The sequence below is a fragment of the Nematolebias whitei genome, chromosome 11 (assembly GCF_014905685.2).
Source record: "Nematolebias whitei isolate Nwh7 chromosome 11, NemWhi1, whole genome shotgun sequence".
NCBI lineage: Eukaryota > Metazoa > Chordata > Actinopteri > Cyprinodontiformes > Rivulidae > Nematolebias > Nematolebias whitei.
Window position 1 is genome coordinate 22,968,623 of NC_056508.1, and position 70,787 is coordinate 23,039,409.

Sequence of the window (70,787 nt, forward strand, 5' to 3'; positions counted from 1 at the left end):
GAGCACCATCGAATGGAGCGGGCTCTCCTGGGGTCTACACCCGGGAGTCTGGGATCTTGTCTTACTATGAGGTCAGAAAACTTAAACGAAAACCATGTAATTGCTAATGCTACCAAGACAAACAAACAAAACAAAAAATCTGTGAGACAAACGCAAGTAAAAATAGTAAACATTTACAATGATCTCTCGTAAATTCAGGTCTGCACGTTCCTCAACGGAGCCACTACACACTGGGTTGATGAACAAAAGGTGCCGTATGCAGTCAAAGGCAACGAGTGGGTGGGCTTCGACAACAAGCAGAGCTATGAAATCAAGGTGATACATATCATTTTATTATTTACTATAGTACAAATAAGAAAACGTTACAAATCATTATCATTGGTTGCCAGTTTCCTCTAAATGTTGTGGGGGTTTTTTTGAAAGAGAATGAAGCTGATGGTGATGAAGCTTCTTGAACAAATGCTGTTTTTTTATTTTTTTAAACTGAGCAGAAGATGGCACTCTTGTTACAAAGTTTGTTTTTTATATTGTCTCAGACTTGGTGACTTTGAGATTTGGTGTTTGAAATCTTGACATACACAGAAATCCAAGACTTTTTCCCTTTTCATCATTTTAATTATTGTAGCAAAAATCTGATATCAAAAGCAAAAATATTTCCCAGTCTGGCCTTGGAACATAAAAAGTGTGTCTAAAGAAAAAAAAGGTTATTTTTTTTTCCTTTTCAAATTTTATCCTGTCATTTTGAACAACACTACTAACCCATAGTTTAACATTCAGTCTTATAAAAAGACTAAAACTAAAAGCTGTGCTTTTTTAAAGCAGTCTGTTTCCACTTTGACTCATGAAGACAAGTGTTGGTATTTTGTTTGTTAGCACTCTGACCTCTCAGCACGAAGGTCCTGGGCTTGAATCGCAGTTATGCAGCTTTTGTGCATAGAAATTCAAAGTTTTGTGTCCATGTGCTGTTTCTCCTGATACTTTGGTTCCTCCAACAATTAAAAAGGCACTTGAAGTTAATTGGTGATTCCTATAGGACCGTGTGAGTGAACAGTTAGCCTTTGTGTGACTGACTGACTGTCCAGGTTAGAACTGTTTTAAACTGATAACATTTTAGATCTTACAACACCAAAGCAAGCTTATAAAATAAATAGAAAAAAAAATAAGGATACTGAAAAAAACAACTTTTAAAATTCCACCAGCTCAGAAAATGTCACTAATAATAGGAAAAATGTCCTTGCATTTGGAAAAAAATGTTACAAAACAACAAACAGCTGCTTCTAAAGTTTTGACTGCATTCCAGAATAATAAAATCAGCATTTTAAAATGTAATGTTAATGTTTTATAGGCACAGTATGTGAAAGCTAATCATTTTGGAGGAGCATTTGTCTGGTCTCTGGATCTGGATGATTTTGGGGGACACTTCTGTGGTCAAGGAAAATATCCCCTCATCAGTTCTCTGCGCGCGCTTCTTAATTCAGGTAAATTAATTCAGCAATGTCATCATCTCGAATTCTGCAAAAATCTTGATATAACTTTATTAATTTCATTGTTCTGGATGTATTTGTTAGATTTTCCAACACCTCCGCCAGTCAACACCACAAGCCACCCCGACCCAGCTACCACCACCACAAAGGTTTCTTCTGGAAGTGGTTTCTGTGCTGGAAAGGTTAATGGTCTCTACCCAAACCCCACTGATAGAAACAGCTTCTATCAGTGTGTTGACGGGTTTACATATTTGCAGAGATGTCAGCCTAATCTTGTTTACAATGAACATTGCCAGTGCTGCAACTGGTCCTAAATAAATGTCTTTTTTTGGGGGGGGTCAAACAGGAATGTGCTGGGTTGTTATTTATTTGGACCATGGAGGTCACAGAATACTGAATGTAATGCATGGAGTCGTCTAAGTTCTGTAGAACTCAACAAATGTTTAATATTCATCTAATATTAATTTTAATTTATACTCTAATATATTAGACTGACAACTCTCTCACACATCTGGTGTGACAGTCTCATTTTAAATTCTCTGCCCAAACAAATGCTTCACCAAATAAAAGATAAGACTGCAGTCAACGCACCCATCTGTCTGTCCTTTTTCTATACCTGCTCTTTCCTGTTCATGGTTAGATGCAGTTGGTAGAGCTGTTGCCTCTCAGCGAGAAGGTGTTGGTTCAAGTCCCGGCAGGGGGCCTTTCTGGGTGGAGTTTGCATGTTCTCTCCGAGCATTTGTGAGTTTTCTCCACGTACTCCGGTTTTCTCCCACAGACCAAAAACAAGCATGTTAGACTAACTGTTAACTAAATTGCGCCTAGGTGTGAGTGAGAGAGTGAATACCATACCAGCTTTATTTATAGAGCACTTTAAACACCCACGGAACCAAAGTGCGGTATACATAATAAAATAATCAGACAATAAAAAAATTATTAAAATGATTAAAAGTCAACATTACACATGGTGTCAAAGACCAGGGAGAAGAGATGGGTTTTAAGAAGGGATTTTAAAACAGACTGGGAAGAGGCCTGTCTGATGTTCAAGGGAAGGTCGTTCCACAGTTTAGGAGCTGCCACAGCAAAAGCACGGTCTCCTCTGAGCTTACGCTTTGTCTTTGGCACACTCAGGAGCAGCTGATCACATGACCTGAGGGATCGAGAGGGTGACTCAGACAGATAAGGCAGGGCAAGTCCATTAAGAGCTTTAAAAACAAATGAAATCATTTAAAAATGAATCCTAGAATGTACGGGCAGCCAGTGTAGAGAGGCTAAAACAGGGGAAATGTGGTTAAACCGTGCCGTGCAGCAGCATTCTGTACCCTTTGAAGCTGAGCAATACATGAATCACTGATTCCTTTTATAAAGTGTGTTACAGTAGTCCAGCCGAGTGGTCACAAAGGTGTAAACTACCGATTCAAAATGCTGCTGAGAAAGAATCAGCTTCACTTGAGCCAGCTGACTCATGTGGAAAAAAATAGATTTAACAACTGCTCCAACGTGATTTTTTTTATCTTTAATCCAGCATCATTTTTGATCCCCATGTTAGTGATAGTTGGCCTGATGTATTGGGCCAAGGAACCAACATCTACATTGGGAGTCTCAGTAGAGTTTCCATAGACCATCACCTCAGTTTTTTCCTCATTAAACTTTAAGAAGTTCACAGCCATCCAGGCATTTATGTCCTCCAGACATGACAACAAAGGGCCCAGAGTGATGGAATCCTTTTTATTTAGTGGGACATATCTGTGTATCATCCATATAACAATTAAAGGAGATCCCATATTTTCTAAAAATAGAGTCAAGAGGGAGCAGGTTACAGCATGAAGAGGAGGTGACCTAAAACTGAGCCCTGCGGAACCCCATACAAAAGAAGTGCAGAGAAGGACACGTGGTCACCAACGCAGACACAGAAAGTACGCTCGGCTAAGTAGGACCTAAACCAGTCCAGTGCCGCACCACTGACACCTCCCCCCTCCCCCAACAATTGCTTCATACAACAAAGTAAGATGTTATGATCCACTGTGGCAAAAGCAGCTATAAATCTAAAAGCAGGAGGACAACACAGTCATCAGAGTCTGTTGCTAAAAATATGATGAAAACTTTTAAAAAGGCAGATAAAGCAGTAAAACCTCTTTTAAGACTGAAATAAAGCAAAAGTGGAATCATGCACCTTATTAAGTTATATGCTACATCTAAAACAATTAGTTTGTTGCCTCCATCGCTTCCATTTGCTTGTTTGTGGTTGGGATGTACAAACACATGACCCCGGCCGGCAAAAACAAATGGCAGTGGTGTGAATGCTGGGGTCATCCAAGTTTTTGCCTTATCAAAATTAATGCTGTGCCTCATTAAAATGTGTGACTGTCTGACACCTAAAAAATATTTCATACATAGTCTGGTAACGGTTGTGACTTGTGAGCGTCACTGCACGATTTTTTCTGAGACAAAAATAAATAAATGAATTAATAAATCTTACCAGGACAGCGAGACCGAAAGCTCGATCCGTACACTGCGCTGGTTAACAGCACTGGAGGGGTGCACCCAAATTCTTCCCATCTCTTGTCATGAATCAGAATAACTGTGCATGTGCCATTTTTAACGAGAGTCTATGAACTAGATTCCTGCGCCCCCAGGGGCCAGAACTACGTCACCAATCAGATAACGTTTTTGAAAGAAACTACTTATCTCATCATTAACTATAAAATATTTATCTTACACAACTAAAAATATATATTTTATTTGATTATTTCATTTTTATTTAACTTTTTTAAGTCTTCAATGTAAAATGGTGAGTGGTTCCAGTGGGTGGGCGGCGCCCGAACGCCCCCTACAGACGAGCTGTCACTGTGCACAACATACAATATATGCCTGTAAAAATAATCTCACACTACTAAGGCAGTATCTAAGCAGTTCCACGAACAAGGTGTCCTTTTCTCACTTGAGCACCTGCCCTCAAAATGTCTGTGCATACCACTGACAATAAGAACTTAAGGTTGTGCAAGATCTAGGGTTTAAATTTGTCATGGCTGGTAAAGACAACCCTACCTGACAGTTAGCCAAATATCTCATGAACCATCAGACAAATTTTAATGAAACTCTCAGGAAGTATTCATCAGCAACAACACTATTTTTAAGATTCGACATGAAACTCTAAACATTACACATTTTTAAGATAGTATTATCATAATTTATTTCTGCATGGACATCAACTGATGATATGAATTGCTTCAGAATGTTGAAGGTCAAAATTCTATGTTCCGCCGTATAGAACAAGATTTGGGCAGAAATGGGGTCAGACGTGAGTTTAAACGAAAGCGGACTGTGCTGTTTTACAATCACTGACTGGAAATGATTACATGTACTTAAAAGTAGGGCAGGTGAATCACCACTGTATCTGTTTAATAAATGTATCACCTGGTCAAGTTACCCAAAAATATAATCAGACAAATTAATATTTAGAAAAAAATGATTGCTGCTACTTTATATTTGAACCTATAGCCCATAACACATAGTGTAAACTAAAACTCACTTAAAAATAGGTTGTATGTTGTGCACAGTGACATCACCATAGAAACACACTTCATCCTTTTTGTTTTATCAACTCTTATCATTAGAAGCAGGTTAGTGTTTCCTGATCCCAATATAAGAACAAAAGCAAGGTAAACACTCTTATCAATTATAATCAGATTAATAAAAACATAAACGGTGAGCAAACATCACCTCATCACAGGGTGGTGTGACAGTGCCTCAATTGTTCTTCCCAGAAGTTTCCATTAAAGTTCACTAAAGGAAAGCCTTTGTACCCGTCTTCTGTCCCTATAAAAGAGTTCTCGTTGGAGCAGCCAAACATACAGCAGATCACTCAAGAAAAGGTACCATAGTCATTAGGAGTTTAAAGTAGACTTTATTTTTCAGATTGCTTTGAGAAAAGGTTTACTTTAGGACAACATGGCTCGGCTGATGATCTTGGCTGGTAGGTTCATTGATCTAGATGCTGATTAGATCACCAGCTTGTCAAAACCTATTACTGGTTATTAATCAAATTGTTTTGGATTTTTTTTTTCCTTCAGGATTGACTCTTCTGATGTGTCTTCAAACTGGTACGATTAATTATTTTTATGTTCATTGTGTTTGCATTTGAATCACAGAGTATAGAAATATTTCTAACACTTTCACTCTTTTCTCAAAGTTTCTTCAATCAAACTGGTGTGCTACTTTACCAACTGGTCCCAATATAGACCAGGTGATGGTAAATACCTCCCTGACAAAGTGGAAGCGCTCCTCTGCACACACCTGATTTATGCCTACTCAGAAATTAGCCCGTCTAATGAGCTGAAAACATATGAGTGGAATGATGAGGTTCTCTATAAAGTCTTCAATGGAATGAAGGACAGGTGAGCTGTTTCTGCTTCAACATCACCTGGAAATTACAAATCAAAGGAACAACGTAGATATGGTTCTGTGATATATTTTTGTTAAGTTGTTGTTCTAATTAATCTACATTTCACTTATAGAAAAAAAAAACAGTTAAAACTTGATATCACTACAAATACAATTAATTGTTTGAAAGTAGTGGTGTGACAAAAACTACAGTATGTCTATCCAAATGACATTCATAACTTCTACATATCCATCACAGAAACCCTAAGCTGAAGACTCTGTTGTCGGTTGGTGGGTTTAACGCTGGAACATCACGGTGAGTCTACGATACAAAACTACTACAACATGTTTGTTGCACCACATCATTGCATTGTAACTAAGAAACATCCAGAAATATTTTCTGCAGTCACTGTTTTTTTTTTATGTCCACAGATTTCACAGCATGGCTTCAACTCCTGCCAACCGTCAGGTGTTCATCCAGTCTGCCATCAGGTTTTTGAGACAGCATGGCTTTGATGGGCTGGACCTGGACTGGGAGTACCCAGGACACTATGGAAACAAAGAGGACAAGCAAAAATTCACGTTGCTCTGCCAGGTCTGTCTACAAACATCCATCCCCCGTTAACATGCACCTGCAAGACGCGTTTTATCTTCAAGTAGTTCAGAATTTTTCCTGTGCATTTTAATTAGAAGTGTGATTAAGTTCATGTTTGAGCTTACCGATTCTTTTTTAATTAAACAACAAATAATGTGACTTTTTCTGTTTCACATTTAGGAATTGCATGCAGCTTTTGAGAAGGAGGCGGTTCAGACCAACAGGTCACGGCTGCTGCTGTCAGCCGCAGTGGCAGCTGGACAGGAAATCATTGACAACTCTTATGAGGTTGCTGATGTGGCTCGGTAAGTTCATGTTAAATAATGTTGTTGGAATATTTACATATTTTTTTGTTTTCATATGAAAAAACACAACTTTTCAACCCCTGACTAAAATAGGTAAGGGCCCTGACAGAGTGGAGAAAGATTCAGTGAAGCTGCATGTGCTAAACGGACACGTGACTTTATTACAATGATTCAAAATACAAATCAGAATAAATAGATAACAGTTAGTGTCGGACCTATCAAACTCTGTCAAATGTTAGTTAATGTTGTCTAATACAAGGCAACCTTTGTGTTTGCTGACCTTCACTCACTGTTTTGACTGACTGCCAGATGCTCTGGCAACTACCTGATAACACTATTGCTGATGCATTCTGGCACTTGTCCTCAGTGTGCTAGCTCCTCATAAATCATAATCACTTGTCTGCAAATTACGTCCAAATCGGACAACTCCTTCTGGGTGCTAAACATTTTTGGAGTGAAACTCATAAATACAACAAATTCAGAACAAAATAAACAGAAAAAGCTCAAACAACAAGTCTATTGAGATGGTCAGTAAATGACATTTTTTTCTACAGCTGTAAGCAGATAGGCAGCAATTGTTTGGTTATTGGGATGACGGATAGACACAACAAAGATGGAAGTTAGAATCTTGTCTACAATACATTTTAGTCCAGTTAACAGCTTCACAAAACATGTAGGCACTATATATAATGAGAAAAGTATGAATAACTTTACAACAACTCATGAACATTACTAGAGGATAGTGTGTGTACAATGCTTCACGTGACAATGTATCAAAGGCTTTTTGAATTCAGAGGGAATGGCCAGAAATGACGATTTTAACTTGCAAGACGTACATTACATTATGTATATTATTTTGCTGTTTGGGTTTTTGTATCATCTAACAGGGTTCTAGATTTTATAAATGTCATGACCTACCGCTTACATGGACCTTCGAATTCAATCCTTGGCCACAACAGCCCTCTGTACACCAGTTCTGCTCTTCCGGACCGATTTGTCAACTACAATGTTGTGAGTTAAATCATTGGCAAATCCATAGATTTAGATAATACCACGTACTAGTTTTGCTAGTTTTGTTTTTAACATTTAATATTTCTGTGGTCCAGGACTTTGGCATGAGATATTGGAGAGATAATGGAGCTCCTGCTGAAAAACTCTTGGTTGGTTTCCCTGCATTTGCACGCACATACACCATGGCATCAACAGATCATAGAATTGGAGCGCCATCGAGGGGACCGGGCTCTCCTGGTGGCTACACCAAGGAGGCTGGGATCTTGTCTTACTATGAGGTCAGAAAACCCAAACAAAACCATGTCATTTCTAATGCTACCAAGACAAATCTGTAAGGCAAACTAAAATAAATCTGTAAGGCAAACTAAAATAAATATGTAAAGCAAACACAAGTAAAAAATTTAAACAATGAGAATGATCTCTCGTAAATTCAGGTCTGCACGTTCCTCGATGGAGCCACTACATACTGGAATGATGAACAACAGGTGCCGTATGCAGTCAAAGGCAATGAGTGGGTGGGCTTCGACAATAAGCAGAGCTATGAAATCAAGGTGATACATAACATATTATTGTTTATATCAATGTTTAAAGCTATATTATAAATAAGAAATATTTACAAATCATGGTTTTTAGTTGCCAGTTTCCTCGGAATGTCCTTTGAAAGAGAACAGACCCTGGATGAAGCTGATGGTGATGAAGCTTCTTGAACAAATGCAGTTTTACAATATTATAAACATGACAAATGATAAAGATTACACTTTTGTTACAAAATTTGTTTTTCTGAAATTTAGCTATTGTCTCAAACTTGGTGACTGTTTAATTTAGTATTTGGAATCTTGACATCCAAAACAATGATGAACAAACAGACTATTCAGGAAAATTCAACCGGAAAAGCAAAGCCAGGGCACCTGGAGCCAGGCCTGGGTGGGGAGTTGGCCAGCGAGGACCTGTTGTTTGGTCTTTGGCTCCTGGGGCTTGGCCGGGCCAAGCCCAAAGGGAACACTTGACTCCACATTCATGTAGACCCATCACCTGTGGGGAAGACCATCAAGGTCATTTCCTGTGGATGCTGGGAAGCAGGCAATGGAGGGTCCCAGGCCATGTGGATTCCTGGCAGTTTAGACAAGCTCTAGGTTTGTAGAATGTCACCTCACTAGCGGGTAAAGAGCCAAAGCTTGTGTTTGGAGTTGAACAGTACCAGCTATATATATTGTAGTTGGGCTTACAACAAAGTCCATGCTCAATAATCCAGGTATACAATCCAACATTTTTCAGTCAGGTCATCTGGACAGTTTCTTTTTTTTTGTGCTGAAACGTTTCACCTTCGATCCGGAAGGCTTCATCAGTCAAGGAAACACACAACACAGTTGTTCTAATTGGGCTTACATTTTTACACAGTTGACTGTAGGACTGTGTGAGTGAAGGGTTGTTGGTTCTGTTGTCCCTTGGACTGACAGGCAGGATAACTGTCATCACTAAACACTAAACTGATAAGGCCCTGCAACATTTTATATGATCAAGCAAGGTCATGGAATATATGTAAAATGCAAAAAGTGCCATGATAATAAAAAGAGAAAACAACTTTTAAAACAACTCTGAGAATTGTATTCGTAGTGGAAAAAATGTCATTTCATTTATCAAAGACCTTTCAAAGCATCAGAACAGTGACTCAATTTCGTTTTTCATGTTTTATAGGCAAATTATGTGAGAAATAACTATTTTGGAGGCGCATTTGTCTGGTCTCTGGATCTGGATGACTTTAGTAGACAATTCTGTGGTCAAGGAAACTATCCCCTCATTAGACATCTGCGTTATGTGTTAAATTCAGGTAAGCAATATTAAACAATGTCATTATTTCCATATGTGTAAAAATATTTATATAATCTTATTACTTTAATTGTTCTGAATATATTTGCTAGGTTATCCAACACGTCCACCAGTCATCACCACAAGCCGCCCCAGCCCAGATACCACCACAACAGTTTCTTCTGGAAGTGATTTTTGTGCTGGAAAGATTGATGGCCTCTACCCAAACCCCAGTGATAGAAACACCTACTATCGGTGTGTCGCTGGGCTTACATATGTGATGAGATGTCAGCCTAATCTTGTTTATGATAAGCAGTGCCAGTGCTGCAACTGGCCATAAATAAATGTCTTTTTTTGTCAAACAGGAATGTGTTGTGCTCTTATTTATCCATGGTGTCAGGATCTGTGTCTTGTGTGTTATTTAGCATTTCTGTGATCTTGTTATTTTGTGTTCAGCTTCACCAGTGTTTTCCCCCTCATGTAGTTCAGCTCCTGCCCCTCCTTCTCTCACCTGATCCTCGTCATCTTCCCCTAGGTATTGGTAATTGTCTTTCATTAGAGATTCTTTATATTCTGTCGTTTTGTTGTTTCCCTGTCAGTGCTTTGCATCTCCCATGACCATCCATGTTTGCTCCCTCATGCACTCCAGAGAAAAGTTATCTGTAAGTAGGCCAAAAATGCAGACGAAGTGTTTAAATTCTGTATAAATCAACACATAATTTCCCACACCCTGCTTTAAACTGGTGTGTTTCGTCTAATAGTTTGAGCTATAAGGAATATTTAAATGATGGGCTGAACAGATGATCTTTTACTTTGATTTAAAATTACAAAATGTCCTTGTTTTACAAGCCTGCTAACATAATGTCCTCAGTGAGGATTAGATTTTTCAAAATGACACAATCAAGCTATTTTTTAAAAGCAAATACCTTTCAGTAAATGCTGGCTGGGTCTAAGTTTTTGATATTGAAAGCAAAATGGTTTAAAATACTTATACCTAATTATGAGATTGGGACCAAGTAAAAATGTTAAGCCCAACCTCCTGTTTAGTTATTTAGTATAAGACAACACAATACAATGTCTTGATCAGTCCAGACTGTACCACATCTCACCAGTTATAGATATTGTCAGAGAATTTTTGGTCAAAGGTTATGGATGTTTTAATGCACCACTTCCCCAAGACCCTAATCAGGATCAGACGGCATAGAAAATGGATGATAGTTCAATATTTGTCTTCATATTAAACAACCAGAATGTAGTGACCTACAGTTATCTAAGATAGTCCAAATGAGTTGAACAAGAATTGTAAGGACCATGCTTTTGACCTGTTTTAATATCAGCCAATCATAATGATTTAAAAATACAAAGACGAAGATCCCACATCAGAGGGAGCATCTGTGAACTCCGACATGCTTCATTCATGCATCCACCATGACTGGAGGAATCCAGTCATCTAAACAAGCACTGCCATCCTCTAAGCTGAAACACTAACCACAGAACATTCGGTTACGTCATCGGGCTTAAATAACAGGACATTCTTCACAGGAAAATATGAAGACGATCTGAGTCAAAATATAAAAAACTCATTCACAAATGATCATGTACAGATTTGACCAAATTTAATAATACAAAGCTTTGTGGAGAACCAGTCAGAATACAGAAAGCAAAGCATTAAGTGCAGAAACTCCTAATGCTCGATCTTCTTCGGTTACCATCTGCTTCTGATCGGCTAAAGCCAGGCAGGAAGCTGCTGGAGGTAAATATTTCTCAAGGACTCTTACAGGGAATAGATCACTGTCTACCATAACATTCAAAAGTTTAGAACATAATGAGAGGACCCTCTCTGCTGTCTCCTTAAAGTCACAACAAAAGTGATAATAATATAGAGAAATGCTCATGAATACATGCAAATATCATTCATAGTAACAGTAAAGGAACAGGGAAAGTGTTGGAGAAAAATATTCTCTCTTAAATAACGTACTCAAAAAGAACCACGATTGATGGCAGGAGGAGACTTTTAACCAGCATTTTACTTGCAAGGACTCATTCAGTGCAGATTACATACATAGATACATAATGCGTGGATCATGACACAGAATGAGCATCGAAAAGAGTTTGCTGCACTTTCATGAAGCAGCAGAGTCCAGCGGGCGTTCCCTCATAGCAGCTGCAGTTAGATGCACAGACATGATCCATGGCCGTCGGTGAGTTGGTCTCTGGATGGAAATAAGAGAATGTTTGGGCATGTTCTCATGGCAACATCATTGAGGCACTGCCAGTCGGCGAGCTGGCCTTCAGGTGAAACAAAGATACTGTTTTGGGCACGTATTACAGAAGCAGGAGGGAAAGATGTTCTCAGCCATCTCAGTAATCCATCCATCCATCCATTTTCTTTACCCGCTTCTTCCATTTCGGGTCACGGGGGTCGCCGGTGCCCATGTCCAGCAATCACTGTGCGAGGGGCGGGGTACACCCTGGACGGGTCGCAAGTCCATCACAGGGCCACACAGAGACAAACGAGACAAACAACCATTCACTCTCTCACTCACACCTAGGGACAATTTAGAGTTACCAATCAGCCTAACATGCATGTTTTTGGACTGTGGGAGGAAACCGGAGTACCCGGAGAAAACCCACGCATGCACGGAGAGAACATGCAAACTCCACCCAGAAAGGCCCCTGGACTGGGGTTTGAACCAGGGACCTGCTCGCTGAGAGGCAGCAGCTCTACCAGTTGCGCCACCGTGCTGCCCATCTCAGTAATAATATAATAAAAATATTCATACCAAAAATTATCTGACAGAAAGGTTATAAAGACCTTTAATACAGTATAGTGTATATATATAGTATAGTACAGTTAGTGTGTGGTGCATGCATATATATATATATATATATACACACTCTGGACACTGAGTATTTAAAATCAACTGTTGCGATGTAGACAGGACTGAAAATTTTCTTTTCTTTTTTACTTTCTCTTTTTTTTCCCTTTTGTTAAAAGAGAAAATCAAAATCTTGTAAAATAAATAAAATAAATAAATAAAACATCAGTGGTACACCGTATAGGTCCAGCAGTTTTTAACCATGATAAGCATTTCATGATCCTTCCTCTTGGTCCTCTGCATATACAATAAACTGTGTTTTCAGCTTTTGGACCAAACAGCTTTTGCCTGTCAGTGTCAGCATATGGGTGGACCCATGCACGAGAAGCTTACAGCAAAAATAAAACATCCATCCATTACCTTTACTTGCTTCCCATCACTGTGCGAGAGGCAGAGGACACCCCTGGACAGTTTGCAACTCAAAGAATAAACTCAAAAAATTGAAAAAATGTTTTTTTGTTATCTTCATAAGCTGCTACAATCTAACCTGTTTACACACAGGTGTCTGAATGTCAACAAGATATTTAAGGATAACACTGGTTCAATACCATTTCAATAAATGTCTTAATCTAAAGGTCAAATTGTGTTGGAAATAAAACAAAATCAAATAAAATGCTTACAGGTTATTGTGGAGGATTAGTTAAGAACTGGCTATTTGAATATTTATTCTTTAATTTGCACAACTTAAATTTGAGAAGCTTTAATTACTGTATATAACAATAAAATAAACTTTGTTGTCATTCAAAACTGTGCAGTGCGCCATGTCAAATTTAACAAAATGTCCTTTCATTTCTCCACAGCAGTGTAGGAGTACATCATTTACATACTTTTATAGACTTTGGTGTTCAGGAATGTCCGTGTGTGTGTTTGCTGGTCACCTCATTAGTGACCTGAGTTCTGCAGTCTAACAGCTCGTGGGATGAAACTGTTGCAGAACCTGCTGGTTCTGGTCCTCAGGCTGCGGTACCTCCTGCCAGAGGTCAACAGAGTAAACAGTCCATGTTGTGGGTGGGAGTTGTGTTTTTTAACTATTTTAAATTGTTAATGGCGTATTTCCTTTGTCAGTGTCACTAAACTGAACAAAAGTGTTTTGGGGGCCTGAAAATGAGTCATATACTCATGATAGAATATGTCAAACCTCGTGCATCAAAACTGCAGCCTAACCATACAAATCTTTAAATAATCATTTAAACCTCAACTTTAATTAATTCTTAATCTTCATTAGATAAATCTTAATCTTCCCTCTGTTGTTTCTTCCAAAACACAAACAAACGTATCAAGTTTTAACTAATGGATCTTTACATCTGCAAACTTTAATTTTTTTGTTTTCTGATTAACTCGATTTACTATGGTGCATATCGTTAAACACTGCAGCTCTCATGAATACAAACAGAATATCAGCACGATGAAAGTAAGTTATTTAATTTGGGGACGTTTTCCAAGGTTTCAAGTTGACCAAGTCCAGTCTGAATTGTTCCTGTCAGGTCAGTGTGTCAAAGGCCTGTTTTTATCACCTCTGTCAGACAAATGACCTCGGTGCTGCATCACTTCTTTCTCCTCCATTGCCCTTGGACCAGAAGTTCAGTTCTGATCACGTCACCTTGAAGAAACTGGACCGACTTTAGCCACGCCACCTTGAGAGGTCAGACAGTCCTCACCAAGTGTTCTCTCTGCATGCAGGCAAACGTCACCTCACAGACTCAAATTTCTCTTTTTTTCCTCTCTCAGCTTCAGCTCTGCTGCTCAAATGCCACGCTCACGTCGACTGACCACTGTCCAACCTGGAATGAACAGAGCGTTGGTATCAGACATGTCTAAGTCTCTCAAAGCGTGTCAGTATTATGGTGGCCTCTGCTGAGAAGTGTGGGTCACCGTCAGCAGTGAGTGACAATGTTCTGAGGTTGCTGTTTGGATCTTCTGAGCCAGACTTTCCTCAACCTGAAGCTCTGAGTCACAGGCTTTCCTCAGATTCTCTCAAAAAGTACAAAACAGAAAAGAAGCAGCTTCAAATAAGGGTTTCTCTGAAGTGCAGAAAATCCAAATCCCCGTGTCAGCGAGCGTTTTTTGTCTGCCAGCTTCAAAGCTGAGTTAAACAAAATGAAGAAAAAATTTAATGTTATGCAGTAACACTAATGGATCACTTTAGTAATTGAGGTCTGCGGGAGATCTCTTCATCACCATTTCAACTGTGTCAGGATCACTCATTTACTTTTTTAACCAGATTTTCAAGGCCCTTTTACTTTGTAGATCAAAGTCTCATTTGCAGAAGGGACCTGGGCTAAACACTTTTTGCATCACAAGAGTGTGGGATAAACAAAACAACTGGCTTAAGCATAATGCTTGAAACAACAGTAAAAAAAAATAATTAAAAAAGCAAATACATAAACAAGCCTTTAATATGTTCAATAAGGAAACAACAATAAAAAAACCTACACATTATACAACTACATGGGGGTGCTTATTTACACCAAAAAAAAAAAGCTAAATAAAAGGGGTGGTGTGACTGAATAAGTCTTTGACTGGTTTCAGTGGAAGACTGGGACGTTGTCCTGGGAGAGGTTCTGATTTAATATGGCAATTGCTCATCAAGCTCCAATTCTCCCACTTACAGGCTGCTGAGAGTACGACAGTAAGAATGTAGTGGCAACAGTTCAAAAGGGCATATCAAACATCGTGCACTGCTGACTCAGCAAGCTAACAGTAATGTGGTGCTGTGTTACATGTTGAAGAACGGAGACGCTCACTGTTGCTCTCATGTCTGTTTGTTAACAGGTAAATGTGCACAAGTGTCTATATTATTATATTATGTCTATATTCTGATTTACCTCATTTTGTATTTTGCTTTGTGTGTTGCCTGCTTTTCTGTCTGTACAGCGCTTTGGTTGGCCTTGTTGCTGTTTTAAGTGCTCTATAAATAAAATGGTATGGTATGGTCAATGGTAAGTGACACAAATATAGCAATGCATGAGATCGCTGAGAAGTCCATGAGAATGTGGTGAAAGTTGGCTGTTTATCCTCATTCATGTTGTTAAATGTTAGGGGAGTGGTGGCGCAGAGGCAAGAGAAGATGGGCCTGTGATCGGAAGGTCACTGGCTCAACTTCCCCGACTGACAACATCAAAATGTGAGTGGGAAAGATGAAACACCCACACCTGCCTCCACCCTCATTTGCCCCACTCTAGGCCCTTGAGCAATGAATAAGATAGCATCTACGCTAATTTTACTGACCTGTGGTGTTGGGACTTGCAGGATAATGCTGCCATAACTGTTTGTGTGTTAGTAGAGTTAAGCTGTAACTGAATAATTTGCTATTAGAGCCAAGTTAGGAGTGTTTATTGTATGTGCAGACAGTTAGCAGAAATTAATTGCTGTGTTGGCTGTTCAAGAATGAAGCTCATTGTTGCTCTCATGTCTGTTAAGTCATCAACAATAAAGAAAAACCTGCAACGAACATACTGATTCATTATTCAAGTGTGCAACAATGGTAATTTTACTGGACAAAGTTAAACAAACACAAATTAATTTTAAAAATCAAGTTCTGCCCAGGCAGCACGGTGGCACAACTGGTAGAGCTGCTGCCTCTCAGCGAGCAGGTCCTTGGTTCAAACCCCGATCCAGGGGCCTTTCTGGGTGGAGTTTGCATGTTCTCTCTGTGCATGTGTGGGTTTTCGCCGGGTACTCCGGTTTCCTCCCACAGACCAAAAACATGCATGTTAGACTGATTGGTAACTCTCATTTGCCTCTTGGTGTGAGTGAGAGAGTGAATGGTTGTTGTCCCTGTGATGGACTGGAGACCTGTCCAGGGTGTACCCCGCCCCTCGCACAGTGATTGCTGGACATGGGCACCGGCGACCCACCGTGGCCCAAAAATGTCCAACTGGGAGGAAACCCCAGGGAAGACCCAGGACACGCTGGAGAGACTATGTTTCTCGTTTGACCTGGGAAAGCCTTGAGGTCCTCCCAGAAGAGCTGGAAGAGGTGGTTGTGGAACAAGATGTTTGGGCCTCCCTGGTCAAGCTGCTGCCCCCGCGACCCAACTTCGGAACAAGCGGAAGGATGGATGGATGGATGGATGGATGGATGGATGGATAAACTTTGTGGGAAAAGGAGAAAAAAAATATTTTGCTGGCTGTTCATAAAAACTGTGTAGATCTCTTCGTGTGTGTTTCATTTTACAAATACAAATTTTGACTGGATATTTCTTCCTCTCAGCTGATTGGTCAATGTCACGTCAATCACAAATTTAACAATCCAATCAGAGAACAGACGTGTTGGGCTGTCCAAGGGGGGGGGGGGGGGGGCACTGAACCATAATTCCTGGAAAGCATTACTATATGGTTTAGTGGAACAAAACCAAAATCTTTGTCCAGATACATATTTCTGAAAATCATGTTCAGCTACTATGGATAGTTTTAGGCTACAAAGGCCTCCATGTTCAACTGTCCCACTTTTCCAATGCTGTTATTGTGAATATCACAGCCCTCTGTGAATAGTAAGTGGCCATCAGGGCACTAACGATCAATTGGCAGGCTCCTCCTTTTGCATGTGAACAGCTAGTTTTGACTGTCAGCAGCAAACCGGTTGATCCAATATGAGAAGGCGCTGTTTATAAGACTGAGTTTGTTGCAGCTCCTCAGAGAGAAGAAGTCTTTTGGATAAAAGATGCAACGTTTCAATAAAAAGAATCCATCCAGAGGACCTGACTCAATCTTGTTAAATGCATCTACCTGAATTATTGAGCATGTATCTGGACAAAAAAATGTGTTGTTGTTTTTTGTTTGTTTTTCAATGGTCAAAGGTCTCCTGCTGTTTGTTTTTAATGATGTAACAGAGGCAAATCCCAGATGTTAAGACGAACGTTTTGTGAAGGTTAATGATTACTAATATCTTTTTTACAAACAGAAAACTCTGAACTCCAGTTTAGACTTTAAAAAGTGTTCAAGAAAGAAATCAGTCATGAACAAGCTCATTGTAACAGCAGGTAAGAAATTACTTTTGTGTTTTTTCGTTGTTTTTTTTAACTGAAACTAACATTTTCTGGTTAAACATCTGTTGTTACAGGCCTCTGTCTGCTTCTGAGCAGTTGGGGTGAGTACATTAGCCTCCGTGACAGTAGTGCATTTGGCACAAAGTCAAATCATAACTAAGTTTTCTTACATGTTCAGTGTCTTCCTATAGACTTGTGTGTTATTTCACCAACTGGTCCCAGTATAGATCGGGTCATGGGAGGTTTATTCCTTCAAACATCGACCCAGACCTCTGTACCCACCTGAACTATGCCTTTGCTGTTGTTAATGAGGCAAATGAGCTGGTCACTTTCGAACATAATGATGAAGAGCTTTATAAATCCTTCAACGGACTCAAAACCAGGTCAGTCTTTCTGACAATAACAAACAAAACAAAAAAAATGACAAAATATTTAATCCTTGGTGTTGATAGAGCCTTCGTATATTCCCACAGAAATCCCAATCTTAAAACACTGCTGGCAGTCGGAGGCTGGACCTTTGGAACAGAGAAGTGTGACGTTTTAACATGACGCAATCAAAAAGGCTTGTTATGTACGTGTCACATTTCTGTCTAATAACTGCTTCTTTCTTTTTCTTCTTTCAAACTTCTCAGATTTACAACCATGGTATCAACAAAAGCCAACAGAAGTAAATTTATTCAGTCGTCTCTAAAGTTCTTAAGACAACATGGCTTTGATGGACTGGACTTAGACTGGGAGTTTCCTGCAGCAAGAGGAAGCCCTCAGGAGGACAAGCAGAGATTCACAACGTTCTGCAAGGTCACATGGAAATAAGCAGAAATTGCCTTTTTGTATGAAAATGTAGTATGGACACAGTGCTGAATGACTTGGCTGAAATTTGCTGAAGAAGCTGAAAATGAGTTGCTAAAGCTAATAGAAGCAAAATGCCATAAAAAGTGAAATGTAACAAAATGCTAGCAAACAGATTAATGTGGTTAAAGCTAGCTCAAAAAGCAAAACAATAGCTAGAATCTAAAAGTAGCATAAGGCTTGTGTTTATATTTATTATTACTTTTATTTAACCAGGCAAATCCTAATGAGATCATAGATATTTTTGGCCTAAAGGCAGCCTAAACATGTTTTTTGGACTGTGAGGAACCTGATGTACCTGAAGAACGCCCATGTAAACCTGAGGAAAACATATAAACTCCACACAGAAAGACCCCAAGTCCAAACCGGGGTTGAACCCAGGATCTTCTTGCATCAACGGTGCTAAACGCTAATCGATTAGGCTGCCCTAAAAGTAGCAAACGCCAAAAAAATGTTGAAATTAGGAGAATGGTGGCAAAAAAGTCAAGAGCAAGTATGCTGAATCAGAATTCAAGAATCCTGTTTTGAAAGAATCAGAGATGCTAATGTATTTTTTACTGGGGAAAATTATGTTTTAAATATTTTGATAATTATAGCTTTCAAAAATCAAAACTCACAGCTCTAATCTTCTGAATGAGTCAGCATTCACTGAGTTATTGGTCGATGCTCAGCTGATCTTTACCACGATCCATGAAATGACTCTCTTGACTGTGTGGGTTACAGGAGCTCTTTGAGGCCTTTGAAGCTGAAGTAAGATCACCTGGACAGCCCAGGTTAATGATCACTGCTGCAGTCTCCGCTGGGAAAGAAACCATTGACGCTGGATATGAAATTGCAGAGATTTCAAAGTACGCTAGTAATTTATTCTTCATGTTCATCATCATTCTGTGTTTATTTAGGTGAATTTGAGCTGATATTTACACCCCTTAAGGTATCTGGATTTTATTAATGTGATGACGTATGACTTCCACGGCTCCTGGGAGAGTTCCACAGGACATAACAGCCCTTTGTACAAATGGATCAATGATAGAGAGGCCAGTGCTTACTCTAATACTGTGAGTTGATTGGAATTCCATTTTGCTGAATGCAAATTTCTTTTCTCTTAACATTTGAAATGTTTTATATGTCCAATTTAAGTGCAGCCAATTTCCATGTGCTTTATCAATTAAGGCATTAAAACGCAGTTTGTTTGTTTGTTTTTCTATTTGGGCTAAAGTGAAAAAATAGCAGCGGGGCCAAGACCAAGGCATATGTTTGCCTCAAACAAACTCCAATCTAAAAAAAAAAAAAAATTGTAGTTCATGTGACCACTATCTTACAAATCTTTGTATAATCACCAGTTTTGTATTACAAGAGTCCCTCGCTACTTTGTGGTTCGACTTTCACCGACTTGTTCTTTCATGACACAATTGACTGATTGATGGATGAGCCACACGATCGGCATGGATTGTTTATTTAAAATAATATATTTTAAATGATTTAGCACCTGCTGCACCTGCGTGCAGTGCACAGCTGCAGGGAAAAGCTCCCTCCTGCATTTCTGCTCCGTGCTGCAGCAGATTTGTGAAGGGTTAACACTTTACCGTCCAGCTGCACTGATCGACTTTTGTCTTCTAACTTAAAATTCAAGTACCGTAGTCCCTCGCTACTTCCCGGTTCATTTATCACGGACTCGCTTTGTCATGGTTTTTCAAAATAAGATTGGACATGACATACAATTGGCTGATTGATGGATGAGCCGCACGTTTGGCATGGAATTTTTATTTTAAATAAATTATCATAACACCTGCTGCACCTTTGTGCAGCCCATATTGCAGGACAAACTTCCTGCTGCAGCTGATCAGCTGTTCTCATGCAGAGCTGAGAAGTGGGCGTGGCCAAGAGCACTTGCAGGTGGCAAAGAGCAGAGGAGGCAGGGAGCTGAAATCATGACATTCTGTGTGCCCTTTTAAAGTTTAGAAACATTGTTTAGAATATGGCAAGAGTGTGGGAAGGGTTTATATATATATATATATATATATATATATATATATATATATATATATATATATATATATATATATATATATACACACACTACAATAAACTACTACTTACTACTTGTACTACTATTCTTACTTCACGGTTTTTCACTTATCGCAGGGCTTCAGAGTACGGATTTCCTAACATTGTCTAATTCTTTGTTTTTACATTTCAGGATTTTGCTATGAGGTACTGGAGAGACAATGGAACACCAGTTGAAAAGCTAAATTTGGGCCTGGCAACATATGGACGAACGTTTAAGCTCTCCTCTCAGTTTAGTGGTGTTGGTGCAGCAGCCAGTGGCTCTGCTCCTGGAGGTACTTTCACACAGGAGGCCGGGTTCTTGTCCTATTATGAGGTGAATGGCCAATCTTGGAATTGTTAAACAGCAATTTTATAATGTGAATGCTGTCTTAGCTGCGTATTATTGTTTAGCTGTTTTTGTCCCTGTATGCTTTTTGTAATTTTAATCCTTCTGCAAAAATTGTGTTATTTTAGCCATTTAGGAGCCAGGTGATGTGACTTTTAATCATTTTTCTACTGAAAATATTTAACTTTATTTACAAAAACAAAATTGCATTGAAATTGATCAATTCTTGGTCCTATTCTTCAGATAGTCTTTTGTTTCTTTTTGCTAGCCTTTCTCCATGATCTTTAAGATAGCATTTTGCTTCTTTTACCTTTTTAAGTAGTGTTCTTAGGTTTTAGCTTGTTCTGCTTCTGTTAACTTTAACAGTTTTAGCTTCCTCAGCAAAGACATTGAACACTCAGAAAATGCATTTTATCAAGTGCCATTTATATTTTTTAGCTAACATTTTTACATTTGTTACTGGCATTTTACTCATTTTGAATATAGCTTTTGCTGCTTTAGCTAGTGTTTTGCTACATTTAAGTAGCCCTTTTGGCTTTTAACTAGCATTTGGCTTCTTTTAGCTAGTGTTCTGCTTTTTCTGCTTTAACTCTACCAATGTTGCTTCTTTTAGCATTTTTCAATCAGTGTTAACATTGCATGTTGCAATAAATAAATAAATAAATAAATTTGCTGGTTGAATTTGAGAATCTTATGACCACAAGATAACAAAAACAAAGTTAAATATTATACAATTAAGTGATTCTCACAATATTTTACTGAAACAGATCAAATGTAAGATGTCATGTTTGTTTGTTTTTCTCAGATTTGCACTTTTCTTCGAGAGGCCACGGTCCAGCTGATTGAGGATCAGAAGGTGCCATATGCCACAAAGCAAAATGAGTGGGTTGGATATGACAACAAAGAAAGTTTTACTACCAAGGTCGTCATGTCTTTCTTCAACATGTGCTTTTCATCAGTCGTTTTACATAAAGGTATACAGCAAATGTTGATGAAGGGGTTTTATCGTTCTTCATTCAGGTCAGGTACATAAAAGAGAACCGATTTGGAGGAGCTTTTGTCTGGACCCTGGATCTTGATGACTTTAGTGGACAGTTCTGTGGAGATGGGAACTACACCCTCATCAGGCACCTTCGCTCCCTTCTGGTTTCAGGTTAGTTAGCATTCATACAATCTACAATATGTTTGGTCAAGATAAATCCACTTTTACCCTTAGCAAGTTAAATTAATCTAATAAATACTTCTCCAGATTGTTCTCATCTCCCTACAACTCCAACCAATCAAAACCAAGTGACACTATCTCCAGCTGATGGACAGCCCACCAAACCTCCTCCCAGACCAATGCCCACGGCTTCATCCAAAACCCCTGAAAGTTTTTGTGCAACAAAGAAAGATGGGCTTCATCCTAAACCTGATAATCCGGGTTCTTTCTACAACTGCGCTAATGGCATCACTTGGGTCCTAAACTGCCCAGATGGTTTATTGTTTCGAGACAGCTGCAAGTGCTGCGACTGGCCTTTATAACTTTTGTCATTGTCCACCGAAGAAGAGTGGCTTTACCTGTGTTACTATGCTCGTGTTTTTATCTGTACTGTTAGCAAAATATTTCCTGAACCAGTGAACGTCAATGCAACCATTAGAAACTAACCATTGGATGTGCATCTGCAACTGATTTAACTTTTGGAATCAACTCCATTATCAGTTCAGTTCAGTATGTTTATACAGCACCAAACCACAACAGAAGTCATCTCGGGGAACACTCGTATATAAAAATAACAATTGAACACTTTTTATCTGAGGAGCAGTCTGCTTTGGATTTAACTCCATGACAGAACCCTCATGACAGAAACAGCTAAGCAACTTCAGCAAACACAAAGCTATGACTCAGCCACTTGTACAAATCACTGAGCTAAAATTTGACGTGGTAGTGGCTGGGAGTGATCCCAAACTCTTCCTCTGAGCTCTGACTGATTGCATAAGAAATGTTTTTACAACGTTTCCATTAACGACCAGTCAACCCTGCCCGGTTTTAGCAAAACTGCTCATACACCAATTTTTTTCAATCCGATTCAAAAAGGCACCACAGTTAATCTAGCAACACAAAAATGGCTTTAAAACAGACAATTGTATTATTATTATTATTATTATTATTATTATTAAGCCTTTATTTTACCAGGAAGAAACCCATTGAGATCATCAGTCTCTTTTACAATGATGTCCTGGGAATTTTACTGATATTAAGCTAAAAGTTTGATGTGATAGTAGCTGAGCATCCCTAACAAAGTACTACACATTGTGCAGTTGTTTTTGCTTCAAACTCTAACATTAACTGTTGCCATCAGTCCTGTCTGTTAGGTTCACGAGTGGCTTGACAAATTTTAACCATCCTCTCAGAAAGTAATCATTGTAGGTACATCTACAACAGATTAACTTTTTAGTCCCCGTCATTAAAAATGACCACTACAGTTCATCATTCCTAACTCAAAAAAGGCTATATCTCACTTTGACAGAAACTGAGCACACATTTGATGTGGTAGTAGCTGGATATCAACATACTTGAAGCACCTAAAATTCTCTCACAGTATCACAAGATTAAAAGTTTTAATCCAAAAATATCAGAACTCGGTTCTTTCTAATCAAATGAGTTCAGTTTCAGATTTCATTTTTACCAAATCTCTGATCTGAATCTAACATCCAAATATTTTAAGGTGGTTTTCCTTCATTTCTTGATTATGCTTCTACACAATAATAAAAAAGTGACCTGTAAACTTTTTCACTTGTGTTGCTCACCTCTGAGCAATAGTCCATTAAAAATTAAACTATTGTATCTGGTTAGAAAATGCTGTATCCGCTTGTTTTCTGGTCACAATTGGTCAGAAATAACACCTGATCTCTTTATTTATGCAATTAGCCAAACAAAAACACTTTTTTTTAAAGAAGGCATTGTATTAGGTAAAAGCTTTTACATTAGCTGAAAACATGTTTATTAATTTTCTGTAGGCCTGAAAATTATTAACAAAAAAATTTACTATACAACTTGTTTTTCTGCATGTTCTTTATTGGTCCAATATTGTTTTCACAAGAGTTTTAAGCTCAAAAACATGATTTCCTATTATTTAAAATATCATGTTTAGCAGCATTTGAATGTGTTATCACAGAAAAGTTTTTTTTTTTTTTTTTGAATGAACATTTCTGAAGCGACTGTCACTGAAGCAGGACTTGACATTTCTTTATCGTGGCAGGAGGGTCACTCTCCAATTGAAAGGTTTGATTCCCATCCCCTGCTGCATGCCAAAGTGTCCTTGAGCAGGATGCTGTACTCGTTCCTGCCCTAATGCTATGACTTTTAAATCAGTTCAAGAAAATCCTAAATTATTGTAAAGAGTGGACAGTCAAAGATAAGGTTTTCCAGACATTTTTCCATTAACACACAACATATGTGAATTTAGTGCAAAAATACTGTAATATACAATATACTGGATAAGGATGCAGTTTGTTTTTAGTGGGGTGTCATGGAGTCAGCAGTCAACAGGTGAGAGTTGGGATACACCTGAACAGGTCACCAGTGCATCGTCAATTACTCCAACATGAATGTTTTTAAATTGTGGGAGGAAACCGGAGTACAGCAGTCCCTCGCTACTTCGCGGTTCAACTTTTGCAGACTCGCTCTTTCAGTTTTTCAAAGTAAGATTATACACAAGAAAAAAGATAGTACACGACACAAGATTGTCAACTTTAATATTACTTATGTGATTGGGACAGTACAGGATAAAGTAAAACGTTAACAGGGAAAAGAAAAAACTTTGGACAGGTGCTGCCATTTTGTAGTTTTCTCTCAATAAGCCTAGACTGTATAGCCACTCAAAAGGACTACATTACCCAGAAGCCTACAGTACTTCCAGCCATGGAGAAATGGAGGGAAAGTTTTGATTTGATCTAAAAAAAAAAAAAAAGTCTGGTCCTTATTCATAGTGACTTCAGTGCCCAGTAGATGCAGAGAGCCGCACGGAACCGACCGGGAACTGGACCTCCAGACTCATCGGTCAATCTAAGTGTCGCCCACCAGCCCACAAGTGGGGAGCGCTGCCCGGAGGTCCGGCGTCCTCTCCGGAGCCCACCGTGACTTCCCCCATCCAGATTTGGACTCAGTCGGGACCACCATCTGGTCCTGTGCTGGCCCGAAGGTCCGGCTCCCTCCAAAAGCGCTTTGGTGCTCAAGGGCTGCAGAGAGCCGACCAGAACCGGACCAAGACCAGCAGGGTAGGTCCAGCTGGGTACGACTGCCAAACTGGAACCAAGCTGGACTGGAACCGAGCCGTTGTGTTCTGCATAGCTGGTGAGTAAAAGTTTCCCTGTGATAAACGAGGGACTACTGTACCAAGAGAAAACCCACACACGCAGGAGAACATGCTAACTCTGCACAGGTGAGTCGAACTTCGGAGCTGCTTTGTTCAGCAAGAGGGCTAACCAAAATATCACTAACACATATAGAAATCAATGTAAACAAAAAAAAAGCATCCTCACATTCTCAAAAACTACTGTACCAGTGTATAGCACCACACCAAATCTTTTATTTAAAGCTCTTGGCATGGCTGATTCAACATTCTTTTATAGCGTCAGAGTTCCTCTGTGATGATCAAACTGCATCACTTGTCTCGAGCGAAGGCTCTGCCAAACGATACTGTTTAGATTTGAAGTGCGACTTCATTTATTTTGCTTTAAGAATCGTAAATGCAACTAATTCAAGTTAACTCTGCTGTAGTGAAGCAGCATCAGGCTACAGTAAACACAGAGCGTTTAACAAAACCGCTGCTTCCTTAGAGTTCATGCACAGAGCTGTGCGGCTCAGGGAGCTTCTGAATGTCACAGTTCTGCATCAGATTAAAAAAATACACAACAGTCTCCTCATAGTTCTTTTTGGAAATTCTTTCGTTTATGCCATGGAACCTAAAAAAAAAAAAAAAAAAAGAAAAAACTTTTGTTTGTGATGTTCAGTAATACTTTTTCTTTAATTGATTTACCCTAGTCTTTCTTGCTAAATAAAAACTATGAGTTACTAAAGGTGAAATACGAGTTGTATACTGTCTGTAAAATTATCCCAACTGGATTGGATAAATTAGAACTTTAAAACTTGAAAGAACAAGAACGAAAATCTTTGACCTAATCACATGACTGACTGAAACAAGGTCTCTCTTGTTCAAACAGCTGCCTCTTGAGTAAAGGTCAGTTTGTACAGCTACAAGAGGGTTATCTTTATGACGACAGAAGGTTTTGTAGAAAGTATCTTACCTCCGAACATCATCTGGTTTAAACCAGACAGGAGCAAAGCGATAAATATCATTGGTCAGGTCTTTAAAGTGCCGACTGTCTGTGTTCCCGATACAGATACCTGCACGGGTAAAGATTATGTCAGATCTCTTTAGCAAATAGTTCCAAACAATTTGACCTGGATAATCCAGATGTTTACTATTAAAAATATGAGGCTTCTACCTGGAGCAACTGTAACTGATGGAAACATGTCCAACACTGTTTTCTTAATGATCTGAAAGCCAAAAGACTTCTCATCAGAAGAGCTGACAGGCAGAGGATCGAATCCATCAATGAGCTCCATCTTCACCCGTGGGTCCCCCACAGTTTCCCGGATAAGTTCTAGGACCTGGATGAGACCACACAAATCCCATTTAACTCAGTCGTGTTTATAGTTTTTTCTAAAACGAACGAACAAACAAAAAAAATCTCTGATGCTACCTCTTGTAATGATTGTGCCGAGTGGATTCGTAGATTGACATAAGCTTCAGCTAGCGCCGGAATGATGTTCACCTGAAAAATAACAGTCTTAATATAAAATAAACATCTGTACCTGAAATATCTGCTGTTTTAGATATATATTTTTTTTTTTTTTACCTTAACTCCTGCATTAAACATGGTTACTGCCGTGGTTGTTCTAACAAAAGCGTTAGTGTCTGGTTTTCTTTCAAGTAATCTGCAGTAAAACAGAAAATACACCAACTGCTTCATTTCAGAGCCAAAACAAGACGATGATAAAAATGTTGATTCAAACGTACAGCATGATTACCTGCCTAAGACTGGGGAGAACAGCCATAAGTTTGAGAAAACAAACTTCAATGGGAACTTAAACTGGGTTGAAAAACATAAGCAACTGTATGAGAACATGGCGAGATAAAGAAAGCATAACGTTTTCACGAGCTTGAATCTTACCTTATGAGCTAAATGTTCAAAGGTTTCCCGTTCTGGCCCATAACCAAATAACCTTGGCATGGGGTTCTCCTCAAGCCTGTGGATATAGTGTGAATGAGTCTTTTTGTAAACGTGTGCCAGCACTTTAATAATGTCACAAAATAGCAGGAAGGAGCCTTAAATAATCAAAGTAAAGATTGGGACGGTAAAAGTGCAGAAGATGAAGAATTGCACCTTTTTACTGCCGAAGCCAAAATCCCAATGCTCGACTCTCTGGGAGGAATGGAGGAGTGACCAGGAGCCAAAGACACGCTGAGCTTCACATTGGCTGAGCCCTTCTCACTGAGCCCAATTCTGAAAAACATTTACACTCAAAATACAGAAATTCAATAATCATGTACAGTATTTTTCGGACTATAAGGCGTACTTAAAATCCTTTAATTTTCTCAAAAATCGACAGTGAGCCTTATAATCCGGTGCACCGTATGCATCAATTCTGGTTGTGCTTACTGACCTCGAACCAATTTTATGTGGTTATTGTGGATGAGTTGAATGAAGTTTGACTTATCCGTTTGGTTTCGCTTAATGCACCTTATAATCTGGTGCGCTTTGTAGTCCGAAAAATACGATATATACGTTTTTCTTTGTAGAAACAGCACTGAAGCATTGATGCATACTTATGTGCTTTATAAAAAATATATACATTTATATCCTGTATCTCGTTGCAAAGCTCTGAAATAACATGTGCAAACAATACATGAAAATGTGCGACCCAATAAGGGGTGATTCAGTTTTCAACATTTTCACAAACTGTATGCTGGGGGGAGGGAGTCGATGTTTGGTGTACGCTTTTCAAAAAGAGAAATGTTGATGGGTTTTGCCCCTCTCTGTCTCAAAGCGCTCAGAGATCCCCGCTGCACTCAGACACTCAAAACAAACCATGCATGCGCACAGCAGACACTGATCCTGCTGCTGCTGACATAACTCCCCGGGACTTTTGTATCTAAAATCTAACTTTGTATTAAAAGTGAATGTGTTGTGAGCATCGTCATCATGGTACAGACATGTACAACTTGTGCGTGTGACCAACCTCCTGATTCTCTCTCTCTCTCGTCACAGGAGCATGCAGCCTGTGTCTCTGTAAGACTCGTCTTTTTCTGCTTTACTTCTTATATTTAAACAATATTAACACTAAAAGATGAATATTTGTAGGTCCCAGACTGAAGCAAAGATGTGCGTCTCTGTTTAACTTTATCTTATTTTCCCACAAAGTTCTCATTGAGTCAGTTTCAGCTGTTTATAGTTAAATGATAATATTAAATCGGTGCATCTGTATCAGTGCGTTTAAACAATTTAGAGACGTGTACAAATGTGGAAAAACAGTAATTGTACCTTAGTACTAGCATCCTATAGCTACTGAGTGAAATGCAAAGGATGCTGGGTAGCCTTGCAGGAATTATGTGTGCAATGTTATGAATGTTTACAATGTTTAGGAGTGTGGAAATGGGTTGTTCTTGTTAATGTCCTGTTCAGATTTGCTTTGGCATTTATGTTCAAGTCTCTGTTACTGGCTGTAAACTGACACCATGAGTCAAAAGTTGTTCCCAGTATGTATATGCCTTTTATAAAGCCTTTCCTGTTGCTGGGCGAAAGTGTGCATCAACAATAACATCACACAAAATTAACTCTGTTGTGATTTTACTGCTAGCGCTTGAGGGTTGCCACTAGAGCCTGACCGATATATCAGTAGGGCCAATATTTTAGGCTGATATAGGCGTTTTGGTGTCCCATTGTGCACCAATATAAACACTTATAATTTTCCACCCCTAAAATACTGGGGAGCAGCTGTAATTTACAATGTATCCAGCAGAGTGCGCATAAAGACTACTTGCAAGTCATGGCCTTAAGTTTCACTTTTGACGTTCAGCACAGATGAAGCAGGGAGCAATACTGTGTGCATATTTTGCTGAACAGAGCATGGTCATTTTATTTTACCTGATCTGTAAAATCAAATAAAAAACAACAATAAATGTTCTTGAATCCTCCGACCCACTTGTCATTAACTACTTAACTTCCGCTCTTTGTTTCTGTCTTCCTCCAATTAACTTGGTAGTTGGGGAGTAACAGAAACAGGTGTGGTGTTACCATGGTGACCATACTAAGCCATTGGCAGCAGCTTTAACATTTAATTTAGGTTTTCTTTACACTTCGTATATATTTTATACCACAAAATGTAGACATACTTTCCTAGTTAAGATCATTTTAAAAAAATTATGTTGAAATTTTGGGCAGCAGCTGCAAAGGCGCCTTTCAGAATTTGTGCAAAAATCTTCCAGTTTTAAATAATGCTGTCAGGCTCAGATAGTGTTCACGTATTTACAGCACAAAGGATGCAAACTAAGTATATTTGGTTAAAAAAAATATTAGAGTACAAGTGTTTCTCACATAGCAGCAGGTCCTTCAAGACCATTAATGATCCCATCGAGTATGCCCGTGCCTTCATCCAGGACAAACGACAGCTTCACACCACGTTGCTTCAGCAAGCGCACAATGTTCATCGCCCCGTTGAAGCCCCTGGCCTTTAAAAGAAATATCAAAGAGCTCAGACAAACAAAGCTGAAGGTCTTCAATCGCTAAGTAAACAACATGAGTTTTATGTATGTTAAAAATACTTCTTCATCATGACCCAAACCAATGTAAAATGCCCTGCGTGGAGTGTAGCCTTTCAGCAGCAAGTACTCCAGGGCTTGAAGTATGGCCTAGGAGGAAAAAACAGTTTATTTAGACACACAAAAATAACTGTTCAGTAATACACTAACATTACAAGTTCTCCTACCATTACACTGTACTTATCATCTATGGTTCCTCTACCATAAATGAAGCCATCTATCTCTTTGGCAGAAAAAGGGGGGGCCTCCCAGCCATCTGACTCAGCTGCAGGTACTACATCAATGTGGGCCAGCAGCATGTATGGCACCAAGTCGGGCTGTGATCCCACCACCGAAAACAGGTGGCTGTAATTAGCCACCACTTCATGATGAACCAAGCTCGAAGAGAAAACTGTCGGGAAGGCTGACAAAGAAAAACACCACTTTCAGTTCCACTGGTTAAGCTTCTAGTGCCTATAAAATATTACTTTAGTTATTTTAAAACAGAAGTTTGTTAAAAACAGTGGTGCTAAACGTGTGTCTTCTACAATCACCAAAACCACAGATCATGTAGATCGTCAAAGGTTTATAGAAATCTAAAAAGAGGATTTCTCGAAACATTGCACATAGTCCAACACTTTCATGCCAAAGTGTTATTGTGCGATCTGTTTGCACTACTACTACATTTGTCAGACATCACATATCCAGCCAGCAGTGAAAGGCACATCTAACCAAAAAGGTAGCTTTGCTAACTGCTGATGCGCTAACTAAAAAAATAGTTTCGCTAACACTAAACTTTGTTGCTAAAGCGCTACATTTTATCATACCCTGCTGCCGCTGACACTGTAAGATTGTCTGTAATGTGACAACGTTGTAAGTGAACACAACTCAAAATGGTTCATAAATCACAAGTAAAGCGTCTATGTCATGCTTAGAGGTGAGCTTTCAGGAATTAATCCGGTCCATCAGAACCGAAGAGGCAGAGCAGAACTCTGCAGTGCTGAAGCAGAGTGATGCATTCATTGTGTGTGGGACGTCTCCCCTCGACCTCGTGTCATTTACTACAATGAATTAACTCACTTTGGTGATCCTCTTTGTGGTTAACTACTTTTATAAAATAACTACAAAAGTTGCTGAGCGTCACCATCAATATTCTCTCATTAACATGAACAACCATTAATGAATTAGCAGTTAGCAGAGCTAATTGTTTGCATAGCTGTGCCCATCACTGTTCGAGTGTTGTCACTGTGTGAGAGTAAATGCCATGCATAAATTTGACATTAGACATAGTCCAAGTTGAAGTGTTGCATCATTGTCAGCCCCCTTTTAGGCATCTGTATTTGGTAGCAGGCCAAATTAACAAAGACCATTCAGAATAATGTAGTATTTTAATTCCACTTCAGAGAAAGCTATGTAGTCTCTGTAAGTAGGTCTAGGGGGAACAAAATAGCAGCATTGGTATCGGTTATCGGCCAAATAAGTTTTAACATATCGGCCCAAAATCCAATATCGTGCATCCCTACTTTTAATTATTAATTCTCGTTCTTCTAGCCCTCTTCGAATAATTTTTTTTTCCCTGAGTTCATTTGTAAAAAAAAATGGCATGTTGCAAAACTGAGAAAACTTTGTTTTGATTACATCTTTGATTAGGAAACGCCTTGTGACTGCGACTTTCCTTCCCTCCAACGATTACAGTGACATTATTTACATGAATGCTCCTACAAGAACCCTGCAGATGTTGGATGTGTCTATCATGGTGTACTAAGAGTCATAACTGGCTGTAATTACAGTACCCACCATTACACCCTGTATTTACTGGTTATCTGGTCATCATGAACTTCACACAGACTCTCTCACTGGTACATTTTCATCTTTAAATCACTTCTTGGTCTGCTGCCTTCATACATCTCCTCCTACATGTCTCTGCGTGAGTGCAGCTACAGCGTGCGCTCTCAGGACATTATTACCTGCAGTGTTCCCTCAGTGAGGACTGAACTTGGAAAAAGGGCCTTCTCCTACTCTGCTCCTGTTTCCTGGAATATCTTACAAAATGATCTGAAGCTCTCCACTTTGACCTCTCTAAGTGGCTTTAAACATCAATTACTGGTAAGTTCCTGGGAAAAACCGAAGCAGACATGTTCTTGTTTTTAGTTTTCTACATCGTCTTACAACCTAGCTGTTTTTTTAATTACATTTTCTTTGAAATACCATTTTATTTTCACTTGTTTAAAAAACCCTCAATTTGTATGCATCCTTTATGATCGTCTATTGTTGTCATCACTCTTTGTTCACATCAGGTGTCTCTTGTAAATGAGTCCCCGAGGCTCAATGGGATAAATAAAGGTTGAATGAATGAAAACTCTTAACATTGCCAATAAATCCCAAGAAAACAAGTAAGGTGTTACAACACTGTATATTTTATCTTTAGAAATTTGAACTTTGTGTACAGAATGAACAAAATAGGTGAAATATTAAGTTATTTTAAATCCGAAGGCTTGGTCTCATACCTAAAATTTAAATAGAGAAAGGGAAAAAAAGTCTCACAATTCTTAATAGGGCTTGTCTAAAAAAATTATTTATATTTTCTGACAACAATATCACAAGTCTGCTAAGAAAGTAGGCTAAGATGGGGCTGCAGTTTGTAAATTTAGTTAGTTTTACAAAAATATTTAAGAAAAAATACTAAATCAAATATGTAATATTTTTAATATATGATTATTATTTGCCTTGACTATGCCTGCTGCTATTGACACTCTTATAATGAAACTAAATCTAATAAAACAAGGAGGTGATGCTAATAAAAACACTAACCCTTGGGGTTAGCTGTTAGCTTAGCGGCTAACATATCGCGTTAAGTGGGGACACTTGTCATCGGTTCGTTAGCAAGAAGTGTCGTGAAGTGGTTCCGAGTGCTTCACTGACAGGTGCAGCACTTTATCTGCTGCTGGTAGCTGATATAAGTTTACCTTTACGGAGGAAAATGTCAAATTCACGCAGCGCGGTGATGTTGCTCTCCGTCTGTGAGAACGTGACTGTCGGGATCCTGATTGCCTCTTTAACAGAAACAGTCCGGGTTAAATATACAGCAGTTCTATTCATATATACCGGGTTAGCTTCCTGGCTAAAATTACCTTTTAAACGTGCTAAAAGGTCCTCTCTCTGTTGTTGGTTTATGACAAGCGAGATGTTGTTCGTCTTCTCCCAGTGAGCGAGCTGGAGTCCCACATTGACGTCCAGTGAGATGGTCCTGATCGATGCTACAGTAAACAGGGCTAACGCTGCTAGCAGCACGAAGCTAACGACCACTTTTACTAACTTCACGAGTTTAACCCGAGACTCTGCCATTGTTGAGCAGCGTCTTGCGACTGCAGCTCTCTGACTGAAAACTTTGTGCAGCTCTGGTGTTTACAGTTGTAAATCCAGGTCCACCTGCTGGACTGCAAAAGAAAAATCAGGTGGTGCATGCAGGGACGCCACTAAAGGGGGGGCCAGAGGGGGCGATGGACACACCTTTTATCTGCTTTGGTGCCAAGCTTTTGCTATTCGGGATTAGTAGACCCTTATAAATAAATAAATACATTGTTTTGAGCAATTAGGTGTTTAAAATATATACATTTAATTTTAAATTAGAAATAAAGTGGGGCAGCACGGTGGCGCAGTTGGTAGAGCGGCCGCCTCTCAGCGAGGAGGTAGGCAAATTGAATCCCGGCCGGGGGTGCATTCTGTGTGGAGTTTGTATGTTCTTGTGACAAAAAAGTCCATGCTCAATAATCCAGATATACAATTCAACATTTTTCAGTGATCTGTCCAGGGTGTCTCCTGCTTCTCACACAGTGATGGTTGGAGGTGGGCACCGTGACCCAAAAAGAAAGAAGCGGGTAAAAGATAAAGAATGGATGGATAAAACAAAGTTTAGTCCCACAGAGTAAACTAGAGTCCTCAATATTAGGATGCAGGGTCTCAGCAGGTTACTTGTATAAAACTGTATTGTAAATATCCTGATGCATGCTCAATAATATGTAATATGTATGTATTGTATTGTATGTATGTATGTATTGTATGTAGTATGTGTAATATGTATTGTAAATATACGTTTTGGAGGAGACAAGCATCAACATATTAAGTGTTTTTCTGAAACTAGTATAGACCAAAAGAGCAAAATAATAATAAGGGCTATAGTAAAATGTACTCGGTTCATGATTGTGCTTTTTTGTTTTATTCATTCCCAGTTTTGACATTTATATATTTTATTCACAAAAGTACACTGCAACAAGTAAATACAATTGTTTAATTAGAAGTGGTTTTAAACTTTAAAATAATTGCTTCTAGTAATGTTTTCTTTAATCCCTTCAAAATTAAACATGTACGTTTGACTTTATAGCAAAAATGACAAAAAGCCTATTGTAAGAATATTTAACAGCATTACATTTGTATTTTAAAGACACATCACATTAAAACTTGACTGTTGTTGAATTCCAAATGTAATTTGTTCTGGTCTCAGTATATCATACCAGTAAAATTATCTGTAATAAACACAAAGTTTGTTTTCTCAGTCATCCAGGTATATAACAACAAAAAAGGTTGAATCATGTCATCTGGACTTCGTTTTTTTGTTAAAAAGAAACGTTTCGCCTCTCATCCAAGAGGCTTCGTCAGTCTGAGGCCTAGCCATCTGGTATTACCCAGAAGCCACCCTGACCGGATGAGGGGCGAAACGTTTCTTTTTAACAAAAAAAACGAAGTCCAGATGACATGATTCAACCTTTTTTGTTGTTATATACCTGGATGACTGAGAAAACAAACTTTGTGTTTTTGAAACCATTAGTGAAAAGGCCAGACTTCAGGGGTATCTGAGGCAGGCTTGAAACACAAGAGTCAGGGTGGCTTCTGGGTAATACCAGATGGCTAGGCCTCAGACTGACGAAGCCTCTTGGATGAGGGGCGAAACGTTTCTTTTTAACCAAAAAACAAAGTCCAGATGACATGATTCAACCTTTTTTGTTATCTGTAATAAAGAAACTGGTTCCTCGGGTTTCATTTTGCTAAAGTTTTCAAATCACCATTTGGTTTTTGCGCTCCACCTCTGGACTTTCGGTGACTCACTTAACTTTTCTGTAGGCACCACTGGTAGAAAAGTTCTCAAACTTACTTAGTTATTTGCTATTGGATTTTTTTCTTTTTGAAGATGAAACTTATGCAATTTAAATTAAAAAAAAAAAAAAGACTAAAATAACTAAATGTCACATCCTACTTTATTTTTCAATATTTGAAATTCTCTGTTTTTTTACGTTTATGTTAAGATACCGGTAGGTTAGATTACACTGTGTTGTAAAAACAAACCCAATACAAATAGTTTAAAGCAATTTTAGTCAACTACATGGATAAAAGTTGCTTTGTTGCTTGACACACAACCCACATTGACAAAGTCTGAAGCAAATTGTCCTTTATTTCAACAAGTACAAATACATATAAAAACATAAGTACAGTGAAACAGATTCAAGGTACCAAAATTACAGACTATTAAAAGACTCAAATGTGTAGTTTAGTTCCAAATGTGTTTTTAAGCAATGTCATACAGTGAAAATGTAACATTTTCTTGTCTAATGGCATTGTTACCTTATACGTCCTCAGAAAGGCCCATTGAAACTTGCACTGCCAAATAATCATGCTCACTTTAAGTCTCCATAAAGGTTTATATAAAACTTAATCCTGTTCAAAGACTGCAACTCTAACCATCTGACCACTGGTTTAGACTCTCCAACATGGCCAAAACAGGGCAGCTGGGCTCCACATTAACATAAATGAGGTAGAGGATGCCCATCACAATGAAGAAGACCAAAATCTGAATCCAGTAAGGAACAAGACGGCGCTGGACGTCTCGTCTCTCCTGGACAGTTACAGGACTGACAGGAGTGTCGGGGTACGAGTACTGGATGGGTCTCTGAGCTGCACCTTTGATGGGTCTTCGAGGGGTGGCACTGAAATTCAACAGAGAAAAAAAAAACAGAGTAACTTCATGTAGTTTTGCTGTATTTCACAAGAAGAAACATTTCAAACTGTTTTGTGGACCTGATGCATATCAGATGTGACGAGCCTCCACTTTGCGTGTTGCAACACTTACTAAATCCCAGTCGGAGAGGCCTTAGTGTTTGGGAAGATGTCCTTTAAAATCTCAGCCACTGGTTCCCGGTGAACCTAGAAAAGATGGTAAAACAATTTCTGTAAAAATAGAAGAATAGAAAAATGTTTTATGACCAGCAGAGCTGAAAAGTATGGAGAAAGTGAGGTACAGAGAAGAAGAAAAAAGTGAAACCACAAGTTCAGCTCCATATTTTGCTGGAATTTGTTGAAAAATGCTGTAAATAAAACTTCAAAGACAGATGAATTTAGTAGCATTAAATGCTTAGGCTAAAATCTAACTAGTAACTAAAACGTACAACAAATAGACCAGACTTAGTGGGTTTTCCCTTCTCAGGTGTAGAACTGTACTGTGGCTCATAGAGTTTGATGGAATAAGTCATTTGTCTTCAAGGATTTGTAACATTTTTCAAAGAAAGTTTGTTTCTAAAAGTTTTAAAAAGATAATTTTACCCAGAAAATAAAGATTTCAGGAAAATGATACTTTAAATATTTGATATACAGTAGTCCCTCGTTTATCGCAGGAGTTTCCATTCTTAGCCTCCCCACGATAAGTAAAAAACTGCAACGTAAGAATATTAGTACTAGTATGTAGTAGCTTATTTTAGTATTTTATATATATATTTTTTTAATTTATTTATTTATTTATTAAGGCGTTTTAAACCCTTCCCACACTCTTGTAATATTCCAAACAATGAATGAGAGCACAGAATATCATGATCTCTGCTCTCTCAAGAGTTGCATTTGGGTCCAAAAAAATCCAACCAGACCCGGCCCCAGCCCGTACCCATCATTTCTGAACACCACCCGACCCAACAAATTAACAGCAATTACAGAGCCGAACCGAAAAATAGCCAGACATTTTTAATTAAGCTTTGACTGCTTATATAGTTATGAACAGTCGACGGACACGCGTGGCTAAGGGGGCAGAAGATCGGAGCCGAGGGAGTGTTTGTCCTTTCATGGCTGTCAAAGCACAGTAAATCCCTGCATCTGCCTGCATCTGCATTATCCAGACACGGACCCCGCTTTGATGTCTGCGAGGATATTTTGGGATCTCTTTTCACCTGTTTGGGTCGTCGGCCACGCATGTCAGCTGAGTGCAGACTGAATGTCCATTTGGACTTTGGATGGATCGCTGGCAGTAGTCCATCTGAAGCTTAACCAATCTTTTTGTTTTTTTCTTTTTACCTGTTTCAAGGCCGGTCAGCGTGCGTTCAAATGGCTGCATGCAGCTGATTGTATGGCAAGCCATATTGCCATATAATTGGATGGTCACCCATGGGCATACGCTGACACAATCAAAAGCCCGGCCCGCACATTATTACAGCCCGGCCTGGCCCTAATCCAGGTTGGGCCAGACTGGGCTCCGGGTTAGAAATTACAGCTCTATTCTCTGCCAGCGCTCTCAGCCACGCCCACTTCTCCTGCAGAGCGGAGATCCTGACATGCTGCAGAAGGAAGCTTCTCCCTGCACTTATGGGCTGCACAAAGGTGCAGCAGGTGCTATATAGTTTAAAATAATTCATCCATTCATTATCTTTCACCCGCTTCTTCCATTTTGGGTCAAGGGGTCGCTGGTGCCCATGTCCAGCAATCACTGTTCAAGAGGCGGGGTACACCCTGGACAGGTCCCAAGTCCATCACAGGGACACAGAGTGAATGGTTGTCTCGTTTGTCTCTCTCACCTAGGGACAATTTAGAGCTACCAATCAGCCTAACATGCATGCTTTTGGTCAGTGGGAGGAAACCGGAGTACCTGGAGAAAACCCACGCATGCACAGAGAGAACATGCAAACTCCACCCAGAAAGGCCCCCAAACCGGGATTCGAACCAGCAACCTTCTTGCTGAGAGGCAGCAGCTCTAGCAGTTATGCTACTGTGCTGCCATTAAATAATTCATTTTACTTTTTTTTTTAATCCATGCTGATCATGCGGCTCATCCATCAATCAGCCAATTGTGTGTCATGTCCAATCTTACTTTGAAAACCCACGAACGAGTGAGTCCGCAAAAGTCAAACCGCGAAGTAGCGAGGGCCTACTGCATTACCAAATGTTGACATATTTCCCACAAGATTTATGAACTACTCATTTTTTTTAAAGTGTGTCCATGTATCTTTGTTAAATTATTCATGTTAGAAAGCTGGAAACACTACAATCAAAGTACAAAATAATAAATTAACTTAAAAAAGGCACAAGCTTTAAAAGGACATTAGTTTCCTATAGTTGTCTTAATAACAACATTATTATTATTATATACATTTTCTACTTTTGTTTTCCTTTTACCAGTTTTGAAATATATTAGCATTAAACTTATAAAGTGTTTGCAATGTATACCCTTCATTTTATAACCAAGTATTTTAATTACAATTTATCTTTAATGCTGTTAACTGTTGATGCATATTTGTTCAATAACAAATCCTCTGAAATACATCTTACTCCAACCTATAATTATGAGTGATGACGCCATCACTTCTGTAGCTTATTTATTCGCTAAATACGTTTTATCATAGTTTGATAACCTTTTGTACAACTGATTATTTTTTTACTTGTTTTTTTAAGCTCTAAATGTTTAGTGTTAAATGGTGGCATTAAAGCTTCACATCATTAGTCGGATGGATGTTTCACAACAACAATCCTTAAAGATGAGTGGCTCTGATATTTCAAAATAAAAGTTTCTGATCCGTCAGTAAATTGTGCCCACTTTTACAAAAAAATATGAATATGCAACATTTTTCTAAAGTTTTTCTTAAGGCCTCTCAACTTGCACAACATTGCTCAAACTACCCCCACATGCACTCATTAAGTGACACTTTTAAACTAAACAACAAAATAAGATATTCATGTCTTCATCTCCTGCAGGAATCTTTTGGAGTGTGGTACACTGACTGGTCCTCAAGTCTCTTGTCCTTACACTGCAAGTCAAGCTAAGAAAAAAAAGATCGTCTTTTTTTTATCTCAACTTCCACCCAAGTGACTCTCTCAAACATCTTAACCAGCTTTAGAGTTGACCATCAGGGGTGACGTCTACTGACCCAGTTGGACTGTGAACTCTGTTCCAGAACATTGCTGCCGTTCATCTCGTTGTCTGAGCTAGCAGAGAACGACCTCCGACTCTCCATCTGCTGTTTACATTAAGATGCGTTCAAAAACCAATCCAGCAAAAACAGTAAACCAGGGGTCTGCAACCTGCGGCTCTTTGGTCCCTCTGCAGCGGCTCTTTCAAGCTTTGACCAAAATTAAAACACTGAATTTTATCGGTTGTTATACAAGAAAATATAAAGCTGTTCTAGCAGTTTTCATATTTCAGTTTTTTGGTCATTTCTTTTGCAAATATGTAAAAAACAAGTACAAGGAGTAAAATATACTCACTAACGTTATGCTTTATTTCTTTACTTATATTTCAACAATTTAAAAAAAAAAAATCACAGGTCTGCATAGTTAATAGTTTAAAAATATATATATAATTGGTAATACATTTGTTTTATCCTTATTTACAAGAATCTATTTTTCTTTTGTTTCAAATTGCAAAATATCAATAAATGTTAAAAGTTATTTTATTATTGTTTAGCATACCGGTATATCTTAAATTCTTGAATATGGTTTCTTTTTTATACTTCACGTTTTTTGCTATTTTGGGGTGTAACTGGGACCTTGAGTACACAGTTTTGTTCCACCTCGTGTACCACATGTGATGTGAATGACTATAAAGAACCTTGAAAAATCATTAGATATCTTTAGCTCCAGAGCAGCACGGTGGCGCAAGTGGTAGAGCTGCTGGCTCTCAGCAAGCAGGTTACCCTGGTTCAAGTCCCAGTCTGGGGGCCTTTCTAGGTGGAGTTTCTATGTTCTCTCCGTGCATGCATGGGTTTGCTCCAGGTACTCCCGTTTCCTCCCACAGACCAAAAACATGCATGTTAGGCTCGTTTGCCTCCATGTGTCCCTGTGATGGACTTGCGACCTGTCCAGGGTGTCCCCCGCCTCTTGCACAGTGATGGCTGGACATGGGCACCAGTGACCCCCATGACGCAAAAAGGAAGAACCAGGTAAAAGATAAATGGATGGATGGATGAATATGTGGCTACTACTGGCCACAAACCCCCCTCCAACAAACCTAAAGCGGTCCACGGGTCACCACTTGATAATCACAGTTGATAGTTGCAGCTCTGGACACGTTTAATTTAGTGAACAAAAGGCACAAAAATGGCTCTTTTGATTGTAAAGGTTGCAGACCCCTGCAATAAACCAACATTTAAAATAAATAATATTTCTAAAAAGATGTGAATGAGTGTTTATAAGCCTTTAAGAGCTACTTTCCTCCTCAACCATTTGAGTGATGCTGAAGGTCTCAAAGGACGAGCAGCCGACTGACTGAACTCCAGATGCAACCTGCAAGGTTCAACATTCGCTTGTTAACAGCACAAACACACATCGCCCAGTCTTCACACCAGTGACGTAGCAAAGCCAATTACTGTAAAAGTTAGTTTTTTTAATCACCCAGGTGAATTAAAGGGGTGGCGAAACATTACAGTCTGAAAACAATGAATGTGGAGAAGACATTAAAAACAAGAGCAGCCTACCCCTGATCTTAATCCTGAAGATGTTTTACTAAATCCTGCAGGAATCTGTGAGCGACGAGACAGAGTCTGCCCTGATGATTTGATTGCATTCCTTGAATTCCCCTTAGAACGGGGTTCTTTGTTTCTAGGAGAACAAGGACGCTACACAAGGCCCAACAGAGAAACCTTCACATCACCTGTAACAGACTGCTGTGATTTTAAAAACCTGACATGATTACCAGCTTTGATGACACCAAAAAGCACTGCGAGTAAACAAAGTCTCCTCCTTGAGCATCCAAATCTGCCTGTTAAAAATAAAAAATAACATCAAAACGACTGAACTCGTTTCAAGTTGAACCTTATTTTAGTTGCACTTAGTCACCCCTAGGTGGCGCTTCAGCATCTGACAACCTCCTCAACACTACATTCATTGACCAGCAGAAGGTACCAGGTATGAGCTCAGTAATGCCAGAAATTGTAACAAATAGTTTGCATTAATAAAGAATAAATAAATAAATCTAAAAGTGCTTCTCACCTCTCGGCTCCCTTGCTGGCTCTCGGATGCTTCAATCATTTCTTGATCGTCTGGTTCTAAACATGAGAAGGTCAAGAACACGAAATAATATTCAAATCTTTCATTTCAGGAAAACATTTTTTGGCCGTACCCGATTCTTTGTCTTCGTGTCTTTCACGTTCTTCTTCACTGTCCGAGTACCACATGCCGTCTTCTGCTCCACCGTATCCGTCCGACTGAAGCAGTTTCTTCAACTTCCTCTCATACAAAGCTCTGGTGGAGGCTGGCAGAGACGCATTTAAATTAAATATTTTGTCCATAGGAGCAAATAAACCAATTGACTGAGAGCTCAAAATTTCTCCAACACTAAACTGCGTAGTTAAGACATGCTTCGTTAACACAAAAGCAGTCGTACCGACAATGGGTCCAGGCTTGACTCCATATTTCAGCAGCATGGCCTTCAGAGCATCATCAGTCAAATTACTCAGGTCAGACATCTTTGGGTCAGCTAGATCCTCGTCATCCTAAAAACAACCAGAGTTTGATAAAAATAAATGCTTCTTTTTTTTAAGACAAGATGTGAGACAGAGCAAAAAAAGTTTATTATGTTAAAACAGCTGAGAGTCAAACTCAAGATTTCTCAAGAATGAAAAACTAAACGTTTGAACAAAAAAGAAACCGTCCAGAGGACCTGACTTAACTTTCTTGGAATGACAGGATGAGTTTTCACACGTGCCCTGAAGTTTTTTTTTTTATCTCCATTTGAAGGGACCAAGTTTGTATAAACCCTTTTTGTAACTACAGCTCTGAGGTCATTAACCGGTAACAGTAATGTGCAACTCTGGCAGATGTTTTAAAAGTCTATAAACTGTGCTTTAACAATAAACTAAACTTCTTATGCTTAACTGAAAGGTACAATGAAATCTTATCTACAGCTCCTATTTTTTTTTTTTTATCCCTTCATAGCAAGACTAGTTAAAGCAATTTTCTTTTGATGTAGTGAAATAGACAAATATGAAAAAAGCAGTGGAAAAATCTATTTCACTTAAGACTAACAGCATTAAAAATAAAAATCTATAAACCTGATCAATAATAGCCAAGTGTTGGTCTGTTTGTAGCAGCATTTGCAAACATTCTGCTTCAGTTTTTCTGCAACACGAAGACAAGAATAACTTTCAGACTTTAAGTATGGGTGCAGCTCCTTTTACAGGCAGAAATAACAGGTGTGCATGTCTATAACATGGGCTGAGTCCAGAGACATGTAAATCTATACAGCTCAATGCAGCCCCTTCGTTTGCGTCTCAGGAGGGTTGCCAAGTTAATACAAGTAAATTAGTATCCACATGCATGGCCTGTAGTCTGTCAACCAATGGAAACATACAAAGTTGACATTATTTATTATTTTTAAAAATCAGCTTATAAACTGATCGACTCACTGCCACATCTTGAATCAGGTCGTCATCACTGGAAAACTCCGCAGCTGTTCTGTGATCACTGTGTCTCACGTGCAGCTCCACGCGAACCTCTCCACTCACTGCGGGAGGCAGCTCCAAACCGTGGGCGACTAAACCTGACCTCGGGCGGGTTTTACAGAGATGAGCAGGGTCCTCCACAAATGGCATGTCCCAGGAGCAACGCAGAGAATACAAAGCTCTCGGTCAGAGTCAGAAGCAGAGCAGAGGAACACCGCTGCCTGCTCCTGACCCACACACAGAGAACAGCTGCGAACCGACGCGTGATTGACAGCACGTAAGCTAATGCTAACCCACTTAGCTTCACTTAACTTGATTAAGCTAACTTAGCATTAGCTGGACAACATTCAGCTCTTGTCTGTAACCTTTGGCTGTTTTTTTTTTTTTAATTAAATTTTTTTTTTATATTAAACTCTAACTTACAACACCATTGCTTGTTGGGGAAAAAAGTTAAAGAAAATAAATTTAAGATTAACTTGGCTAAAATTTATAAAGCCAAATGATTAATAGCTAATCAGTTTATCAGAAAAAACAAGGCTAGTTTAGAGCTTATATATTTATATGTGTGTGTGTGTGTGTGTGTGTGTGTGTGTGTGTGTGTGTGTGTGTGTGTGTGTGTGTGTGTATATATATATATATATATATATATATATATATATATACGTATACATATGTATATTACTTTCATTCTGAGATTTTGCTTTTGGAAACTTTAATTCCTCTTTTTCTGGATGTAAATCACATTTTTTGGCTGATCGTTTCCTCTAGTATCAGATGCTGTGCAGCTGGAAGGATTTTTACTGAAACTTTTTTAGTTTTGGACATTTGTTATGATGCGTAACCATGGAAACAAGGCAGTTTTCTACAACCAACAGAAGCTGATTAACATCTCAAAAGCTCAAATAATATCTCAACACAGCACCAAATCTCAAATGAGTTGAAAGGATGTTCTGTGGACGCATTCTCATCTACCTGCCAGCTGTGCTCGAGTGTCTGACCACTGAGATCCTGGAACTAGCAGGAAACATGGCTCATGACAGCGGAAGGACAGGATCGTCCCTCGGTACCTACAGTTGGCTGTCCGTAACGATGAGGAGCTCGGCAGACTGCTGGGAGGAGCAGCATTCGCTCTGGGAGGAGTTCTGTCCGGCATTCGGGCAGTCCTACAGCCCGGGGGAACCGAAAGGCCAGCCGAGTCTGGGTGGATGGACCCGACGGCATCTGCAGACAGTTTTTTAGGATCCACTGTGAGATGGATCTTTACAAGAGATCCTTCCTGACTACAGTCATCAGTATCAATAGCATCTCTTAATGAAATGAGGATAACGATTTACTACAACAAATAATTTCCCTCTGGGATTAATAAAGTATTTTTGAATATAATTTTTTAATTGAATATATATTTGTCTCATATGTGTATATACAGTATATGTGTGTGTGTGTGTCTGTGTGTGTGAAAATATATAGATTTTCTGTGTCATAATTAAGAAATACTATCTTATAATTAGGACTCAGTATCTCAGTATTATGTCATTCTGTGTCAGAATTATGACTTATCTTGTAATTATGAGTTGCTAAGCACCACTAATAATTGTAGAGATAGTATCTTATTATCTTGATGATTTATTTCAAATTAAAATGGCAAAAATTGACTTCCATACTTATGTGTGCCATTAAGTAATACATTGTATTGTTTAAAGTTTGAGTATTTTAGGAATTATGTTTGGCTTATAACAAACAGATAATACAGAAATAGTTGGGAAGTCTTTGAGGAACACATGTATGTATTGTTAAAAGAGAAATACAGTGGTAAATGATGAACAAATCCAAGCATGAAAAGAGAGATGAGCTCTTGATGTGTTTATTGATTTATCATATTTGTGGCAAATAAATTTACATATTTTTCATTGGTATTTTTCTTTTTACACTCAGTAGCCACATCACAATGTGAAACTTGACTTGTACTTCAGGACGGAGGATGCAGTTGATCATTTATTTAAGTAAGGTATGTAAATATGATACACTGTTGATATAACTTACTTCTTGAAATTGCACTTGGAAGTCTAAACAATCTATGCTGGTGTATATACTTAGTCATCCAGAAAATATATATTAAAAAAACAACTAGATTTCTATTCTGTAGTTGAAGACGTTTCCTTCCCATCCTGTAAGGACGTACAATAGTCCTCATGAGCATACCTAAACACCAACAATTGTAAAATAAGTCCTTCTGGTGAGGTAATTTACACATTCTTCCTGCCAAGCTGAAGTCAGTGAAATAATTGTCCTCCTTCAGCCTCCAGCTGCATTCAGAGCATTGCTTTCTGTTTGCTTCGTGGTATTTCAGGTGTGCACTGCTACATTTTTACTGTAGCAGTTTGTCTGTAGAAACCGTCTGAGCAGTTTCTTTCCATCTCCTGTAAACAAATGAAGAAGAAAACAAAACTCTTTTAGGTGCTTTTTATCAATGTCATTAAGAACATCCATAAACACACAATTGACTTGTTTATCAGCAAACAAAAGAAAACATATGGAATCAATAATCAGTCAGGACAACATGTGCCTCTGATGTTTTCTGAATTCTTATTGGTGTAAAATTTGAGACATAAGATCAGCTTTAAATTAGGAAGAAAAAAAGCAGATAACTTAAAGGGATAGTTTGGAACTTTAGAAATGGGGTTCTGTGGAAAAGGTTGCGAACAATATTTCAATTGTTGTGTATAGCACTTTAAAATATTTGAATTACCACTTTAAATGAGTGCCTGTGCAAAGTTTACATACAGCAACAACTGAGCTGAAGAGCTCTTTGTGGCAGTTGTCCTACAGATTCCCTGTATTTATTTTAGAATAAATCGGACACAAAGGTATGGAGCATGTGATTCCAACCTGTTTTACTGAAATGCTGCAGAGTAAGATGGCAAATAAAAACGTATAGCAGTAAATGTAAAGGAGTGTTGCTGTGTCGTTACGTTGCCGCTCCAATTAAAATTTCAGAACTTGGTAAACTTATTTTTTTAACAATCAAAATCAGTCAGACGCTGCTACGGTCTTTTAAATACAACCACGTGTAGCCATGGCAGAAGTCCTGCAGAGGTCACTGTCACTGAGGTTTATGTAAACTTGCTTCATGCATCCTGTAAATAAGGGTTGTATGAAATGCAGTTTAGTTGTTTTCATTTATTTCTATAACTCATCATCATTTAGATATATATGTTCAAGGCAACGCGCCAAAAGTGTTATTAATGAGAAAGTTGGGATATAACTTCCTGAACATCAAAAGCAGAATTAAGTGAGAAACACACAGCCACCAGTCCAGTGTTTACGCAAAGATAAGTTTATCTTAAATGTACAATACAAAGTAAGTCGCAGGGAGAAAACACACACAGTTATTTTACAACAGGAATGTGTGTGTGTGTGCGTTTTTGTTTCAGTTTACCTTGTAGGGACCAGTTTTACAAAAAAATCATGCATTCAGAGACAACTGTTCTTTATGGGGACCATAGCCAGGTCCCCATAAGGAGAAGCCTCGTTGGGGGGTTAGGTTTAGGACTAAGGTGTGAATTGCGGATGAGTCAGAGTTAGGCTATAGAAAATGAATGGAAGCCATTGCAAAGTCCCCAAAAAGTATGTTTACAAGGACGCGCGCTTCTGTGTTTGTGTAAAAAAAAAAATCTGTTAAAAAAAATCTCCAACATATCTAAGTGTAGGGCGGCACGGTGGCTCAGTTGGTAGAGCAGTTGCCTCTCAGCGAGAAGGTTGCCAGTTCAAATCCCAGCTGGGGGACTTTCTGGGTGGAGTTTGCATGTTCTCTCTGTGCATGCGTGGGTTTTTCTGGGTGCTCCAGTTACCTCCGGCTGATTAGTAACTCTAAATTGTCCCTAGGTATGAGTGAGAGAGTGAATGGTTGTTTGTCTCTATGTGTCCCTGTGATGAACTGGAGACCAGTCCATGGTGTCCCTGCCTCTCACACAATGACTGTTGGATATGGGCACCAGTGACCCCTGCGACCCGAAAAGCAAGAAGTGGGTAAAGATGATGGATGGATGGATGGATGGATGGATGGATGGATGGATGGATGGATGGATGGATGGATGGATGGATGGATGGATGGAATTGTACAGTGTATTGTGTTTCTACAAAGGAAGATTTTTAGATCAAATTTTTGAGGTGAGGGTTTCTCACTTTTTGATAAGATCTGATATCAGTGTGGCATCGAATACCCCGGTAATCTAATCTTCATCCAGGATTATGAACTCATTATTCTCCCATTTCTCTACATGATGCTCCTTTAAAGCAAGTTTAGCTGAACCTCTGCAAGTTTAAGTTCAGCTGGACTTTGTTTTACTTACAGACGAGCAATCAGAGGATGAAATCCAGCTCAGGCTTTTCTCCCAAACAATAAATACAATCTGTATCCAGAACTGCTTGTACTTCGTAAAAAAAACAACAACAAAAAAAACAAGACATTATTTGTTTATGTATTCGATGCAATCAATTGTCACATTATTATAAATTGCTCAATTATGAATTTATCTAAGCCTTAAATGTGATGTGTTTGCATTTATCATGCACATTAACTCAGAATTTGTCATGTTTTTGTTTTGTTGTCCCCATTTCTTACGTTTCTTTTAGCTGTTGTGCTTGAGACAAACCACCACTGTAGGGTTCTACTAAAAACAAACTTTGGGCTCAACTGAACTGAATCAACCTTGTTTTTCCCATAATATCACGTTACCTTGTTGTCAGTCAGAACATCCACTCATGTACAAAACTGACTCCCTGACAAACAGATGGCTTGTTTTGTTTTTGTTTGCAGATCCTCCAGAACTGTCCAAACCTTTCAGTGGCATGCTGTTCTGCAAATGGGAACATAAAATGACGGGACAGCTGGGTTTTATGTCGCTTTGCTGAGAAATTAGATTTTCACTTGAACAGAACATCATCAGCTGGTGAGTTGCCCATGCCAACAAACTTCAGTTGGATGAACATATTGAAACCTAAGAATAATAGCATTTATTATTTTTAGCAGGTATTAAATAACTTGAAGTGATTCACTGTGAACATGTTGTGCTGGTTAGTATCTGTATTTGCTAGAGATGCACAAGATTGCGTCCAGGGGCCTTTCTGGGTGGAGTTTGCATGTTCTCTCCGTGCATGCGTGGGTTTCTCCGGGTACTCCGGTTTCCTCCCACAGACCAAAAACATGCATGTTAGGCTGATTGGTAACTCTAAATTGTCCCTAGGTGTGAGTGAGAGAGTGAATGTTTGTTTGTCTCGTTTGTCTCTATGTGGCCCTGTGATGGACTTGCGACCCGTCCAGGGTGTACCCCGCCCCTCGCACAGTGATTGCTGGACATGGGCACCAGCGACCCCCGTGACCCAAAATGGAATAAGCGGGTAAAGAAAATGGATGGATGGATGGATGGATGCACAAGATTGCAACAATCCGTAGCAGGTTGGTGAGAAAACTAGTTTAACTTGTAAGTTTTCAGATTGTAAGGCAGTAAAAGGTTTTGACAAATTAGTTGTAAATATATATACAGTAGTCCCTCGTTTATCACAGGGGATCCGTACCCTGAAGCACCGCAATAAGTGAAAAACTGCAAAGTAGGAATAGTAGTAGTAAGTAGTAGTTGTGTGTGTGTGTGTGTGTGTGTATATATATATATATATATATATAAAGATGTTTTAAACCCTTCCCACACTCTTGCAATATTCTAAACAATGTTTCTAAACTCTAAAAGAGCACAGAGTGTCATAGTTTCAGCTCCCTGCCTCCTCTCAGCCACCTGCAAGCGGTCTCGGCCACGCCCACTCCTCCGCTCTGCATGGAGAACAGCTAATCAGCTGCAGGAGGTAGCTTATCCTGCAGCTGTGGGCTGCACAAAGGTGCAGCAGGTGCTAAATAATTTAAAATAAACTTGCCGATAGCGCGGCTCATCCATCAATCATCCATTGTGTGACATGGCCGATCTTATTTTGAAAAACCACTTTAGAGCGAGTCCGCGAAAAACAAACTGCGAAGTAGCGAGGGACTATTGTATAAGGTTTTGAAATGTTTTATTCTGGTTTTAAATCCCTTCACAGCCAGGAAACTGCTATTTTAAAAGTTTAAATCTTTTATTAGCTCAAGACTCGGGAGACTTTGCCGTCTGTTTACTTGTAGACGTGACAGTTTTAGAATAGTACACCAGGTTCAGTATCTCTAAAAGTGACTTAGTTGTGACTACAGTTTTGGGGTTCCTACGGTCAGTTGGCTGTAGCGGCCATCTTGAATTGGGTTAAATCCAAACATTAATCAATCGTTGATGTACATCCAATAAATATTTCTGAGAGGTTCATTAAAATCTTGTACTAACACAGATGGATAAAACATGATCACCCTTTCACCTTCAGGTGATCATAACTCACAATGTACATGCAGTTTTAGTTGTTGTGTTTTATAATATATATTTTATCACTGTGGGATTTTAAAGGACAGATTTAGCTGAAATTAGTTTTAAAATAGTGCTTTTTTTTCAGCCTATTTAACGTAAACCCTAGTTAAAAGCTAAAATCTGTTCAGCAACATGGTAGCCGACCTTCAGTTTTATCAGTGTTACAGCTGTTGCAGTGTTCTTCAGCCCTTGTTGAATGGCAGCAACAAACATGCAGGTGGTCTTTGTAACATAATGACTAACTCTTCTGTGAGTGTCATGTGATATCATTATACTGTGAGGGTAATGGGTTTGTGTAAACTTTAATTAGACCGAAGCAGGTGTCATTTCCTGAGGCAGCGGTGCGAGCACAGACTAATTTGGTCACAATGGGCTGGCAAGTGATCAACAGGGCAGGCTGGAAAAAGTCCAAAATTTCCACTTTAAAAAGCCAGGTGGCGAAAATTGTCCCACAGTCATTAAATACAACTTCTCCCTAAAGAATGAGGACTTTGACAATAACCTTATAAATGTTCTTAGTGCCAGTTTTGTTAGTGTTAATACCAAGTTTCTGATTAATTCCTGGTTAATACTTGTGGCTTTACGCTCCTTTGAAATAAGTTGTGTCCCTCACCAGCTTTCATGTCAACATTTTAAACTAAGATCATCTTTTGTTGAGAAATGATACTTATAAATGTTTTGATAAAATCTAACATTGATTAGCTGTGGCGGCCATCTTGAATCAGGTGAACTCGTACATTCAAAAATTATGTTCTGAGAGTTTTATTGAAATCCTTTTAGTGGTTCATTAGATATTTTAGTAATAGACAGGCTAATAAACATTAAACCTAAATGTCAGATTCATTTTAGTGTTTGATCATGTTTGAAATGTAATCTGCAGATGAAACCATATTAAAGACAAATTATTCACTAGACACAATACATTGAAAATACATGAATGAGAGAGCTGAGTGACTGCTGAAGTTTGATGAAGAAGCTAAAACTGCGTTATTAAAGCTAAAAGAAGGTAAAGTTTATCTTGAAGCTACAACTAGCAAAAAGCTGGCTAAAAGATAAAAGTTGCAAAACATTATCTAGAAGCTTGTAGTATCAAAAGGCTGACTAGAAGCTAAAAGGCACAGAATGGTAGATAAAACTCAAAGTAGCCAAAGGCAAGCTAAAAATTGCTAAACAATAACTATAAACTAAAACAAGCGTAAGAAGACAAAAATAGATTAAGCAGGCTGAATTATATTTCAACGACAGCAATGTTTTAAAAACTATTAGATAGTTTGAAAAGTACTATAGTTACAAAAACAAAGATCACTGCACCAGTTTCCAGACTGAGATGAACATTTTGACGAAATATGAATCACTAAATTAGCACAAAGTGTGCAGAAGTAACAGGTTGCAAAAAGGTTGAGAAGAATAAAAACCCAGGAAAACAAAAGTGTGAAAACTGAACGATCATTCACACAATCAACGGATGTGAAGAGCCTTCGGATAGCTGACAGTCCACTGTGTGTCCAATGGCTTTAAACCCTACATGACATGTCAGAAAGAACTCACATAGGAATAGAAAGCCATAAGACGCACGCATGGGTTCACCTCAACGATCATTAAAAACTGTCCACTCAGACGCAGGGAGAACATTTCTGCATTAGTGCTGAGCGCTAAAAGCAAAAAGGAAAAACGAGGAAGTTTGCAGCAGCATTCAGGAATTAGAACCACATCCCCATGAATAATTAACCAAAGAAACTAGCTGCATTCATCTGAGGCCCAGGGGAGTGAAATGAAACTAACTTGTGAGTCTTCAGACAGTAAAGATGGTGGTTTACTCCAAACAGACTCAAATAATTGACCCCTTTCCCATGTTTAAATCTTACATGAACCTCCCCAAAGCTGTTCCAAGTCCCAAAGCGGGGGTTCATAGAATAATCTTTGATTAATAATGCAGTTTCAAATCATTGTCTGTGGGGAAAAGGTGCATTGCTAATCAGGAAGATTTAGTTTCAAAACAGATTACGTAAACTCTTTTTGCATTCTGCAGCAGCACCCCCTGCTTGACTTGTTGGAGCACAGAGAAGATTTTCGTCCAGAATTTTAATTCAGCAACGAGCACAGAAAGCCTTTTAGCAACGTCAAAAAATAAGCTTTCACAGAAAAACAAAAAGAGCTAGTGTCCGTTAAAGGAATGCAAATGACCCGCATCACAATGTTGTTGTTTTGGTGAAACCTTAAAATGACATTTTTGGAGATCTTGTGCAATATTGTATGTGTTGAGGAGGATTCTCAGCATTATGAAAGTGTAAACAAAATGTTGTTCTCAAAGCCATCATGCACGCAAATTAAGCACGATGTTCATAAAGACGCATTTGATTAAAATGGAATACGTCAAACTTCAACTTTTGTCCAATCAGATTCTGCCTCTACGTTGAATTTAAACAGCAGTACTTCAGATTTCAAAAGAGTTTGCCGTCTTCAGCCCCTCTGTGAGGAGAGTTTCAGTATTAAATATGTTCAGGCCAAATAGCCCTCAGCCAGATGTCTGTTCAGAGAACAGTAGCCTTTCTAAAAACATGAAGACATCTCGTGGACTGAGAGGAAGCGGGCGAGTACGGAGGACAGAGGAGGCATTTGTTGACATTGTATCAAGTGCAACGCCGAGGTATTTGAGGCTCAGCGGGGCCAGGTATTTGTCAGTCAGTGATTCTTGTGCTTTCTCTGACTCCGGCTCAAACAACAAAAGCTCCATTGAGAGCTTCTTTTTCCCTCTCTGACTAAGCACACAAAGCTTCCTGTACAAGGCTGCGACTGTCCAGTACCGAGAGACGCATACTCTATTTTTTTATACACCTGTTTAGAGTAGTCTAGAAAAAATATATATTTTAATATCACCCTTTCATGTCAGCGTTTTAAACTATGATCAGCTTATGTTGGGAAATGACAGAGCTGAGTTTTGGTCAAAGCTTAAAAAATAAAATTACATAAAATCTTGTGTGATATCACGAGATGTGACACCCAGTGTATTGTGATGTGAACTACAAACTCAACAAATTTTGGGTCATTATCTGTACAATTGGCTGAGTTATAGCTACTTTTATGTGTGTGGGGGGGTTGGGTCAGTTGTGGCAGCCATCTTGACTCATGTTGACTCCTAAAGTTAATCCATTGTGAAAGTACATCCAGTGATTCCTTTTTGAGTGTACATCACCTTTAGAATAGAATAGAATAGAATAGAATTCAACTTTATTGTCATTGCACATGTCACAGGTACAAAGCAACGAAATGCAGTTTGCATCTATCCAGAAGTTTAGGCAAAGACTACTAATTATGAAACATTTACACTTTCTACAAAACAGTTAAAATGTTGTTTGAGGTGTTTCTAGTGGTAGTGGTAACTAGCTTAAATCTATTATTGTAGTGGTTTCCAAACTTTTTACCTTTTGACCCACAAATAACAACATCAGCGGCTTGGGACACTAAATATCATCAGTTAGGTATACAGTACAAACATTGATGATAACGCACATTAACAAATAAACCCTTCCAGCTCTGATACAATTTGTGATTATTGATTTTATTCATTGTAACAACAATAGTGCAAAACATGCATTTAGGAGTAAAAGTAACATTTAATTTGATTTCAAGGGGTTGTCTGTGGACCGTCATTTGTTGGGGTCCGACTCCAACTTTGGGAACCACAGTCTTGTTCTTCCTATCGCTGGTTATTCTCCAGCCCTTTGTCAGAGTCAGATTCTCATATACTGAGGTTCAGAGGAGACCGAGGAGCTTCAGGGAGCCTGTGCTCCTGCACGTCTCAGCATAAATTAGTAAAGCCCCCATGTCAGACTCTGTCCAGACGAGGAGGTGAATTTCAGCCACAGGCAGGATTAACAATAATCCTTAAACATCTCGCACGGCTCCTCTCAGCTGGGAGCCAATTTTAGAAATCAGCAGCAGCCAAGTGTTTTTTTTTTTGTTTTGTTTTTTTTACTGTAGTCATGATTATAAAATATGTTCTATTGTTCTCGTTTCACAGATGAAGGTAAAAGGCAGCGTTTGAATAATCTCTAAAAGGTCTTAAAAGCTAATTTATTGCAACTTTAAACTTGCTGATAACATGATTGATTTCCTACAGTTTGTGATGCATTAAATTCCCTTCTATAAATCCCATTTGGCTGCCAGACAAAACAACTAAACTAAGCTGAAATTCTGCGTACAGCACATGAAAAGCGCAGGAGCATCACCAAAGCTGCCTCACTGTCAGTCTCGATTAAATCAAAACACCTTTTTTAGTCCCGCCAGCTCGTAACCTTCAGCACTAACCGTAGATGCAGTCCAGTGCTGTAAATCTGACTCTTACCTTCTTCTGCCTCTCCTGCGTCCATCGCTGGGCCAAGTGTGGCATCCCCTCAGCCTAATACTGTACGCAGAGACAATGGGTAGTACTGGGAGGCGGGGGAGTTACGAGAGGGAGTAGAAGCAGAATAAAACCTGAATGAGAGAGGGAGCGGGGCTGGAGAGGGAGTCTCACTAGCAGTCCTTCAAAACGCACATCTGATGAAACGTTACATGAATTGCAATTCTAGTCCACCCCCCTCCAACCCCCACCCTCCTTCCCTCCCTCCTCAGAGGCAGTGTAGGAGAAAACGACAACCAGAAAATCCCTCCTCACGTGGGAAATGTAAGTAGACGAAAATAAAAAGAAAGAAGAAAAAAAGACCAAAAGAATGGGTCCTGGTTTTAAACAAGCGCTTTTCTTTTGGGGGTTTTCTTTGAATGAGTTCTTAAGATTCCAAGTTGGCAGAGTGCCCATGGGTCCTGGATGGAAAAGGATAAAAGAGGGGCTCAGTGTGGGGGGAGAACGAGGGTGTGTGGCGGGGGGTGTTCTATTATGCTTGTTCTCTTCCTTTCAGACTTGGCAATCCAGTTGATCTTTGCAGCCAGTTGCTGAACATTTCACGCGTTTCATCCTTCACTTTTTATTAGAAACACACTTTTTAGTTTTCTTCAGGATGCTCCTCTTATCCTGCGCCTGCAGTTTTGACAGGTTAGGATACTTTAGAGTAGGTGTAAAATTATCTTTTAGCCTTTTGAGTTTCTGGGTCATTGTTTGGGTCTTTTTTGTCCTCCTTACAGTCCGTCAGTGGATGAGGGAAGCTGCTGTTTTCCTGGTGAGTCTGAGCTGAGGACAGCAGGTGCTGCTGCCCCTCTCTGAGCCAAGTTCACTCGCAGCTTTCTCTCCCCGCCGCCATTCGTTTTCCCCTCTAATGCATCCTCCTCCTATGTGAAGCAGGGGAGTGGGGGCTAATAAGAGGAGAAAGCTACTTTATTATAGGTAGCAAGAAACGCCTCCCACAGAAAAGATGCAGTTAGCTTCAGGTTTAATGAGCGATGATGTCACACTGGTTTTGTCAAAATGGATGATGAGCTGTGAGACTGAAGCAACATATTTACAGAAACAGCGAAAAGTATTAATATCAGTCTTTGCCATGGCAAAATAAGCCCCCTATTCTTTTCACAACCAACCCCTCACCCACTCCTCCTCCTCCTTCTCCTCCTCATACCCTCTCCGTCTTCCTCCTGCTTTCCCTCAAATAGACACAGCTTCGGTTCATTACTATTCACCAGGTTACACTGAGGCACGCATCATTGCTCTCTACAACTGTGTCAGGGGAGGGGGAGAGGGTGGGTAGATAGAAAAAGAAGGGGAACGCAAGAGACATTTTACAATAGAAAAAGAATAAATCACCAGTGTGTTTTGTTTCCAGATGTGTGTGCAGATACACATATTAGCAGACAGCTGTATGCACAAGTCCTCTTCTCATCAGGACCCGATAGAAGATTCTTGAGGTAACAAAACTCATCCAGACTGATACAGAATCCCGCTATAGTACTCCTTGTGTTTTCTAATCATTTCAGAAATCTGTTAAACTTGCATTCAAGTTACAATCTGTCCTCATGTCATGACAAAACTCGTCTTTCATAAAACCTCACGGCGAAAGATGGGCGATCATGTAATTACTTGTGTGTACAGACCTCAGTCTGTTTGTTCATCTCTGGTTTATCTTTTTGAGTTTATAGTAATTCTGTGTTTCTCATAAACCAGTGGACGGTTTTTAACAAAACTTTTAAAAAGGAATTGTTTGATGTAAATCCACAACTTTTGGAGTCAACACCATTTTAAGATGGCAGCCACAGCTAATCGTCCTAAGCAAACACAAAAAATAACTCTGTCATTTTGCAGATATTGAGTTAGGATTAATTTGGTGTGGAAGTAGCTGACAGTCATCCCCAACACAAACTCCAAGTTCTAATAGATTGAGCAAGACCTTTATTTAAACTGCATGTTCTACCATGTACCACTGACTACAGTGACATTATTTACATGAACGCTCCTACAAGCACTCTGCAGATGTTGGATGCTGTCTATCATGGTGCACTAAGATTCATAACTGGCTGTGATTATCGTACCCACCATTTCACCCTGTGTTCACTGGTTAACTGGACATCATTAACTTCACGCAGACTCTCCCACTGGTACATTTTCATCTTTAAATCACTTCTTTGTCTGCTGCCTTCATACATCTCCTCCTACATGTCTCTGCGTGAGTGCAGCTACAGCGTGCGCTCTCAGGACATTATTACCTGCAGTGTTCACTCATTGTGGACCGAACTTGAAAAAAGGGCCTTCTCCTACTCCGCTCCTGTTTCCTGGAATATCTTACAAAAAGATCTGAAGCTCTCGACCTTGACCTCTCTAAGAGACTTTAAACAATTGCTAAGTTCAATGCAAACCTGTTCCAATTACTTTTCATTTACATGCTTTTTCTATGATTGTCTATTGTTGTCTGTACCTCATCTGTGTTCTTTGTTAAAATCAGGTCTCTCTTGTAAATGAGTCCTCGTGGCTCAATGAGACTAACCTGTATAAATAAAGGTTGAATTAATTTAAGGTGATGGGCAATCTATACTTCTTTAAGTAACATTACTGTTTTTATTTTTGCTGCTGTGCTGCCCTAAACTAAGCCTCTATACTCATTCTGTCTTTTTAAAAAAATCCTTCTTCTTTCAGCTGCTCCTTTTCTCTGGGGTCTCTACAGCAAGCCAAGTCACACGAAGAATTGTATTTACGCTGGGTGCCCTTCCTGATGCAACCACAGACCACCAAGCTACCACAGCCGTCTGTGTGGAGCAACGAGCTACTATCTAGGACGCACAAGGGAGCAGATAGTGGGGGAATTTAACGGCCTTGCTCAAGGACCCAGATAGGGCAAATGAGGGTGGAGGCAGATGTGGGTGCTTCACCTTTCCCACCCACATTTTTGATGTTGTCGGTCCAGGGAATCAAACTGGTGACCTTCCAATCACAGACTCACCTTCTCTAACCTCTGCGCTACCACTCCCTCTTTTTTTTTTTATAAATCACTTCACAGTAAACAAAATATTTTACTGTGCTGCCTGTATTTCTTACTTACTAAAGTTAGCTCTTCTAACTAAATTACAACTGTAACAAAACCTCACAGCAATAAATAAATACATTAAAATACATTGCTGCTATACCAATAAACTAAATATATCTTGTACTTTATAGAATCAAATTAGCTTATAATGTAGTGTAAATATATGAAGTATTGGTGATTTTTGTGCAGCCAGAAATAAGAACTCAACTTGTGGGGTGTCGTGAGTTTTATATTTTGTAATTTTCTTTGAAATTCTAAAGTAAAATCTAACTTGAATACATCAAAGTTCATGCTCAATAATCCAAGTAAATAGGTGTTTATTTTTTGCTGAGACGTTTCGTCCTTCATCCGAAGGACTTCATCAATCCGAGGAGCCACAAACAGACTGAATCCCACAAACAGCACACTCCCATAGTGGGAAAAAAAAAAACAGTTTCCTGGTGCTAAGATGGTCAGTAAAAATAAACCATCCAGATGACCTGACTGAACTTTGTTAACTTGAATACAATTTTAACATTCCTTGAAGGAAGTATAATGCCTGCTGCCTTGAAGGTCAAAGTTTTAAACTAAGATTTCACTTGGCCTGTTAGCACTCAGAGTATGTGTTGGTGATGACGCTCAGCTACTACCACATCAGATTTTAGTTCAGTATCTAAAACAACTGAGTTGTAGCCATTTTAGTGTTTGGCCAATTATCTGTGGTGACCATTTTAACGCAGGCTGATTCCTAAAGTCAATCAGTTGTAGATGGTTACGTTTTGAGATTTTTATTGAAATCTGTCCAGTAAGTCTTGACATATTTTCTTAACAGATACACAAACATGTAATTACACAATTGCCCAGCTTTCATTGTTGTGAGCTATAAAATTCACTCTATTCTTAGCATCATCTTCACAAATAAAAAAACAAATTATTTTTTGTTAGGAAAACAAGTTTATTGTATAATTATTCAATAAAACGTTCATTAACATTGTATCATGATTCATCTGCAGGGCTGAGCGAGCATGGGCTTATAAAGGCTTGGATTTCTAGAGCAGAACAAGCATCCTTGAGAAATCTTCAGTATGAGCACGTTGAAAGGACCAGCATCATTGCTTCAGACCAAACTCAAAACTTGTCCCACTCTGAGTGTTTGAGATGTTCTTCCTTGTGAAGAAGCTGCAGCCTCAAACCAATTCATCAACCAATTTATTCAACCAAGTCTGTTGGAGTCAGTCTCCCCACCATCACAGACATCTACACCTCCAGATGCAGGAAGAGGGCCACCTGCATCATGAAGGACCCCACTCACCCAGCACACACACTTTTTGCCCCGCTCCCCTCAGGAAGGACGTTAAGGATCATTAAGTGTAGAACCGCTAAGACTGAGGAACAGCTTCTACCCTGAGGCTGTTAGACTCATGAATATCTAACCAGAATAATCACTGTGAAAATCACATCATGTTGCTGCTGATCTGTTTCATGTTGCTGCTGATCTGTTTCATGTTGCTGCTGATCTGTTTCATGTTGCTGTATTCATTCATGCTCATCTGCTCACACAGACTCATGTTCGTGCTGCTGTTCGGCGTATTGTTTTTTATGTTACTAGTGCTTAGCGTATTTTTAGATAGCGTTTTTCTTGTTCATATCTTAGATCTTATTACTGTTTTTATTTTCCATTTTAATATGTAACTGGGAATCTGTGTATACATGTGGTATGTATGACAAATAAAGGGCCTTGAATTAATTTTGTTGTTTATTGAAACAACTTGTCTTTGTGTCAAGACATTCAAAAATATAGCATTTGTGAACACTGTTTTCTAACTCAAAGGAAGTCGTTTTGCCAGAGTTAATATAAAATAACCTAATTTTCTTGAACTAGCTGCAACTTTGCAGGATGCAGTTTGATTTATTCATAGACACAAATTACCTTCCACATTAGCTGGCTCACCAGCATCTAGTTTATGAGCACGCAGTTTCAAAGGATAGCAGTGTTTTGCCCTGCAGACCTGTCTCTTTGCATACTTTATATTCTCTTGTCTATTTTGGGCCTGTGGAGACGTACAGGGGGCCCTCTGCAGGGCATGGACAGGTGACAGAAACATCATGCTCTGTGTCAAATCAACTTGAACTCATCTTCACTCATTTTACATGTCTGGGTTGAATAGCATTAAAATCTGAAGACTTTATTCTTGTGGAGATGAACGTGTTTTGTGTTTAATATTCAAACATAATATTACAGTTGGAGAAAATAATATTCTCTTAACAGTTTTCATCCTAAATTGCAACAAATGATTTGCTTTACAAGCTGTAAAAAGAATAAATGATGGTGTGGGGAGGAAAGCAGAGAGAGAAAGGAATAGTGGTCATCTTATAATTCCTGACACGTTGTCTCTCTCATTATGGATTGAACAAATGTCACCGTAAGGAGAAGAGCAATGTCACGCTGATATCAGACTTTTGAGTTTCTGCTACATTTAATCTGTCAGATTGAGGAAAAAACACATAGTTTCAAGTCTTTCAGAGAATAATGTGTGTAAAATGCTGGCAGCTTTGCTCATTTAATATCAAATCACAAGGTTTGGGGATTTTTTTGGCTTCCTTTTTCCATTTCAGCCGTTCTTTGTAAAGTGCTGCATCCACATTATATTTCCCTTTGGAGGTCTTCCTGATGGTTTGTGCTGAATGCTTATGAAGGAAACACTTTCACCCCCTCTAGTGTTGATGAAGAAATGCTCCATTAAAATTCCCATCAGAACCTTGTGTGTTGGTTCAGATAATACAAAGGAAGAACCATCATTACTGTGAATATTTCATAGCAGTAAGTCTGGTACGGACAGTTTTCACGTGGATTTGTTTAGAATATAATTATTTGACCTCAACTGAACAAACTTGTTCCAGAAGCCAGCTGCATTAAAATGTGTCTGATCTCATGTTAAGTTCAGCTCAAACATTCATCTGAGCATGTTGTATTCTCCTCTACTAAACAATATTTTTAAAAGCAAATGTTACAGTTTGTGTCTTTGCATCCCCTTTCTTTCAAAAAGCTAAATAATCCTTTATTGGTATAAAGATAAAACTATTATCAAATGTCTGTTGCTGCTCTCATTTCTTGAAAGGCAGGATCATTAAACTTAAAAAAAAAAAAAAATAGCTCCCATATTTACCAGAAAATAATGCTTGTTTTAATGTGCTGCATTGATTTTTATTTGTTTCAATCTGCACAACATTCCAATGTATTCAGAAATCTGTACACAAATCCTTTAAAAGTAAGATTGTGTTTTTATTTTATGATTTATTCTAAAGAGCATGAATAATAAAACTTTGTTAGCAAAGGTTTAGTATAAGTGCTATGTGTTGTCATCTCTGCATTTAACCCATCGCACCTGGGGTGTACCAGGTGGAGCGGTGGGCGGCTGTGTGGTTGCCCGGGGAGTGATTGAGGTTGGGTGTCTTGCTCAGAGACACCACGACGTGTGGTGGGGATCAAACCTGGGGCTTTGGAGTCCCAGACCGACTGCCCCGTCTCGGCCCCTCTTTATACAGAGCTACTAGTAGACATGTTCTCATATTGGATTATCTTGTACAATACATAGTTCTACTAAAGGCCTTTGAAAGTTTTTTCATATAGATATTGAATGCTTTATTTATTTTTATTCTGTTTACCTGGTCATTTTTTATAGTAAAGTGTTTGGTAAGCACTAACAAGACCAAGGAGTCATTTACAGGTAGGCGTTTGTAGTGAACTTGTTTTGACCGCTCAGAATCAATATTAATTTGAATCATTTGACACTTTACTTGCAGTATTTTGCCAAGACACAATTTATTCAATTTTTTAAATTAAAACAAAGCCAAAGCTAATGGTTTCATGAGTGTGCAGTGATATTTTTAAGAGTTTATTAAAGCTTGATGAACTATTGCTCAAAACCATTTTACGTTACAATAAAGCCTTGCTTTAAGGAGGTGAGTGTCAATAACATGAACAAATGTTGTTGTTTTAAACACTGTTTGTAAAAATAAATACATTTAAAAACTATAATTCCATACAGTCTGATCCAGATCTTACCATAGAGAGAGTCACACTTCTTTAACAACATAAAATTTAAATATAGTAGTCCCTCGCTACTTCGCGGTTCGACTTCTGCGGATTTGCTCTATCTCTGTTTGTGAACGTTCAGTCCATAATATTGTACAAAAAAAATTTGTACACAATTGTCAACTTTAATTTTCCTTACATGATTGGGACAGTACTGGATATTGTACTGTAAAAAGTTAACGAAATAATAAAATACTTCGGACAGGCACCACCATTTTGAAGTTTTCTCTCAGTAAGCCTCCACTGTATTTTCGCTCATTACAACTACATTTCCCACAAGCCCCATTACCTTCTGCTAAACTAGAGGGAAAGTTTTGATCGATTGGAAAAAGTTTGACGCTTATTACAGTGACTTAAGCTCCCAGCGGATGTAGAGAACTTCACAGAACCCACCAAACCGGACCAGAACTGGAGCAGAACTAGACTTTCAGACTTATCGATGAATCTTGAGAGCTAGCCAGTCCACGAGGACTTCTGAGCGGGGATGTGCCGCCAAAGGTCTGGGGCTGCTTTCGGAGCCCATCAGGACTTTTTTCATCCAGACTTGGATTCAGTTGACCACCTACGGTCCCACGCCGGCCAACTGAAGCTCTGGCACCCCTGAAATGTGCTTTGGCATTCAAGGGCTGCACTGAACCAGACCAGAACCCGACCCCCCAGACTCAGCAGTGAACCTGAGAGCTCCTAGCCAGCACACAAGGACCTTCGAGCGGGACGCCAAAGATCCTGTGCTCCATTTGGAGCCCATCAAGACTTTTTTCATCTCTTTCAACCGGCCCATGCAGACCTCCAAGCAGGGACGCACTGGTAAGTAAAATTTATTAGCTACATATAAGTATGTTGTTAAAATTAGTAGGTTTTAGAGTTAACAACATTGATTGCGGGCATTGTCGCTGCAGAGTACGTCTGCAGAAACGAACTGAGTTGGACCAGATCAGTCGGACTGGAACCGAGAGCCACTCCTGTTCTGTAAAGCCTGGTTCAAATTTAGTAGCTGCATATAAAGTACTGTATGTATGTTGTTAAAATGACATAGGTTTAAGAGTTTAGAACATTTCAAGAGTGTGGGAAGGGTTTCTAAAGCCTTAAAATAGATATAAATACTAAAACAAATATAACATCGCTACTTCGCAGATTTTCACTTGTTTCGGGGGGTTGAAACCTAACACCCGTAATAAACTAGGGACTACTCTACATTGAGATTTTTTTGGACCAGTGATCTATACTAATTACAGAAGACAAACTAAAAATGAACATAAGTCTTAAAATGAGCCTTTTGGACATCATTGTAGTTAAAAAAGAAAATGTAAAGTGTCCTTTGGGCTGACGATTGCCACTATCTAAACAACACAAGAAAGCTCAGCTTCAATGTTGGTATAGAGATGCATTAGTGCAGGTCGAATTTGTAACTTTAATATGCCAATAATGCTAAACAATATTTAAAAATGTTAAAATATACTACAGTTATGAAGAAATTTTTGTTTGTTTGTTTTCAGATAAACCCTGTTCTGAGCTAACTCAAAACATATTCTGTTTTATAACAGCATCAGCCTATAATGAGAATAAATCTTTCAGTAAAAACATTTTGACAAACATGAATGAAACAGTTATAAATTAGAGACGTAAAGGGTTGAACAGCTACATTTTAGATTGGTTCAAAAGGAAAAAGTGTTTTATTTAAAAACTGCACAAACACAAACTGTTGTTAAAAGAAGAGGTGATAATAAATCATAAATCAAATTTTTGTGATAAGCTTCTAGGCTCACGTAGAAAATATTTAGTATTTAATATTTAGAAGGAACGTTCTTGTAGCATTTGATTTAGCCTTTGCATTTTTTTTATGTTTATATAAAATTTAAATGATTTGCAAACTGTATTCAGTGCATCTGCAGAATTAATACAATGGCCCAACTTCTTCATTTTTTTGCCATAATATATTTCAGCATAAAACAAGTGCTCTACTTCTGTAACCAGAATTGTCTGTTTTATTTTTAACACTCCCTGACATGTCTCTGAGATTATGTTAGTTGACAATTACCTGAAGAACTCATCTGGTGTTGCCATTTGTCCAGAGGAGGAAGTGGATGTTAATGAATGGCTCTTGTACAAACACACAGATTTCTCAGGGTTTAGGACATAACCAACATGTGACACTGTTGGCAAATCAGTTACACAGCTCAGGTCTTACAGATATCATGGTGCAGACGGATAGAATCACAAGAAAACATGACATTTTTAGCAAAGAACTCGGAACAGAAAGGAGTGCAAAGATTTAACTTTTTAAAAATGATGTCTGATGCATGCAGATAGGCATCATATTTTTGTGTTTTGCACAGAAGCAAGATAAGGGCCAAGCAAACATGAAATGTTAGTGGAAATGATTTACTGACTGCATAACATGATGCATTCAAAGAAAGTTCTACAAATAAAATATAACTCACACAATTTGTGTTAACAATATGTCTAAATATATGTCAAACTGCTACTGTCTGCCTTAAACTATACTCTCAAGGTGCCTAAACAGTGAAGCAATAAATTGTATTTTTTTTTTTTTTTTTTTTTGCTTTCTGCCTTGAATAGCTCATCGGAAGTACATATTTGGTCTGTAGTTGAAGAGTTTCCTCTTATATATAATCATTACAGAGATGAGGTCCTTGATTTTTATTCTAACCAGTGATGTTCAAGTAGCCAATTCAACATGTTACTTATCACTTATTAAAGAATGGAAGTGTTTTTGTTAAAAATCAATTAAACCATCTCATATAAGAAGATTGAGATGTCCGGTTCTGTTGGTCTATAAAGAACATCCTAAAATGAGGTCACCCTAACATGGTGCGTAACTTCAGTGGCCATTGTCCACTCCTGGTCCTCAAGGGCCACTATTCTGCATGTTTTAGATGTTTCTCTGCTTCATCACACCCGATTTAAATTAATGGGTGAATAAAAGACTTCTGCATATTAGGAAGAAGTATCCATCCACCCATCCATCCATCCATTTTTTTCCGCTTATCCGGGGTCGGGTCACGGGGGTAGCAGCCTAAGTAGGGAGGCCCAAACTTCTCTCTCCCCAGCCACTTAGTCCAGCTCCTCCGGGGGAATCCCAAGGTGTTCCCAGGCCAGCCGAGAGAAATAGTTCCTCCAGCGTGTCCTGGGTCTTCCTCTGGGCCTCCTCCCGGTGGGATGTGTCCGGGACACCTCACCAGGGAGGCGTCCAGGAGGCATCCTAAACAGATGCCCGAGCCACCTCAACTGGCTCCTCTCGATGTGGAGAAGCAGCGGCTCTACTCTGAGTCCCTCCCAGATGGTCAAGCTTCTCACCCTATCTCTAAGGGAGAGCCCAGACACCCTGCGGAGAAAACTCATTTCGGACGCTTGTATCCGAGATCTCGTTCTTTCGGTCACAACCCAAAGCTCATGAACATAGATGAGGGTGGGAACGTACAAAGTAGATCGATCGGTAAATTGAGAGCTTCGCCTTTTGACTCAGCTCTCTCTTCACCACGACAGACCTGTACAGCGTCCGCTTCACTGCAGACGCTGCACTTATCCGCCTATCGATCTCACGTTCCATTTTTCCCTCATTCATGAACAGGACCCCAAGATACTTGAACTCCTCCACTTGGGGCAGGACCTCCTCCCTGACCCAGAGATGGCACTCTACCATTTTCCGGCTCAAGACCATGGCCTCGGATTTGGAGGAACTGATCCTCATCCCAGCCGCGTTGCACTCAGCTGTGAACCGCTCCAGCGAAAGCTGTAGATCACGATCTGATGAAGACAATAGGACCACATTATCTGCAAAAAGCAGAGACGCAATCCTAAGGCCACCAAAACAGATCCCCTCAACACCTTGGCTGCGCCTAGAAATTCTGTCCATAAAAATTATGAACAGAATCGGTGACAAAGAGCAACCTTGGCAGAGTGCAACTCTCACCGGGAACGAGCCCGACTTACTGCCGGCAATGCGGACCAGGCTCTGACACCGGTCATACAGGGACCTAACAGCCCATATTAAAGGGCCCGGTACCCCATACTACCAGAGTCCCCTACACAGGGTTCCTCGAGGGACACGGTCGAACGCCTTCTCCAAGTCCACAAAGCACATATAGACCGGTTGGGCAAACTCCCACGCACCCTCCAGGACCCTGCTGAGAGTGTAGAGCTGGTCCAGTGTTCCACGACCAGGACAAAAACCGCACTGCTCCTCCTGAATCCGAGGTTCGACTATCTGACGGACCCTCCTCTCCAGAACCCCCGAATAGACCTTACCAGGGAGGCTTAAGAGCGTGATCCCTCTGTAGTTGGAACACACTCTACGGTCCCCCTTTTTGAATAAGGGGACCACCACCCCGGTCTGCCAATCCAGGGGAACTTCCTCCAATGTCCACGCAATATTGCAGAGTCGCGTAAGCCAACACAACCCTACAACATCTAGAGCCTTAAGGAACTCTGGGCGCATCTCATCCACCCCCGGGGTCCTGCCACCGAGGAGCTTTTTAACCACCTCTGTGACCTCAGCACCAGAGATTGGAGGGCCCGACCCAGAGTCCCCAGGCTCCGCTTCCTCGGTGGAAGACGTGCCAGTGGGATTGATGAGATCTTCAAAGTATTCTGCCCACCGACCCACGACATCCCGAGTTGAGGTCAGCAGCGCACCACTCCCACTATAAACAGTGTTAGTGGCATACCACTTTCCCCCCCGAGACGCCAGATGGTGGACCAGAATCGCCTCAAAGCCATGCGGAAGTCATTCTCCATGGCCTCTCCAAGCTCCTCCCATGCCTGAGTTTTTGCCTCAGTGACCATCCGCTTGAACTGCCGGTACCCATCAGCTGCTTCTGGGGTCCCACAGGCCAAAAAGGCCCAATAGGACTCCTCCTTCAGCCTGACAGCATCCCTCACTGACGGTGTCCACCACCGGGTTTGAGGGGTGCCGCCGCGACAGGCACGACAACCTTGTGGCTGCAGCTCTGGTAAGCCGGAGGCACGGAGGCACGGAGGCACAGAACATGGTCCTCTCAGACTCGATGTCCCCCACCTCCCTTGGAACATGTTCAAAGTTCTGCCGGAGCTGGGAGTTAAAACTTAGTCTCACAGGAGACTCTGCCAGATGTTCCCAGCAAACCCTCACAACACGTTTGGGTCTGCCAGGTCTGACCGGCATCCTCCCCCACCATCGGAGCCAACTCACCACTAGGTAGTGATCAGTGGACAGCTCCGCCCCTCTCTTTACCCGAGTGTCTAAGACATGTGACCGCAGATCAGATGAGACGACGACAAAGTCTATCATAGAACTGCGGCCTAGGGTGTCCTGGTTCCAAGAGCACATATGGACACCCTTATGCTTGAACATGGTGTTCGTTATTGACAATCCATGATGAGCACAGAAGTCCAAGAACAGAACACCACACGGGTTCAGATCGGGGGGCAGTTCCTCCCAACCACACCCCTCCAGGTCTCACTGTCATTGCCCACGTGAGCATTGAAGTCCCCCAGCAGAACAAGGGAGTCCCCAGGAGGTGCACTTTCCAGTACCCCCTCCAAGGACTCCAAAAAGGGTGGATAATCTGAACTGCCGTTTGGTGCATAAGCACAAACAACAGTCAGAACCCGTCCCCCCACACATAGGCAGAGGGAGGCCACCCTCTCATTCACCGGGGTGAACCCCAACACACAGGCACCAAGATGGGGGGCAATAAGTATGCCCACTCCTGCTCAGCGCCTCTCACCAGAGGAGACTCCAGAGTGGAAGAGTGTCTAGCCCCTCTCAAGGAAACTGGTTCCAGAGCCAGAGCAATGCGTAGAGGTGAGTCCGACTAGTTCTAGCCGGAACCTCTCAACCTCACACACCAGCTCAGGCTCCTTCCCCACCAGTGAGGTGACATTCCACGTCCCAATAGCCAGCTTCTGTTACCGAGTGTCAGACCGTCTGGGTCCCCGCCCTCGGCCACCACCCATCCCACATTGCACCCAACCCCTTTGGCCCCTCCCACAGGTGGTGAGCCCATGTGAAGGGGGACCCACGTCTCCTCTTCGGGCTGTGCCCGGCTGAGCTCCATGGGTAAAAGCCCAGCCACCAGGAAGAAGTAATTTAATCATAAATCCGGTGTGTTGGAGCAGAGAAACAAGTAAAATATGCAAATAGCAGCCCTCAAAGACCGGGATTAGACACCACTGATTTAGAGTGATACTAACACAAAGACTGGAAGGAAAAAAAAGTTTTAAAGAAGCTATAAACAAAACATATTTATATGTAGAATCATATGTTACTCCTATTGATTGACATGAATACTTTTAAAAGTCAGACAAGCTGATTCCAACTGATGACAGCAGTCAACATGCATCACTAAACCTCAGAAACCTCAAGATCTGAAAAACACTCGCTAACACAGTTACAGTAAATACAGTAAATAAAGCTTCAGGTCATTCGCAGTGAACCAAACAGATTCATAAGCAGCACAATGCTTGTCCCCCATGGTTTTTACAACTATAATGACTACTTTGCCCAATTTACCTAATTTTATTTTAGAACACAATTGCAAAGCTTGGCAGCACGGTGGCGCAGTTGGTAGAGCTGCTGCCTCTCAGTGAACAGGTTACCATGGTTCAAATCCTGATCCAGGGGCCTTACTGGGTGGAGTTTGCATGTTCTCTTCGTACATGTGTGGGTTTTCTCCGAGTACTCCAGTTTCCTCCCACAGACTAAAAACATGCATGTTAGGCTGATTGGTAACAATTGTCTCTAGGTGTGAGTGAGAGAGTGAATGATTGTTTGTCTCGTTTGTCTCTATGTGTCCCTGTGATGGACTGGAGACCTGTCGAGGGTGTACCCTGCCCCTCGCACAGTGATTGCTGGACATGGGCACCGGCGACCCCCATGGCCCAAAAGTGGAAGAAGCGGGTAAAAGATAATGGATGGATGGAAGTTCTGCCCAAGACTGACTGAAAGATGTCCTCTTTACTTAGAACTTATCCAAACCAGGCACACTGTCTGCTGAAACTGAAATCACTGACAGTTTCAGCTGTTTTGGTTAAATCTTGAGGAAATAAAAACGTTATGCGTAATTTCACTTCACAGTGCAAAATGTCATCTGATAGCACTCAGAGTTTATGTTGGGAAAGACTCTCAGCTACTACCACATTAAACTTTAACTCATTATCTGCATTAAAAACTGAGTAGTAGCCAGTTTTGTGTTGTCTTAGGTTGATTAGCTGTGGCGGCCGTCATGACAACTTTCTGTCATTATAATTTTTTCACAAGATATTTTGACAACTCTGCCAACACCCACAGACACTGGCAAAAACATTATTGACTGCAGTTTACCTTTCCTAATCCTGCAATATGTAATGAAATTACAGTGTAATTTAAAACTAACACCAATGTAAAGGTTTATAATTTGTTCAGATGAACCGCTGTGGTTTTTTTTTTAGGATTAAAGCTGTTTTAAGACTTCGGCAATCCACTTTGGTCTTGACCCTGTTTAGACTTGCCATGCGCTCATAAAACCAGTCAGAATCAAACACTATATATCCAAGCTAAGGTCGGTCAGAGCCAACTACAATATGTAAAATAATAACTGTACATAACTTTTCCTCATAACCTTTCAAAATATAACTAATTCTTAAAATCCATAAACGTATGAATGATGTCATGACTGTACGGAGGTGTTGAATGACAAAATCTTGGATTAACGTTCTAAAGTTTGCAGTATCCTGATTCATGCTCAATAACCAGGTAGAAAAATCCAACAAAGTTAAGTCAGGTCCTCTGGATGCTTTATTTTTGTTGAAACATTGAAGACGTTGATGAAAGATGAAACGTTTCAACAACAAACAAAAAAACTGACAACGTTGTTGGATTTTTCTACCTGGATTATTGAACATGAATCAGGATATTTTGAACCACCATGATTGCCACAGACTGGTTCAAGAGCTTGAGCAGGTGGCAGGGGAGAGGGCAGACTACAGAAACCACCTGAGCACCATCAAACTGGTTGATCCACTATGAGAAGGTGCTATTTATAAGAATGAGTTTGTTGTGGCTCTGAAGACTGATGAAGTCTTTTGGATGAAAGACGAGAAGTTTAAAAAAAAGAAACCATCCAGAGGACCTGACTTAACTTTGTTGGATAAAGTTTGCAGTATTTCTCTAAATGTTGTTGGGATACTTAAATCTGTGCAATGTTGGATTATCAAATAATATTGCCATTTTTTAATCTTGTAGCTGACTGTAAATAAAGCTGTTGTAATTTACTACACACATTTTTTGAGTCAAGCTTCTTTCATAACACATCCCTCTAAATTATGCAGACATTAAATAAAACAACCGGTGCCTGAGACATCGGTGTGTCACTGCTTCCTGAGCGAAACCTTTCCACTCAAACGGCTCAAGGGCCGTGGCATACAAATGCTGACCTTCTTCTGGCATTTCAACACACACTCGTAAGCACTAATCATTGACACGCTTCAAATAGGAATATTTTTGTTGGAAAAGCCTCCACTTCACCCATTAACTCAAGGGAACATCCTTTTTGTGAAGCAGTATAAAAAGCGGCGAACTCACTTGAAAAGAGATCCAGCTTCAGCTGCAGGATTCAGTCATACAAAAACACCTACTTGTCTTTTTAAAGTGCAATCTGTTTGCACCGTGCTCAAGATGTTTGTAGATGAGCGGATTGTAACTTTGTTCAAACGAAACGCCCATCACACGTTGACTTACTGGAGTGTTTTCTTCAGCTTCGGACTCAGCATTGCTTTCCTCGGACCTACGATTTTGGACTTGCAGTGTCAGACAAACTCAACTCTTAGGCAGATTACCTGGGTTTTCTTTGCCCAGCAGTTCTGTTTGTTAATCGGCAGCTCTGTTGGGGGTGTTTTTAAGAGAACGTAAGCTCCTCTGACACATTTAGGCCTGTGTGCAGGTACAGAAATGACCTGATGTAGCTGCATCTGTCTTATTTTGTGTGTTGTTCAAGGTTATTCCGCGCTCTAGCTGCCCTGTTCATCTCTGCTCTTATCATCTCTGTAATATTTGCCATCATTCCTGTGTGCAACAATGTCCTGGTGCTGGCCATTGCCATGGCAGTGTCTGGTTTGGCGATGGGTGTTATTGACACCATTGCCAACATTCAACTGGTGACCATCTACCAGAAGGACTCAGCTATTTTCTTACAGGTGATATTCTTTGTGGTAACTCAACCTTATCCCCAATAACACTGACGCTGTAGTGCTCACCTTTAGTTGACCTGATTCTGCAATTACCGGTACTAGTAGGACTTCTTATACACGCAGAAGTTAGTCAGTAGAAGTTCATTGTTAAGTTAGGAGATAATTAGATTCTGTAGCTATTTAAAAGCTGCAGCTGTTTGATGTCCCTGGCCTTTCTCTACTTTTGCAGGCTCTGCACTTCTTTATTGGGTTCGGTGCCCTGGTGAGCCCGCTGATTGCAGATCCGTTCCTCTCCGAGTCGAGCTGTGGGAATCACACAGGAAACGAGACAGAGATCATACATCATTTCAGGAACATGCTGAGAAACAGTCCGATCGCAGAGCACAACATTACTCAGAGCCACCTTCCTCATGAGGGAGGGGAGATGGAGGGGTCCAGTGTGCACTACGCTTTCTGGATCATGGCACTTATTAATGTAAGAAACTCAGCAGACATGCTTAAGTCATTCATCTTTATTTTTAACGTTAGGGGTTTTTTTTTTTTCTCTGATTTGATAGTCTTGGGGAAAAAAGTTTAAAATCTCTTGTTTTTCTCTTTGCCATCAGCTGCCTGTGCCCCTTGCAGTTCTGTTTCTCATGTATCGGGAGCAGTTAATCCCATGCTGCACCAGCGGCCCTCCTCGTCTTTTGGACAAAGATGAACTAGCCATGGAGAGCCAGCAGGGGGCCGAGGGCCCAGACTTGGAGCAGAAGGAACAAGAAGCAGGAGGTACAGATTTAAAAAAAAAAAGTGTTTGCTTGATTTTTAACTTCAATTTTTCATAACTATTGAATATTGTACTTGTATTTTCTGTCAGCTACAAAAAAAAAGTTTCATTTTGTGCGCACCAAAATGTCAGTGATGACTTTTCGCTCTGTTGCAGGTCACGGGAGCATCTTCAGCTGCTGTCAGAATGATAACCTGCGCGGGCTGCCTGTATCCTTCTTCATGATTCATATCCTTGGAGGGATGGTGCTCTTTATGACTGATGGCATCGTGGTGAGTGATAAGTGCAATAAATCACGACATTCATTTTACCATTTTTCACATAAGTGTTTATGTACAAGATCTGCATCACACAAAGAAAAGAAAGTAAGATGTATGAAATAATCTAGACTTATTTTCTTTTCAGGGTGCCTATGCTGGTTTTGTGTACACCTACGCTGTGGCACCACCGATGTCATTGCCTCATAAGACAGCCGGTTACCTGGCAAGCATCTTTTGGGCAGCCATCACTGCTGGACGTCTCCTGTCCATACCTCTCTCTTATCGTTTCCAGCCTGTAAGACTGCTCATGTTCAACCTGGTAAGGCCAATAAATGATTCAGAGGGTCAATTTGATCTATAAAATAAAGCCTTGATAATAAATACACAATGTATGTTTGTTTTTCCAGGCAGGAGCT

The 70,787-nt window shown here is 39.8% G+C and overlaps 6 protein-coding genes across 6 annotated transcripts in view; 4 read left to right on the forward strand and 2 right to left on the reverse strand.

The window, feature by feature from the left end:
* Positions 1-2,051, forward strand: part of LOC119417540 (acidic mammalian chitinase) — a 4,920-nt gene extending 2,869 nt beyond the window's left edge. The window contains exons 9-12 of the mRNA XM_037684768.1: positions 1-71; positions 199-315; positions 1,346-1,478; positions 1,569-2,051. The exon at positions 1-71 is cut by the window's left edge and continues 112 nt beyond it. Coding sequence (XP_037540696.1) covers positions 1-71; positions 199-315; positions 1,346-1,478; positions 1,569-1,798 — 551 coding nt within the window. The 3' untranslated portion in view covers positions 1,799-2,051. The remainder of the gene's footprint in view (positions 72-198; positions 316-1,345; positions 1,479-1,568) is intronic.
* A 3,384-nt stretch (positions 2,052-5,435) lies between these two features.
* Positions 5,436-9,924, forward strand: LOC119416833 (acidic mammalian chitinase-like). The gene is made up of 11 exons (XM_037684024.1): positions 5,436-5,460; positions 5,558-5,587; positions 5,677-5,881; positions 6,127-6,183; positions 6,300-6,462; positions 6,643-6,767; positions 7,655-7,778; positions 7,874-8,056; positions 8,213-8,329; positions 9,474-9,606; positions 9,698-9,924. The coding sequence occupies exons 1-11, from the start codon at positions 5,436-5,438 to the stop codon at positions 9,922-9,924; spliced, it is 1,389 nt and encodes a 462-aa protein (XP_037539952.1).
* A 7,495-nt stretch (positions 9,925-17,419) lies between these two features.
* LOC119417236 (chitotriosidase-1-like) lies at positions 17,420-22,215 on the forward strand. Its single transcript, XM_037684448.1, has 11 exons — positions 17,420-17,444; positions 17,525-17,551; positions 17,629-17,833; positions 17,924-17,980; positions 18,083-18,248; positions 19,023-19,147; positions 19,231-19,354; positions 20,497-20,679; positions 21,497-21,613; positions 21,712-21,844; positions 21,941-22,215. The coding sequence occupies exons 1-11, from the start codon at positions 17,420-17,422 to the stop codon at positions 22,213-22,215; spliced, it is 1,437 nt and encodes a 478-aa protein (XP_037540376.1).
* A 3,022-nt stretch (positions 22,216-25,237) lies between these two features.
* On the reverse strand, positions 25,238-32,912 carry pm20d1.2 (peptidase M20 domain containing 1, tandem duplicate 2). The gene is made up of 13 exons (XM_037684025.1): positions 32,669-32,912; positions 32,504-32,590; positions 29,726-29,961; positions 29,562-29,648; positions 29,335-29,468; positions 27,124-27,243; positions 26,911-26,986; positions 26,768-26,829; positions 26,596-26,674; positions 26,440-26,511; positions 26,182-26,347; positions 25,981-26,080; positions 25,238-25,638 (listed from the first exon to the last, which is right to left on the reverse strand). The coding sequence occupies exons 1-13, from the start codon at positions 32,880-32,882 to the stop codon at positions 25,509-25,511; spliced, it is 1,563 nt and encodes a 520-aa protein (XP_037539953.1). The 5' UTR covers positions 32,883-32,912; the 3' UTR covers positions 25,238-25,508.
* A 2,053-nt stretch (positions 32,913-34,965) lies between these two features.
* On the reverse strand, positions 34,966-42,477 carry lemd1 (LEM domain containing 1). The gene is made up of 6 exons (XM_037684026.1): positions 42,185-42,477; positions 41,164-41,272; positions 40,900-41,031; positions 40,770-40,825; positions 35,659-35,732; positions 34,966-35,515 (listed from the first exon to the last, which is right to left on the reverse strand). The coding sequence occupies exons 1-6, from the start codon at positions 42,368-42,370 to the stop codon at positions 35,266-35,268; spliced, it is 807 nt and encodes a 268-aa protein (XP_037539954.1). The 5' UTR covers positions 42,371-42,477; the 3' UTR covers positions 34,966-35,265.
* Positions 42,478-68,830: 26,353 nt separating this feature from the next.
* Positions 68,831-70,787, forward strand: part of LOC119416836 (major facilitator superfamily domain-containing protein 4B-like) — a 4,184-nt gene continuing 2,227 nt past the window's right edge. Inside the window, exons 1-7 of the mRNA XM_037684027.1 lie at positions 68,831-69,063; positions 69,153-69,351; positions 69,575-69,820; positions 69,951-70,113; positions 70,268-70,383; positions 70,517-70,690; positions 70,779-70,787. The exon at positions 70,779-70,787 is cut by the window's right edge and continues 139 nt beyond it. Of these exons, the coding sequence (XP_037539955.1) occupies positions 68,834-69,063; positions 69,153-69,351; positions 69,575-69,820; positions 69,951-70,113; positions 70,268-70,383; positions 70,517-70,690; positions 70,779-70,787 (1,137 nt within the window). The 5' untranslated portion in view covers positions 68,831-68,833. The remainder of the gene's footprint in view (positions 69,064-69,152; positions 69,352-69,574; positions 69,821-69,950; positions 70,114-70,267; positions 70,384-70,516; positions 70,691-70,778) is intronic.

Coding starts and splice junctions, on each gene's coding strand:
- pm20d1.2 (XM_037684025.1), bottom strand. CDS start 32,882: ATGGCAGAGTCTCGGGTTAAACTCGTGAAGTTAGTAAAAGTGGTCGTT. Junction 26,830..26,910: donor TTGAACATTTAGCTCATAAG/GTAAGATTCAAG, acceptor TTTTCAACCCAG/TTTAAGTTCCCATTGAAGTT. Junction 26,512..26,595: donor TGTTTAATGCAGGAGTTAAG/GTAAAAAAAAAA, acceptor GTTATTTTTCAG/GTGAACATCATTCCGGCGCT.
- LOC119417236 (XM_037684448.1), top strand. CDS start 17,420: ATGAACAAGCTCATTGTAACAGCAG. Junction 17,834..17,923: donor TTCAACGGACTCAAAACCAG/GTCAGTCTTTCT, acceptor ATATTCCCACAG/AAATCCCAATCTTAAAACAC. Junction 21,845..21,940: donor TCGCTCCCTTCTGGTTTCAG/GTTAGTTAGCAT, acceptor ATACTTCTCCAG/ATTGTTCTCATCTCCCTACA.
- LOC119416833 (XM_037684024.1), top strand. CDS start 5,436: ATGGCTCGGCTGATGATCTTGGCTG. Junction 5,461..5,557: donor TCGGCTGATGATCTTGGCTG/GTAGGTTCATTG, acceptor TTTTTCCTTCAG/GATTGACTCTTCTGATGTGT. Junction 5,588..5,676: donor TCTGATGTGTCTTCAAACTG/GTACGATTAATT, acceptor CTTTTCTCAAAG/TTTCTTCAATCAAACTGGTG.
- lemd1 (XM_037684026.1), bottom strand. CDS start 42,370: ATGCCATTTGTGGAGGACCCTGCTCATCTCTGTAAAACCCGCCCGAGG. Junction 41,032..41,163: donor CAAGCCTGGACCCATTGTCG/GTACGACTGCTT, acceptor CGTCTCTGCCAG/CCTCCACCAGAGCTTTGTAT. Junction 40,826..40,899: donor ACACGAAGACAAAGAATCGG/GTACGGCCAAAA, acceptor TCTCATGTTTAG/AACCAGACGATCAAGAAATG.